Genomic DNA, 72,089 nt, shown 5'->3' with positions numbered 1-72,089 from the left:
ATCCAACCATCTATCTCTATCATCTACCATCAGATGAGCTCTGGAGTCAGAAATCTCTGTCTTGCCTCTGTGTCTCTTAGCTCCATGACCCTGGGCAAGTTATCTCAACTTCTCTGAGATCTTCTTTTCAGAGGTGTAACATGGGGATAATGACAGTACCCACCTACCACTCAGAGGAAGAGGATTAAGCAAGTGGAGTATGCAAAACGTGAGAAGGGTGAAAAGCACAGTAGCATATGTTAAGTGCTGTATAATTGGTGGCTATTATTATGCACAGACTTCCTCCTAAAGACTGACAGCTTTCTAACAGCTAATAGGAAGAACAGAAAACATAACATACAAAGAATAAAGGAACAGAAACACTTCAAATTTTGATGTGGAACAATACCTAAGGTTTAGCACAAAACTTCCAGCCACATTCAGGTTTCCACTTGAAGGCCAAAATGAAACGAAAGCCCTTTCCTTGTCTCAGCATCTATTTGCACTCTAAATTTTGAACATGGGCTATTCAAATGAAATTCTTCTTGTGGGGACTTCCCTGGTGGTGCAGTTGTTAAGAATCCGCCTGCCAACGCAGGGGACACGGGTTCGAGCCCTGGTCCAGGAAGATCCCACATGCCACGGAGCAACTAAGCCCATGTGCCACAACTACTGAGCCTGCGCTCTAGAGCCCACGAGACGCAACTACTGAGGCCGTATGCCACAACTATTGAAGCCGTGCACCTAGAGCCCATGCTCCGCAACAAGAGAAGCCCCCCGATTGCCACAACTGGAGAAAGCCCACGCGCAGCAACAAAGACCCAACGCAGCCAAAACTAAACAAATTTATATTAAAAAAGAAATTCTTCTTGTGTAATAGTCCTTTCTCCTTCCCCTTCCCATAGGTTGATGGAAGTCTGCAGACCTTTTAGCATCCTCATTAAACACACCCACTTTCCATTTTCCCTACAAGTCACGACCCTTTGCTTCTGTTGTTCTGCCATTCTAAGTGATTCTCCTCTGTAGCATACATAAATCATTTTAAACAGACATTCTGGAAACTATTTCTCCTGTTGTTAAAAGAACCCCTAAGGTGATCCATAAGTGTGTTTAGCTAGAGCCCACCCACATCCCCACCAAGCTAAATAAATGTCCCCATTACCATGGAAGGAAAGAAATAAACAGCAGAAAACTCAAGCTGGGAAAGAATTTAGAAAACATTCAACACAATCTTTCTTAAATATTGTACCTGAGGAACCTGGAGCCCAGAGAGATTGGCAGCACATGCTTCTAGTATGTTCCCCAAACACCCCCCCCATCCCACACCTGCACAGCAGCCCTTGCGATGTTGCGTTATGGTTGTTAGTGTGTCTGTCTTGTCTGCTACCCTCTGAGATCATCAAAACAGGGATCGAGTCTTATACATCCAAGTCCCCAGCACTGTAACTTGAGACATAGTAGGTGGTGAGTAAATGTCTAATAAATGAGTGAAATGCTCTTGGACTTGTCACAGTCCATCTTGGCCTGGCATCTGGCATTCGTGAAAGAGCAGAATGAGGTCTTTAGTGTCCATCTTCTGGGTTCCCAGGGCTTGTGTGTGTTCTCTGGTATGTATTTGCCCTTCCTGGGGCTGAATTTCTGTAAAATGCAGCTGAGTAGAGTGACTGGGGTTCCAGGCATAATGTGAAAAAAAAATTATCTGATGGGGATTCCAAAGTGTGATGAGAATTAGAAACCCTCAACCTACTGTGCCTTAGACTGGCCATTTTCACTACCAAGAGGAGAGATCCTGCCTGAGAATGAAGCCTAAAGAGAGGACATTGGAGTTAAGGGAAAGAGAGAAAGGCGTCTTTCTGATGACATCATCTGAGGACCTGCAGCCAACCATGCCTGAATGAAGTCGGTACATCTGCATTTGGCTCTTATGAGTCAACATACTGGCTTTTCATTGAAGCCAAGCTGAGTGAGGCTTCTGTCACTTGCCACCCAAAGAGCATTGGTTAATAAAATAAAGACCAAATAACTAGAGAACAATAAAAGTCAACCCATATACGGTGCTATACTGCATGGTACTGATCACAAAGGCAACAGAAGTCCAGAGGCGCAAGAGCTGGGGAGGAGTTAATGGACGTAATTGGAGTTGGACTAGGCCTGATCACTGTTGTAATAATAATGAAACATCAAGGACTGTGGCTGGTAACTTAGTCGTATGGTATGGTATTGTACAGAATGGTATGGTATAGAATCAGGGGATATTAGATAAGAAGGGAAGAAGTGTGGGCCAACTGAAGTGCTAGCCTTTATCCTTTTTGAAGGTTATGAAGAGGGCTGATGGAGGGGGTAGAAAATCAATGTGGTGCAAGATTGTTAGGTTTGGACGGTCATCCAAGTCTACCCTAGCATCTGGGCTGAACATACTCTATTCTCTAGAGCAGTGGTTCTCAACCTTGGTTGCACGTTAGAATCACTTGGAGAGCTTTAAAAAAATCCAGATACCATATATACAATAGAATATTATTCAGCTATAGAAAAGGAGGGAAGCCTGCCATCTGCAACAACATGGATGAAACTTGAGAGCATTATGCTAAGTAAAATAAGTCAGACAGAGAAAGACAAATACTGCATATCTCACTTATATGTGGAATCTGAAAAACTCAAACTCATAGAAACAGAGTAGAATGGTGGTTACGAGGGGCTGGGGTGTGGGGGAAATGGGGAGATGTCCGTCAAAGTGTACACATTTTCAACTGTAAGATGAGTAAGTTCTGGGGATCTAAAGTACAGCATAGTGACTAAAGTTAACAATACTGTATTGTGTACTTGAAATTTGCCAGGAGAGTAGATCTTAAAAATTTTTTAAATTATGAGGTGATGGATTTGTTAACTAACCTTAATGTGGTAATCACTTCACGATATATACTTAGAACAAATCATTACCTTGAACACCCTAAACTTATACGATGTCATTGTCAATTATATCTCAATAAACCTGGAAAAAATTCAGACACCCAGGCCACACCCTGACCAAGTTAACAGTATCACTGGAGGTGAGACCCAGGTATCAGTATTTTTTAAAACTCCCCAGGTGATTCCGCTGTGCAGCCAGGTTTGAGAACAAGTGCTCTGGGGCAATGCTTCTTCAACTTTAATGTGCATGTGAATCTTGTTTAGGTTTGGAGCGGGGTCCACAATTTAGGGCGTTAAGTGTAGTTTAGGGCAGTGGTGATGGTGGCGGGAAGGATGTTCCTTCCTACTCATCCAGCCAGACTTCCCAGAAATAATCTGTGGACAGCTAATGTGGTGAAAGGTGGATGGACTACATGATAATACCAGTTCTGATGCAGGATATAGGACGACCAACTATCCTTGTTTGCCTGCATCTCAGGGGTTTCCCAGGACCTGGAGCTTTCAGTGCTAAAATAGGAAAGTCTGGGTAAATCGGGATGGTTAGTCACACTACCCATCCCTGACCTTCTGGCCAGTGAAGTTCTGGCCACAGTCATGTAGCTTTTCCAACCAAATAGGCACCATTGGTAAAGTGGGGCAAACAGGACCAGAGGATGCTCTTGGGAAAGGAGAAGGGAATTGCTGGGCACATAATCCTCCTTGAGGCATCAATAGATACTGGGGCAAAGGAAGGAAAACGAGTGCTCTGGCTTTGCCTGGCTTACAGGCACCTAACCAGGAGTGGGGAGGCCTAAAGACAGAATAGTCTCTGCTTTAACACAGAGAAACTGGAAGCTTCTCGATAATGCAGGGAATTCAAACTAGAGTGTACAGGAGAATTACCCAGGGAGCCCATTCGAAATGCAAACTTGGCCCCTCCCCTAAGAAAGTTTAATTCAAAAGGTCAAAGGCCTTTTAACTGGTATCTCAGGTGATTCCAGGCTATACTCTGAGAAACACTGATCCAAAGGTCTTGCCTGCCGGTAGTTTGGTCTGTTAAAGAAAGCTTTCCTGACCAAGGGATGGACTGACCCAAAGAGACTCAGCAGAACTGGTAGGTGATGGGAAAGTTTCACAAAACAGCAGGGCCAGACGGTTTCAGGAGTGAATTCTAGCGAATCTCTAAGGAACAGAGAATTCTAATGTTTTTAGAGTTCCAGACCATAGACAAAGAAGGAAATACAATTCTATGAAGCCAAGATAACATCGAAATCAAACCTAGCAAAAATTACACACAAAAGAAAACTGCAGACCCTTCTCACTCATGAATATCAATATAAAAATCCAAAATAAAATATTGGCAAATAAAACCCAGCATCATATTAAAAGAATAAATTACTACCACCAAATGGGGTTTATACTAAGAATACAAGGGTGGTTCAGTGTGCAAGAATGTATTACTATGATACGAGATATTAATAGAGCCAAAGAAAAATTCGCATGCCTATTTTTGTAAATCATGCAACAGCATTCAATAAAATTCAACATCGACTCAATGTTTTTTTTTACGACCTAGATGTTATCTGATCTACCAAACCATAAACTTGGACATGCATTGCAGTTTTCAATTATAAAACAGAAGTGGAATATGTAAAACCAGGCTCTAATATGTCAGGAAAGCAAGAGAAAACTGTCCAAGCAGGTGGCTTGGACTCCCATGGTACCTTCTCTTACTGCTACTGTGCCTCTCATTCAGTTACACCTGTGGCCTCATGGCCTCCATCCCCGATGACCTGTTGGGTCCACTTCCCAAATGGATCTGCTGGCACCAGCCAGAAGTGGTTGACTGCTATACTACACCCCCATTCAGGAGTGGCCCTGAAAATGATGATGAAGGCAAATCCTCCCAGGAGGTAGAACGTTTGGTTGTTTATTTGTTGGGACCAAGACGGCCAGATGACTGGATCCACACTGGCTCGTGGGCAATGACAACTGGGTTATCCTATTAGTCAAGGACTAGGAAGGAACAAGATTGGAAAATTGGTGACAAGGCTGTCTTGAGGGCAGGTATGTGGATGGACCTCTGGGACTAAGCCCAAAATAGGAAAGTTACCATATCCACGTAAATGCCCACCAGACAGCATCTACTGCAGAGGAGGCTCTCAGTAATTAGATGGACTGGATGACCCATCCCTGGATGTCAGCCAGCCTCTTCCTCCAGCTACCCTGCTGCTTACTCAATGATCTTGTGAACTCAGCGTCATAGCATCCACAACACAGACAGCAGAGGCCAACTGTGAGTCTTTGATATAGCGCCATTCTCTGAGGGGTCCAGGCTTGTGGGAGCAGACATGAACGGGACGTGAAGTCCGGTGTCAGCCTGACCCAGCTGAGCCCAGCCTAAATCAGCTGAAGTACAACCCACCCACAGACCTGTGAGCAAGAAATAAAATGTTTGCTCTATTAAGCCACTGAGGTTATGGTGCTGTTTGTTATGCAGCAGAAACCTAATATACTCCTTTTATTAATTCTCATTGAATTACCCTAATTTGACTGTGCCATCTGTTTCCTTTTAGAACCCTGACTGAATCACTGCCTTTTTGCAGATGACTCAAAGCTGTACAGATCTCCAGTTCAGACCTCTCTTCTCGGTCCCAGACCGATATAGAGTCAGTGGTGTGCTCCATATCTCCTCTTAGTTATCAAAAAGGCACCTGAAACTCAGCACTCACTCCTCTATCACGAACCTGGTCCTCCATTTCACTCAGCAGCACCACCCATTGAAGAAACCTGGGTACTCTCCTGGACACCCACCTCCCTGTCACCGCTGTACTCAAACCATCACCAAGTCATATTAATTTAACCCCTTAAATATCTCTCAAATCTGTTTGCTTCTCTTTACCACAACCAGCAGCACTACCCTAGGCTAAACCACCAATATCTCTTATCTAAAATAACCTTCCGAATCTTGGCTATTAAGTGCCCATCAATAGATGAATGGATAAAGAAGATGTGATATATATCTCACGTGGAATATTACTCAGCCACAAAAAATGAATGAAATCTTGCCATTTGCAACAACATGGATGGACCTAGAGGGTATTAACGCTAAGTGAAATAAGTCAGACAGAGAAAGATAAATACTGTATGACTTCACCTATATGTGGAATCTAAAAAAATAATCAAATGAACAAACAAAACAAAACAGAAACAGAGCAATAGATAAAGAGAACAGGTGGTTGCCAGAGGGGAGGGCGGTGGGGGAAAGAGAGAAACAAGTGAGGGAGATTACGAGGTAAAAGCTTCCAGTTACAAAATAAATGAGTCTCAGGGATAAAATGTACAGTGTGGGGAATATAATCAATAATTATGTAATAGCTTTGTATGGTGACAGATGGTAACTAGACTTACTGTGGCAATGTTTTTGAAATGTATAGAAATATTGAATCATGATATTGTTCACCAGCAACTAACATAGTGTTGTAGGTCAATTATAGTTCAAACACAAACAAACTCAGAGAAAAAGAGATCAGAACTGTGGTTACCAGAGGTGGGGAATGGGGGGAGGGGAGATTAGATGAAGGCAGTCAAAAGGTAATAAACTTGCAGTTGTAAGTACGTACTAGGGATGTAATGTACAACATGATTAACATAATGAACACTGCTGTGTGTTATATATGAAAGTAGTTGAGAGGAAATACTAAGAGTTCTCATCACAAGGAAAACATATTTTTTTCCTTTCCATTTATTTTGTATCTGTATGAAATGACGGATGTTCACTAAACTTACTGCAGTAATCATTTCATGCCGCACTAAGTCAAATTATTATGCTGTACACCTTAAACGTATAGAGTGCTGTATGTCAATTATACGTCAATAAAACTGGGAGGGCAAAGGAGATATAGCATTATAAAGATGTTAATTCTCTCTAATGTAATATATTTATTTAATAGGATCTCAATAAAAATGTCATCTGAGTTTTCTTTTCATATAGAAGAATTGATTGTAAAGATCTAATAAAAATAAACAAGTAAAATAAAAAGAACCTCCCAATTAGCCCCTCTCTAGTTGGTTCTCCATACAGCAGTCAAAAAGTTCTTTTTGAAAATTCCATTTCAATCATGTCCCATGCCCCAGTTGAAGACCACAGATGGCTTCCCATTGCTTTTAGGATAAAGAGCAGAGTATTTGACTCCGCTCTCTGTATTTGCTATAAAAGACCACAAGGCCTCCTTTATTTGCTATGTGCCATTTTACCCCTTCTGTTCCTTTTCCCTGTGAAGCTCTTCCTCCCCTCTCTGTCTTATTAACAGCTACTCATGCTTCACACCTCAGCCCAAGCAGCACCTCTTCAAGGAAGCCCTCTCTGACTTCCCTAAGTCTGGCTCATAGCATGGCATATTTTACCTTTCTGTGATGGCTTAATTAATATTGATCGCCTCTCCCCCCTACCCCCGCCTGACCCACTATAACGTGATCTTCAGGAGGGCAGAGGCCACGTCTGATTTTAGTCATCACTGTATTCCCAGGACAGAGTCTGACCCACCCTAGGGACTTGGCACCCGTTTATTAAATATTAATTAAATAAACTACTTGATGAATCAGGTGTTGAGCTGAAACATCTCTATGGGTCACGTCAGCTCTAACCTCTGGGCTTCCTTCTCAGGTCCTGCCTGTAGGATAGAGGGGTGATGGGGAAAGCAGCCAACTAGGGTGAATTAGCTGTCTCCATGCAGTCAAAGTCATTGGTTAGAACGCGAAGAAGCCCTTTTCCTACTTCAAAGATCCTGCTGAGAACACCGTGGCGGGCACCAGCAAGGGACTGGCCAGACAGTTCTCAAGAAATGCTCGATACAGCAAGTGCCAGAAATCCTGGAACAGAGCCTTTTACCAGGAGGTTCCCTGCCTTGTTGAGTTGAGAGAGAGAGAGAGCGAGCGAGCGAGCGAGCTCTAAATGCCACTGATTAATCACCAAGGCTGATGCTCAGTCATTCCAGCACTCTGCTGCTGCTTATTCTTGTCAAGGCTTCACCCTCTTGCCCCTTCTAGAAAGATCTCAAGTAACTGCTGTCTCGAAACCTCCTCAGACGACTGGCTTGGCTGGTGCCCAAATACCTCTGGGCCCACACCGAGATGTCAGGGAAGGAGGGAGTGATAAGTAACTCTCCTAGCTCTCACACTGTATGATTCTGTTATTCTAAATTCTGAGGATTCCTTTTCCCTTTTAAAGAGTGAACTAGTGACACTCTGACAGCATGATTTGGACTCCCTCCAGGGGAAAGAGCCAGGGAACTCCATGTACATGAACCATCCTGCCACCCAGGGTGGAGGTGGTCCTTCAGTCCTCATCCCAGGGCAAGGACAAACTCTCTCTCAAGGTCAGATAATGCTCTGAATCCGTACTCACCAGGCAGCCACCATTTCCAACAAAGCTTCTCCTGAGGCCCGGGAAGGAGGGCTTGGATGAGGGGGTCTGCACAATTTGGCTCTTATAAAGGGGTGTTGCTCTGGTTGTGAATTAAAAATCCAACATCCTGTGTGGAAAGAAGGCAGGAAAGGGGAGTGAGTACATAGCTGGGTTCTGAGTTTGACTGGTAGGAAAGGTATGTCTATTCATAGGATGGAATACTATATAGCAATGTAAACGGATGACCCAGAGCCACACTATCAACATGGACTCATTTTTTAAAATAAATTTATTTATTTATTTATTTTTGGCTGCATTGGGTCTTCGTTGCTGCACGTGGGCTTTTCTCTAGTTGTGGAGAGCGGGGGCTACTCTTTGTTGTGGTACACGGGCTTCTCATTGTGGTGGCTTCTCTTGTTGTGGAACATGGGCTCTAGGCATGCGGGCTTCAGTAGTTGTGGCATGCGGGCTCAGTAGTTGTGGCGCAGGGGCTTAGTTGCTCCGCGGCCTGTGGGATCTTCCCAGACCAGGGCTCGAACCTGTGTGCCCTTCATTGGCAGGCAGATTCTTAACCACTGTGCCACAAGGGAAGCCCTGGACTCATTTTTAAAACATAATTTTGAAGGGAAAAAGCTAGTTGCAGAAGGATACATAGAGTGTGCTCCCATTTATAAAATGTTAACATGCAAAAATATATAAATTATTTAGTTTAAATATATATATCCCTAATGATTTATAATAGGATATAACATATAGGATTTATAGTATATATATATGTGATATATATGTAATAAAAGTACACATGGAAATGATAACTTTAAATTTGTGGTTGTCTTGGGGGTAGAGAGGCTGAGAGTGAGAAGGGGTACACAGAAGGCTCCAACCATATCTGAAATGTTTTATACCTTAAGCTGTGTGTTTGTTATATTGTTCTGTATACCTTTTGTACATCTGAAATATTCCATGATTTTTTTTTAACCTTAGTTGTGGTAAAATGCACAGGTATAAAATTTACTATCTTTTAAAAAAAATTTACATCTTAACCATTTTTAAGTGTGTAGTTCAACCAATCCCCCAAACTATTTTCATCTTGCAAAACTGAAACCCTATACCCATTAAATAACAACTCCCCAATCTCCCCTCCCCCAACCCATAGCAACCACCATTCCATTTTCTGTATCTAAGAATTTGGCTACTCTAGGTACCTAATACAATTGAAATTATACAGGATTTGTGTTTTTGTGACTGGCTTAAATTTTCATTTAGCATAATGTCCTCAAGGTTCATCCATGTTATAGTGTGTGTCAGATTCCCTTCCTTTTAAAACCTGAATAATATTCCATTGTATGGCTATATCACATTTTGTTTATCCATTCACTTATCAGTAGACACTTGGTTCCTATCTTTTGGCTATTGTGAGTAATGAGTGTACAAATGAACAAAATGAACATGTGTATACAGATATCTCCTTGAGACCCTGCTTTCGGTTATATACCCAGAAGTGGAATTGTTGGCCATGATGATTTTTTTTTTTTTTTTTCCGGTACGCGGGCCTCTCACTGTTGTGGCCTCTCCCGTTGTGGAGCACAGGCTCCGGACGCGCAGGCCCAGCGGCCATGGCTCACAGGCCCAGCTGCTCCGCGGCATGTGGGATCTTCCCGGACTGGGGCACGAACCCGTGTCCCCTGCATCAGCAGGCGGACTCTCAACCACTGCGCCACGAGGGAAGCCCCATGATGATTTTTTAAAAGCAGAAAGAAAGCTTAGGTTTCAGGGGGCTTGAGAATAAAGTTAAACCACTGACTTGTATATTGATTGGGACAATCCCTCAATTATGACCGGCCAAGTTACCAGTGTCCCATGAACAAAATCACTGCTGGGTCCAGGGACTTTCCTCTTGACTGCAGCTGAAGCTATAAATACTCTCACTTCTGCCACTGCATCACTGCTGGGCCCACCCCCGCTCCTTTCCCTTCTTCCTTCTGTCACTGCTGGGAAGCCCCTGCCTCTGCTTCTGGACATCATCCAACTCCTTTTCTTGTCCTGCGTGCTGCAATCCCCCAAGCTGTAGGAAGCCCCATTTCTGACTGCAGAGGGAGGAAAGAAGGCAGCTGCACTTCTGTTCTCCCAAGTTGGAAATTAGAGTGGATTTTCACAAGGAAATAACACTACCCAATAAATGGTTTCCTGATCATCATTAATACTAGAGTCCCACTTCGTTATAGGTGACGTGGGCTCCAGTGGTCTGCTTGGGAACCAAAGTCGTTCGTAATGTGCTGAGGACAATCTGTTCTGAATTCTAAGACAGATTTGCCAACAAACTTTTGGAACAACATCAATTTTTAAGTTGTCAGTTCCCTACAAAGCCCTAGGGGGCCAAGCTAAGTTTTCCTTTGCTAAAGGGAACGACTCCAAGGAACCGAGGTTGCTGATGGGTGAAGTAAGACAGGGGAACTTCAGGGGAACTCCAAAAGAATTTCCTTGGAAACAAAATGACATCATGGCTCACCTGCCCAGCTGCCTGAATTCTTCAGAGTATCCATGCTTCTACCAAAAAAAAAAAAAAAAAAGCCTTTTTCTCTCCACTGCCCCACATTTTAAACACGAATGGCACAATAACAAACTCCAGTGAGAAGATCTGATAATTCGCCGCACAATGTGATTTCTAATTGCTTGAATGATACCGCACAGTGGAATAATTTCTTACCCAGTAAAAATGATTTCTCTTTGCCTGAGTGATAATATCCTGTTGAAATATAATGCTGATCCAGACAGTGACTACATCATGTCTGGAGTCTTTTTTTCCCCCCAATATAACCTTTAAATGCTAAGCATTAGGAATGAGGCAGTAGCAAGTGATAAAACATGTTCCCAAATGAAGAGAATTCTTTGCGTCTGTGCTGGAATCTTCTAACTACCCAATGTCCTTGGATAAGATAATGAGTCAATAAATTTACAACGCACAGACAGTCTTTGCTCTGCTCCTTTGGAGAAGATCAGTTGTGTGACAAGAATGGAAATGGATTTTTCCATAAAGCTGGGATGCTATATAACATCTGTATTTGGACAGGCACACACACCATGCTGTTAATTTTAATGCCCCAATTTAATTTTTGTTCTGTGCATCGCCGGACTTATAAAAGTAGCTTTTTCTTTAAGAAGGTGAAATTGCAAGACATTTCTTATCCAGTGACGTATTGTACACATAGGTGTGTAGAGCTTCAGGAATACAGAAGAAAGAGAAGATGTGGTCCCTGTTCTCAAGGAGTTTAGATGACGGGCAGTTCTTAGTAGTTCAGAGTGGAAAGGAGCCACACATCAGAGAGACGAGAAAAGGGAGGCCCAGAGAGGGAAAATGGCCTTCCCATGGTTACAGAGTCATGGAATGGAATTGGTCAGATGAAAACCTGGTGTCCAGAACCAGAGCCCCGATTCTCCCTCTTCAGCACTAGCCCTTCACAACAGCCACGTGGAGAGAGGCCCAACACTGTGCTAGGTTCCAATGTTTCTGTAGGCTGACAGTGTTCCCCGGCACGTGCCTTTCTCCATGGGATTCATGGGAGATGCCTTTGCTGGGTCCCTCTGATTGCAGCTCTTCTGATGTGGACCATACACTGTTTCTCCAACTGCCGCTCCCTTTTTGGCCCTGGACTCTGGGATGGAGGTGAGGGGGGGGATGCTCTGTCTAGACTCTCAGTGTTGATGCCACTCTCTCTCCAAGAAGTCTTCTTGGGCAAGACATCAAACTGCTCCAGATTTGACAAATACCACCCCCCATGACCCTGAAACCCCACTCCTGGGCATATCTGCATGTCCATATCTGTTCATAATAGCCCCAAATTAGAAACGACTCAAATGCCTACTGACTGTAGAATGGATACATAAGTTGTGGAATATCTAAGCAATGGGATGCTTTACAGCAGTGAGAATAAACTATCTGCAACTACATACAACAGTATGATGACTCTCATAAATATAATGTTGAGCAAGTAAAGCCAGGCAGTAAAGGGTACATACTATATGATTCCATTTATATAAAGAACAGAAAGAGGCGAAACTAATCTATGCTCTTGGAGATCAGGAAAGTGGTTTTCCTTGGCGGGTAATGGTAGTGACTAAGATGGGGTACAAGGGTCCTCATGGGAGGCTGGTAATTTAATGTTCTGGTTTCATGGGGATGTTCAGTTTGTGAAAATTCATCAAGTTGTAAACCTATTTGTGCACATTTGAATATGGATCTTTTTTTAACATCTTTATTGGAGTATAATTGCTTTACAATGGTGTGTTAGTTTCTGCTTTATAACAAAGTGAATCAGTTATACATATACATATGTTCCCATATCTCTTCCCTCTTGCGTCTCCCTCCCTCCCACCCTCCCTATCCCACCCCTCTAGGTGGTCACAAACCACTGAGCTGATCTCCCTGTGCTATGCGGCTGCTTCCCACTAGCTATCTATTTTACGATTGGTAGTGTATATATGTCCATGCCACTCTCTCACTGTGTCACAGCTTACCCTTCCCCCTCCCCATGTCCTCTAGTCCATTCTCTAGTAGATCTGTGTCTTTATTCCCATCTTACTCCTAGGTTCTTCATGACCTTTCTTTTTTCTTTTTTCTTAGACTCCATATATATGCGTTAGCATACGGTGTTTGTTTTTCTCTTTCCAATTTACTTCACTCTGTATGACAGACTCTAGATTCATCCACCTCACTACAAATAACTCAATTTCGTTTCTTTTTATGGCTGAGTAACATTCCATTGTATATATGTGCCACATCTTCCTTATCCATTCATCTGTTGATGGACACTTAGGTTGCTTCCATGTCCTGGCTACTGTAAATAGAACTTCAATGAACATATTGGTACATGACTCTTTTTGAATTATGGTTTGCTCAGGGTATATGCCCAGTAGTGGGATTGCTGGGTCGTATGGTAGTTCTATTTGTAGTTTTTTAAGGAACCTCCATACTGTTCTCTACAGTGGCTGTACCAATTCACATTCCCACCAACAGTGCAAGAGGGTTCCCTTTTCTCCACACCCTCTCCAGCATTTATTGTTTCTAGCTTTTTTGATGATGGCCATTCTGACCGGTGTGAGATGATATCTCATTGTAGTTTTGATTTGCATTTCTCTAATGATTAATGATGTTGAGCATTCCTTCATGTGTTTGTTGGCAATCCGTATATCTTCTATGGAGAAATGTCTATTTAGGTCTTCCCATTTTTGGATTGGGTTGTTTTTTGTTATTGAGCTGCATGAGCTGCTTGTAAATTTTGGAGATTAATCCTTTGTCAGTTACTTCATTTGCAAATACTTTCTCCCATTCTGAGGGTTGTCTTTTGGTCTTGTTTATGGTTTCCTTTGCTGTGCAAAAGCTTTGAAGTTTCATTAGGTCCCATTTGTTTATTTTTGTTTTTATTTCCATTTCCCTAGGAGGTGGGTCAAAAAGGATCTTGCTGTGATTTATGTCACAGAGTGTTCTGCCTATGTTTTCCTCTAAGAGTTTGATAGTTTCTGGCCTTACATTTAGGTCTTTAATCCATTTTGAGCTTATTTTTGTGTATGGTGTTAGGGAGTGTTCTAATCTCATACTTTTACATGTACCTGTCCAGTTTTTCCAGCACCACTTACTGAAAAGGCTGTCTTTTCTCCATTGTATATTCTTGCCTCCTTTATGAAAGATAAGGTGACCATATGTGCATGGGTTTATCTCTGGGCTTTCTATCCTGTTCCATTGATCTATCTTTCTGTTTTTGTGCCAGTACCATACTGTCTTGATTACTGTAGCTTTGTAGTATAGTCTGAAGGCAGGGAGCCTGATTCCTCCAGCTCCATTTTTCATTCTCAAGATTGCTTTGGCTATTCGAGGTGTTTTGTGTTTCCACACAAATTGTGCAATGTTTTGTTCTAGTTCTGTGAAAAATGCCAGTGGTAGTTTGATAGGGATTGCATTGAATCTGTAGATTGCTTTGGGTAGTAGAGTCATTTTCACAATGTTGATCCTTCCAATCCAAGAACATGGTATATCTCTCCATCTATTTGTATCACCTTTAATTTCTTTCATCAGTGTCTTATAATTTTCTGCATACAGGTCTTTTGTCTCCTTAGGTAGGTTTATGCCAAGATATTTTATTCTTTTTGTTGCAGTGGTAAATGGGAGTGTTTTCTTGATTTCACTTTCATGTTTTTCATCACTAGTGTATAGGAATGCCAGAGATTTCTGTGCATTAATTTTGTATCCTGCAACGTTACCAAATTCATTGATTAGCTCTAGTAGTTTTCTGGTAGCATCTTTAGGATTCTCTATGTATAGTATCATGTCATCTGCAAACAGTGACAGCTTTCCTTCTTCTTTTCCAATTTGGATTCCTTTTATTTCCTTTTCTTCTCTGATTGCTGTGGCTAAGACTTCCAAAACTATGTTGACTAATTGTGGTGAGAGTGGGCAACCTTGTCTTGTTCCTGATCTTAGTGGAAATGCTTTCAGTTTTTCACCATTGAAGACGATGTTGGCTGTGGGTTTGTCATATATGGCCTTTATTAAGTTGAGGAAAGTTCCCTCTATGCCTACTTTCTGCAGGGTTTTTATCATAAATGGGTGTTGAATTTTGTCAAAAGCTTTCTCTGCATCTATTGAGATGATCATATGGATTTCCTCCTTCAATTTGTTAATATGGTGTATCACGTTGATTGATTTGCGTATACTGAAGAATACTTGCATTCCTGGTATATACCCCACTTGATCATGGTGTATGATCCTTTTAATGTGCTGTTGGATTCTGTTTGCTAGTATTTTGTTGAGGATTTTTGCATCTATGTTCATCAGTGATATTGGCCTGTAGTTTTCTTTCTTTGTGACATCTTTGTCTGGTTTTGGTATCAGGGTGATGGTGGCCTCGTAGAATGAGTTTGGGAATGTTCCTCCCTCTGCTATATTTTGGAAGAGTTTGAGAAGGATAGATGTTAGCTCTTCTCTAAATGTTTGATAGAATTCGCCTGTGAAGCCATCTGGTCCTGGGCTTCTGTTTGTTGGAAGATTTTAAATCACAGTTTCAATTTCAGTGCTTGTGATTGATCTGTTCATATTTTCTATTTCTTCCTGATTTAGTCTTGGCAGGTTGTGCATTTCTAAGAATTTGTCCATTTCTTCCAGGTTGTCCATTTTATTGGCATAGAGTTGCTTGTAGTAATCTCTCATGATCTTTTGCATTTCTGCAGTGTCAGTTGTTACTTTTCCTTTTTCATTTCTAATTCTATTGATTTGAGTCTTCTCCCTTTTTTTCTTGATGAGTCTGGCTAATGGTTTATCAGTTTTGTTTATCTTCTCAAAGAACAAGCTTTTAGTTTTATTGATCTTTGCTATCGTTTCCTTCATTTCTTTTTCATTTATTTCTGATCTGATCTTTATGATTTCTTTCCTTCTGCTAACTTTGGGGTTTTTTTGTTCTTCTTTCTCTAATGCTTTAGGTGCAAGGTTAGGTTGTTTATTTGAGATGTTTCCTGTTTATTAAGGTAGGATTGTATTGCTATAAACTTCCCTCTTAGAACTGCTTTTGCTGCAGCCCATAGGTTTTGGGTCATCGTGTCTCCATTGTCATTTGTTTCTAGGTATTTTTTGACTTCCTCTTTGATTTCTTCAGTGATCACTTTGTTATTAAGTAGTGTATTGTTTAGCCTCCATGTGTTTGTACTTTTTACAGATCTTTTCCTGTAATTCATATCTAGTCTCATAGCGTTGTGGTCGGAAAAGATACTTGATACGATTTCAATTTTCTTAAATGTACCAAGGCTTGATTTGTGACCCAAGATATGATCTATCCTGGAGGATGTTCCATGAGCACTTGAGAAAAATGTGTATTCTGTTGTTTTTGGATGAAATGTCCTATAAATATCAATTAAGTCCATCTTGTTTAATGTATCATTTAAAGCTTGTGTTTCCTTATTTATTTGAATATGGGTCTTATATTTCCAGAAAGGTTAAGGAAAGACGGCTCCAGCCTGATTCTTTATCCACCATAGCTCCCCTATGCGGGAGTGCTGGCTGAGTCCAGTACAGCCCGTCTCTCTCCCGGCCACAGGCTGTCTTTAACTCAGGCTTCAGTCCAACCACAGGGAACACACTGCAACCTCTTTAAGGGGTCCCCTTAATGCACCCCCTCATGAAGCCAGAAGTTAGAGGGCAGCTCTCCCCCTCCCCCATCCCCGGTGGTGGGGGGAGGGATACTCGTAGCATGGCAACAGTCTTCCCCAAAGAATCCTCTTCACAAACCCTCCTTCCCTCTCCCCTTTCTTGATGCCTTTATAATCAAAATTATTGAGGGCGTTTGAGATTCTTAAAGCATGCCTTTTGTAAAGTCTGCCTCTGTGTGCCTGTCCACACTCGTTTTGGATTACAATGTCTTCCATATTGGTGCAAAATAGCATCAGAAAGGTCCCATTTTAATATCTTGTTGTGTAGGTAAATAATAAATCCATCCACAGTAATGACTCACTGAATTCATATAGTGCTTGTTGTTTATAAAGATGATTCAGATCTCTTATCTTGGGAATTCCCTGGTGGTTCAGTGGTTAGGACTCAGCGTTCTCACTGCAGAGGGTCTGGTCTGAGAACTAAGATCCCACAAGCCACGTGGCCTGGCCAAAAAAAAAAAAAAAGGATCTACTACCTTGCTTAATTTTCACAGCAACACTATGAGGTAGATGTCTTCATTATCTTTCATGTTACAAGTGAGAGCATATATCCTTTTAAAGCCTTGTGCTGGGCATTTCACATGGCTCTTTTATTTGATTTTTGCAAGAACCATCAGAAGTAGATATTATCATCCAAGGTCCAGAGAGGCAAAATAACCTAATGTCAAATCAAGTAGTAGATTTGGTGAGGTGACTTGTCCTGCCTGAGGTCACACAGGTACTACATTAGGACACTGGGATCCCAGGCTAGGTATTCTGACTCCAGATTTGTTCTCTTTCCCCCCATCAAGGGAAGGCCAAGGAGGCAATGTACCAAAGCAGAGAGAGAAAAATCTGGGAAACGTCTACCCGCTGTTCTAGAACGTGAACTTTGGAAGGGACAGGTTTGGGTTTGAATGGCAAACCTACTACGCAATTTAAGTTAGGTTATTTCACCTCTCTGGACCTTGGATGATAGAATCTACTTCTGATGGTTCCTGTGCAAAATACCTAGCACAAGTCTGTTAAAGGGTATTGGTTTCCTTCTCCTTTTGAACAAAGTTCTCCAGTCTAAGGAAGAATACATGGGGAGGGATGATAAACATTAACAAAAGAGTGGGATTGCTGGATCATATGGTAGTTCTACCTTTTTAGTTTCTTGAGAAACCTCCATACTACTTTCCACAGTGGTGGCACAAATTTACATTCCCACCAACAGTGTACTAGGGTTCCCTTTTCTCTACATCCTCACCAACATTTGCTATTTGTGGTCTTTTTGATGATAGCCATTCTGACAGATGTGAGGTAATATCTCAATGTGGTTTTAATTTACCATATGATGATTTGCCTCTGATGATTAATGATGTTGAGCATCTTTCCATGTGCCTGTTGGTCATCTGTATATCTTCTTTTGAAAAATGTCTATTCAGGTTGCCCATTTTTTAATCAGGTTGCTCGATGTTTTGATGTTGAGTTGTATGAACTATTTATATATTTTGGATATTAACCCCTTATTGGTCATATCATTTGCAAATATTTTCTCCCATTCGATAGGTCATCTTTTTGTTTTGTCAGTGGTTTCCTTTGCTGTGCAAAAGTTTTTAAGTTTAATGAGGCCCCATTTGTTTATTTTTGGTTTTGTTTCCTTTGCCTTAGGAAACAAATCCAAAAAAATAAAAACGTTGCTGCTATTTATGTCAAAGAGTGTTCTGCCTATGTTTTCTTTATTTTTTAAAAAAATTTTATTTATCTATTTTTGGCTGTGTTGGATCTTCATTGCTGCGTGCGGGCTTTCTCTAGTTGCGACGAGCAGGGGCTACTGTTTGTTGCGGTGTGTGGGCTTCTCATTGTGGTGGCTTCTCTTGTTGAGGAGCACGGGCTCTAGGTGCACAGGCTTCAGTAGTTGTGGCATGCGGGCTTCAGTAGTTGTGGCTTGCGGGCTGTAGAGCGCAGGCTCAGTAGTTGTGGCGCATGGGCTTAGTTGCTCCGCGGTATATGGGATCTTCCCAGACCAGGGTTCGAACCCATGTCCCCTGCATTGGTAGGTGGATTCTTAATCACTGTGCCACCAGGGCAGCCCCTGCCTATGTTTTCTTATTCCACTCCTGAGCATATATCCAAAGAAAACAAAAACACTAATTTGAAAAGATACATGCACCCCAATGTTCATAGCAGTATTATTTGCAATTGCCAAGATACGGAAGCAACCTAAGTGTCCATCAACAGACGAATGGATAAAGAAGATGTAGTATATATATATACAATGGAATATTAGCCATAAAAAAGAATGAAATAATGCCATTTGCAGCAACATGAGAGATTATCATACTAAGCTAAGTAAGTCAGAAAGAGAAAGACAAATACTATATGATATATGTAGAATCTAAAAAATAAAACAAACAAGTGAATATAACAACAACAAAAAAAACTGACTCACAGATATAGAGAACAAACTAGTGGTTACGGGGGGGGGAGGGGGAGAGGGGCAAGACAGGGATAGGGCATTAGGAGGTACAAACTACTGTGTATAAAATAAACAAGCTATAAGGATATATTGTACAAGACAGGGAATATAGCCAATATCTTACAGTAACTATCAATGGAGTTTACTGTTTAAAACTTGTGAATTATTATGTTGTACACCTGAAATTTAACATAACACTGTAAATCAACTATAACTCAATTTTTTAAAAAAAGGGAAAAATAGAGGAAGGTTCTGCATAGCTGTTATGGATCATGGTGGTGCACTGGACAGAGTGAGACTATAACATGTGGTCCCTCATTAAGTCAGGGCAGAATTTATTCCTCCATAACACTGTTTAGTATTTGGAACAAACAATTTAACCCAAACTGCAAAACTAGGCTGCAGTCCAAGTTCTAGTACCCAGTAGCCAGGTGTTTGGAGTAAGGGAAGTAGGTAAATTGAAAGAACTTGAAACCACAGATAAGGCTTTTCATGTCAGAAGTTGATAATTATTCTATGACGGAATCAGGAAAACTAGCCAACAGATTCTCCCCACCTTCACCTCTTTTTAAGCCTTTCCAGCATTGTTTTGTATTTGCAGTAGTTCAGAATTACCAAATATAGCAGACACTGTTGGTTATCTACCCAAATCCATTTCTGCTTCTGGAATCACCTTCTATGGCCATGTACTCACGGAAAGTATTCCCCACCCATACCCACTCCCAGACAATTAGGGTGATTTCATTTCTTTTGTCTGTAGTGGGTTCAGGCATGGGTATATGATCCAAACTTGGCCAATGAAATCTGAGGGGAGGTCTGCTGGGGAGAATTCTGGGAAAGTTTTGCTCAGTCTTCGAAAGGAACACAAGATGGGAAATACCTCCCTTTTTTGCTACCCCACTCAAAGCTATTTTGTGAGGATGTGATGCCTGAAGCTGCTGCAGCCATCTTGTGATCATGAGACACAAATGTGAAGCTAAAACCCAACATAAAAAAGATAGGGAAACAGTAAGAAAAAAAAACTGAGTCCTTGATAATGTTCTACCACTGAATTAGACGACTCTGGAACCACCTGCCTCCAGACATATTATATGAGTTAATAAATGCCATCATTTTAAAGCCAATTTTAGCCAAGTGTTTTCTCCTTGCTACCAAAAGCATTCTAACCAAAAGAGCAAACAGTTTAGTACCATATTGTTCTTTACAATGTGATTAATACTCATTTATTAGATGATATAGCCAACAGATAGCAATCAGAGGAGAGAGAACACAGGGTCCTAGTGCAAGAAAAGACAAATGAGGTGCTAGAAATAAAGTGAATAGGTGACAAAAAAAGGGTGGAAACATAGAGGGAATTCTCTTCACCAGATTGGAGAAGGAGCTAAAAGAAAGCTATAAGGATGCTACAGCAAAGTTAGTCATGTGCAATACGTTTCCCTTCACATACCAAGTTGAATGTACATTCTATGCATTAGACTTTCTCCACAGCAGAAGTTATACTCTTTCAACGTGCAAAAGTCAAACTAGAAAAAAAAAAAAAACCTGAGCATTAAAGAACAATCAACAATGTTTCTTATATTTAGTATTACTGAAATTACCTGTTTGGTTCTCTTTTCCTTTTTTTTTTTTTTTTTCTCTTTAATGAACAAGATAGGTTGGGATGAATAGTTTTTAAAGAGGTTTAGATTTACTGGATGATCACTGTGACACACTGCTAGGGGCTCTGTAAATATTGTCTCTATTAATATAGACTATTTTAATCCTTATTAAAATAGTCTATTTTAATCCTTATGGCAACTGTAGCAGATACCATTAGTTGCCTAGGTAATATCCATTTTGCCCTTCTTCCTGTACCTCTCATGATGCTTGGGTGAGAAGGCAGCTCCCCTCCCTCCCCCTGGACAGGGGAGGGGATACTCATAGCATGGCAATAGCCCTCTCCAAAGAATTTCCTTCACAAATCCTCCTTCCTCATGAGGCTCTGGTTTTGTTCAGACAATGTGCCCAGGTAAAACATATCACTTTTCCAGACTTCTTTGTTCAGGGACGCCTGTGACTAGAGTCTTACACAATGAGAGGTAAGCAAGGCTGCTGCTTGGGCCATTCAGGGAAGCATTCTCTTAAAAAGTTTTTTCAAAGGAGCATCAAAATATGTATATAAAGTTTGTATTTGCCTCCTAGTAATGTCCATAGAGAGGGTATGCACTACATAGATTTGGGTTTATAAGAAAAAATTGGACTGTTTGGAACTCCATGACCCAATTTTCATGGGCATCTGCATAGGCAGACTTATATATGCAGATTTTGCAAGTGTTTTTAAATATGACAATAATTTAAAAATCTGACAATAAATAGGTCAGATCAAATTCTGGTGCAGTCACTATGGAGAACAGTATGGAGGTTCCTTAAAAAACTAAAAATAGAGTTGCCATATGATCCAGAAATCCCACTCCTGGTCATATATCTGGAGAAAACTCTAATTTGAAAATATACATGCACCCCAATGTTCATAGCAGCACTACTTACAATGGCCAAGACATGAAAGCAACCTAAGTGTCCATCAACAGATGACTGGATAAAGAAGATGTGGTACATATATACAATGGAATATTACTCAGCCATAAAGAAGAATGAACTAATGCCATTTGCAACAACATGGATGGACCGAGAGATGATCATAGTAAGTGAAGTAAGTCAGACAGGGAAAGACAAATATCATATGATATCACTTATATGTGGAATCTAAACAAATGATATAAATCAACTTATTTACAAAACAGAAACAGACTCACAGATATAGAAAACAAACTTATGGTTACCAGATGGAATAGAGGGGGATGGGGGAGATAAATTAGGAGTTTTGGATTAGCAGATACAAACTACTATATATATAAAATAGATAAACAAGGTCCTACTGTATAACATAGGGAACTATATTCAATATCTTATAATAAACTATAATGGAAAATAATATTAAAAAAATACATATGAATAACTGAATCACTTTGCTGTACACCACAAACTAACACAACATTGTAAATTAACTATACTTCAATTAAAAATAAATTAATTTTTTTTTAAAGAAAACAATTCTACCCACAGGCGACTTAATACTTGTCAAAACAGCGTCCTTGCCCTTCTGTATTTACAACACAGAGCCAAGACACAGGGCCAGGCATGGTTTGTGAGACAATTACACACATATTTCATTTTATAATGTGGACACTTTACAGTAAACAACCTGAGAGCAAGGACATTTTGGAAATAGTGCCAGGGGGCTGCTATGCCAGTTTAATCATCCACAAATGTAAACTTCTTTAATTAAGCACAGCATGGTTTCATCTTTTTCACATGCTTTTCCCCAGATGTCAGTTCTTACTTTTTATTTGATCATAAACCAATTTTAATCATAATTTAAACATACGAGGGCCTGGTTTCACTTTTTTTCAAAAAACATTATTTATTTTTTTCAAATTGAAATATAACTGACAAATAACGTTATAGTAGCTTCAGGTGTACAAGGAAAGCTTTTTAAAGGGAGGCCAACTCAGCTAGCTTTTCTCTTTGGCTTTTTGCCCTTTGTCCTTCACCATTCTTCCTAAAATATGGATGTGATCATCAGAGATGAAACAGCCATCTAAGAAGCAGGAAGACAAAAAGCCAAGCATGATCGCACCCAAAGCTAGGAGGAGCCTGGGTGCCCATGACACTATGGAGATATTGTACTAATCCTGGACTGCCTTCTCCTAAACTTCTTCATTATGGGAGAAAAAGATACTCCTCTTTGGTTGAACCTCTGCGGTCAAGTTTGTATTCTATGCAGCTGAATACATGGTAACTGACATAGTTTCATGTTGAAGTTAACCTTTTCAAAAATCATGAAATTTATCATGCATAGAACAATTGAAACGCATATATAGAATTTAGAAATAGAGTAAAAGAAATTTCCCCTTGTTTTCTCCTGGATCCTGCTCCACTCTCCTCCCCCAGAGGAGACAACCACCCAGACTTGTTGTGGAGGTATTTTTCCAAGGTCATTGTTATTCCTTTTAAAAAATTAGTCTCTTGTTCTATTTTCTTTTAAAGTAAATGAGTTCCCTCCCCCAAAGTCCATTATGACAATAATCAAGATTTTCTAAAAAGCAAAACTCTACAGGGACAGATTGGGAAAGGAAACAACAAAGTTTTAGAAGCAAGAAAGCAGATGGACAAGTAGTTACTGACCCAGCAGACCAGAAGAGGCTGACTCTTAAGTTTCTAAAGGAGATTAGGAAGACCAAGAAGCAACCTCATTTCTGCTGTGAAACTCCAGAACTATTTGGGATGTGGAGGCAACCCATACCTCTGAAAGTGGGTTGTAAGTGCGGCTAGAAAACAAGAGGTTTCGTTGAAAATGGCTGTTATCAGTCAGGAGACAGAAACCACACCAGTTATTTGAACAGAAGGAATTTAATACAAAGAATTGTTAACTAGGCATAAAGTTATTAACTAGGTAACTGAAAGGGTAAAAAGAGAACTCTAAGGTATCACGGAGGCAGTAACTATAGGAAGCAGCTACCACTCCCAGGGCTGGAGGCAAAAAAAGGAAAAAGGATGGTGTTATTAGAACCTAGAAGCTTGGAGGAAGGGCCCACGGGGTTGTGACCCAGACCCCTGGGAAGGTGTTGCTGCTCAGCTGGTGCTGGTGTCTCTGGTGTGGGGCCATGATGAAGCTGCTTCTGTGAGTGTTAGAAAAACTGCAAACCAACTTCCTATTGCTGGAGGAACTGCTGCTGAAGTGAAGAAGCATTGCTGGGTGCTGCTCACAGCAGTAGGAAGACAACCAGAAGTAGCTTGTTCCTTCTTTTTTTCCCCAGCCTTCTAGTTTCCCTCTGTTGTCCTCTATGGGAAGAGCCTAACAAGGAACAGCTGGCAAAATGACTGTGGTTTGCAGAGTCCCAACCCCAGCTGTTACAAAACTGAGTACAGAAGAGTTGGGCTTAGAGCTGGGAGACAGTAACATAATAACTGGCAGTGTTGGTATTAGAAGCAAGTTTATACCCAGATCTTCAAGCTCAGCAAAGGAACTGCAGCTCCTTCCACTCCAGCTGAATACTGAGGTATATTCTCTGGAGGGGAAAGGGTCTCTGGACTGGGGGACATTAAGCACTGTTGAGCGTGGTACCCTACATTGAAAACAGGAACTAAGCAAAAGCTTACTGAACATCAGGACCTCATCACTCTTCTCCCACATGACTTCCACTGAAAGTCAGATATATATTCTCCAGGCAGGAGATTGGAAGCTTCTTCTCTGAAAATCTGACAGCCCAAGACAAAAGACCTAACTATCCTGATATCTAGATTACAGTGAAATCTATAATCAACAACCCCAACCAAGTTCTCATCCAATCAGGTTTTTAGGTTATAATCTTAAATGTGAGAAGATAGCCTAGGACCGCCAGACATCTCATGAAACTCTAAGGTGCAAGACATTGAGAAAAAAGAATTTGGAGGAAACCGAGACTATGCTGAAAGGTATCATCTTTGATATCTATTATTTTCTGAAAATAAGAGAAGATAATGTGGCCAAATAAAAAGAAAACATTAAGAGAATAGAAAAGAAATTAAAAATTGGATAAGAGAAATGAAAAACTCAATAGGATTGGAAGCTAAAGTTGAGGAAATCTCCCAGAATGTGGAGCAAAACGACAGATGGAAAATAGGAGATAAAAGATTAAAAAAAATCTTTGAGTCAGTCAAGAAGTCCAACATATGAAAAATATGAGTTCCGGGGTGAGAACACATGGAAAATGGAAGAGTAGAAACCATCAAAGAAATAATTCAAAAAAACTTCTCTGACTTGAAGGATATGTTTCCAGGATGTGTGTGAGCTGAGGAAAAAACACCAACTATACCATGACACATAATAATGAAATTTCAGAACACAGGAGACAAAGAAAATGTTCTGAGCTGCAGGGGAAAAATTAGTCACACCAGGCTGGGGTCAACCTCAGTAAACTTGGTACTCTGGCAATAATTATATGCAACTATAATAAATAGCTATCATTTATTAATAATGATAAAGACCAAAGACTTTATATATGTCATCTCTTTTAATTTTATAACCATCCAACAAATGAGATAATCCTATCCCCATTTTAAAGATGAGGAAATTGGAATTCTAGGAGGTATCTGGCTTGAATAAGTTCCCACAGCTATTAAGAGTTAGTAACAATAGCTAACATATATTTAATGCTTACTATGTGCCAGACTCCATGCTGTAACAGACACTGTTGGTTGCCTAGCCAACAGCCATCCCCCCCCTCCCTTACCTGCTAACAGAATCCTTATTTTGTTCAGATATCTCTTCCTCAGGAAAAGGGACTTTACCTCCAGCAGGATTGTGTAAATCAATCAGAGTGATCCTATTCCCCTTTGTCAGTGATTGAATTAAAGGCAGGCTTTGACCCAGCTCTGGCCAAAGATGTGGGAAGGAAAGTCAGAGAGGAATTTCTGGGAAAGGTTTTCTCATTTTTAATAAAACACAAAAGAAAGAGATGACTCTCTTCTGCTGCTGAATATGGTATTCTCTGGAGGCAACATGTGGACCTATGGCAGCCATTTTATGACCATGAGGGGAGACAGGCTAGGAAAGCCTGCAAGCTCATGATGGAAGAGTATAAGGCTGGAAAGAACTTAACCAATCCTGAAACATTCCTACTTTTGGACTTCTTGTTATGTGAAATAATACATTTTCCTTATTAATTCAGGGAAAAAAATAGTTACATTGGATCATGTATCAGAATGAGTCTGAACTTCTCAACAGCAACATTTGGAACCTAGAAGACAATGGAAACTTCAAAATTCTAAGGAAAATTAATCTAACCTAGAATTCTATACCTGCAAAACAATCAATTAATGTGGGGATAAATTAAAGATATTTTCAGATACGCAAAGTCTCAAAAAATTTACTTCCCATGCACCCAATTCTCAGAAACTACTGGAACTGCTTCATCAAAACAAAGGAAGAGAAAGACACGGGGACCAGGAAACAGGGGATGTAACTCAAGAGAGAGGTGATGGGAGCTCCCAGGATGATAGTGAAAGGAAACACCAGGACAGCGGCTAAGCCCCAGGAGTAGAGGACGATCAATATAGATTAGAGTGAGTCAAATATCTCCAGGAAAGAGTTCTTCAAGAAGATGAAACTGATGGAATACTTGATGAATTTGAACATATTGAAAGGAGATATAGATAATAAAGGAAGACTGGGGGGATGAATTCATCATAAGTATGTAGGGAACAACACAGGTGAGAAAACCAGACAACTATTAATTCCAGGAGGAAGAAAATGTTGAGCAAGCAAGGACAAGTAATCATGGGGTACTACATAGCTTAGCCATGAATTACATTTACATATTATAATAATGTAAAGAATGAATATGGGTTCAGCCAAATCATGATACATCTATACTGGGAGGCTTGAAGAATGGAAAGTGTAGCTGGATGTGGTAAACAAGGAGGGCTGAGTTCGTGAAAGAGCAAAAATCTTTATTTTTCAAATGGAAACATCAATAGATAATGCTTACACTGTACAAAGCAAGAGTCATCAACATAAGCATGTTATTTAGGGATATGAAGGGAAATACCAAAAGAAACAGTTATGAGAGAAGCAAATGGTTGCCTTTGGGGAGTGAAAAATGGAGGTGATGGGGAGCAGAGGACTGTTCTTTTTTCATCATTAGCCTTGTAGGACTGATTTACTGTTTAGGAGTTTGAATAACTTTAGTAAAAGTAAAGATTAGATTTAAAACATAAGAAACCCCCTCCCAATTTTTTTTTTTAAGAAAAGAAGCCAAGGGGCTTCCCTGGTGGTGCAGTGGTTAAGAATCCGCCTGCCAATTCAGGGGACACGGGTTCAAGCCCAGGTCCAGGAAGATCCCACATGCCGCAGAGCAACTAAGCCCGTGTGCCACAACTACTGAGCCTGCACTCTAGAGCCCTCTTGCCACAACTACTGAGCCCACGTGCCACAACTACTGAAGCCCACGTGCCTAGAGCCCGTGCTGCACAACAAGAGAAGCCACCGCAATGAGAAGCCCACGCACTGCAACGAAGAGTAGCCCCCGCTTGAGGCAACTAAAGAAAGCCCGCGTGCAGCAACGAAAACCTAATGCAGTCAAAAATAAAGAAATAAATAAATTAAAAAAGAAAAAAAGAAGCCAATTATTAACTCCAAGGCAAATAAGAGTTATTTAAGAAAGGAAAGAACACAAAATGTGCTCAGCTGTGAATACTAATGACATAATGTGCCAACTATATTCTCTTCGCCTTCCAGATCCACCTACCCTTCTCCACCTGCTCTGTGCCCAGGAGACGGACCTCTGTGGAGTCCACCAACAGGCTCCCGTGCCCTCTGGCTTCCAGGAAGGTTTTGCCCCTGGAGAGCCCCAGCAAGACAGCAGAGGGAGGGAGGAGGACGGGTTGGGGGTATGTCATTCCTGGCTGTCTTCCTAACGTGGCCATCTCAGGCTGGCTGCATGCTTTCACAATGGCTACAGCTGCGATCAGGCAGCTCTGTCTATTTAGCCCTTGGTCCCCAGGTTCTTTGGGGCCTAGGAGTGATCATGGGACACCCCCCCCCCCAGTTTTACCAGCCCTGTGCCTAGTTGTTTCCCTATACCATGCCCACACTTTTACAAATGGTCCCTTATTAAAGGGAAAAGAGGGGAGGAGGGATAAATTAGGAGTTTGAGATTAACGTATACACACTACTACATACAAAATAATCAACAAGGACCTACTGTATAGCACAGGGAACTATATTCAATATTTTGTAATAACCTATAAGGGAAAAGAATCTGAAAAAGAATATACATAAGGGTTGGCCAAAAAGTTCGTCCGGGTTATGGAAAATCTGAACAAACTTTTTGGCCAGCCCCCTATATATCTGAATCACTTTGCTGTACACCTGGAACTAACACAACATTGTAAATCAACTATACTTCAATTAAAAAAATAATAAGTGCCTAACAAAAGTAAATAATTAAGAAAAAAATTTTAAATCGTCCTTTATTAAACTCTTTTCAAATGACCCAATTTGAGTTTGCCATCTGTTTCTTGCTAGGAGCCTAATACATACAACCATGATAATATAAACAATGAATACTGACTTAATAAAAAAAACTCATGATATTTTAGGAGGTAAGGAGGGGAAATACATGCATATTTGAAGAAGGTGCGTGGAAGGGAGCTAAATCCTCATTTCCCGCAAGAAGAAAATGGATTATATCCAAAAGCAAAAAAAAATAAAGAAACAGGAGTGTATTCATACTATTTAGAAATATGGAAGTCAATCTCGGAAGAAATCGCAAAAACAGAGTTGAGGAAATTAAGATCTTTCTGATTTCTTATTTGAATACCTGAGGAATAGCTTTCAAAATTGTGTTTTTTGGACTGTGGTTTGAGAACCCATTGGCAGGATTTGAAATCGATTTAGTATCAATTTTATTAATTAGAAGAGAGTAGAAATTATCAGGATTTTTCACAAGTGGTGAGAGTAGATATGGATTTGTTAAGCTGTTCAGTTTTATATTTCTGTGTGTGTGTGTGTGTGTGATGTAAAATGTATTTGAGCTGGGCTCAGAAAAGCTTGAAAGTCACTATTCTAAAAAGATTGGTGGCTGAAGACAGGGCAGAGAAGTAAATAACCTAACCAAATAGGGTTAAAGGGCTATATTATTCTCTGTGGACGCAGTTACATTTTGAATGGCTGTCAGGAGTAATATTCACTGCACTTGTGGGAGGCCCTGCCAGGTGAATAGTTTCACATGCAGCTCTTATTTTATTTACCCTGTGCGTTCTAATGTTCTTGGCTCAACAGCTAATAAAGAAATAAATTCAGAGCCTCTCTGTTGGAACGATATATTGCTTTACCGTGGAAGCCACCACCTACAAAGAAATATAATTGTTCAGGATGGGGCTGGGGGAACACCACAATAACGTATCAAGCAAGAATAAAAATCACATCCATTACAGTAGGAAATGGGGTGGAAATCCAGACCTATTTGCAATTAACTGATGCTTAAACTACCAGCCCGGTGATTCAAGGCTTAAGCTAACAGAATTCCCAGAGTGGACTACAAAAACAAAAACACCATCTCAGAGGAATAAACATTTAACTCTCCTTTTGTTAGAGAGGTGGAAAATGAGGTCCAGACTGGTGAAATAAATTGAAAAAGTGTACTGTTTTCAATCTAGGAAAGAAGTGGGTTGAGATTAAATCTTCATGAAGGTACCATATTTATCATATTTAGTTGAAACTCTATATAATTATGGCATTCCAACTATATTTATTCTATAATTTGTGTATTTATATGAATATATACATTTAGAGGAAAATGAAGAACTAAACCACAGTTTTTCCACCAACTTGTGTAAAGCGAATAACAAGTGGCACTAAAAACCCAATAATTCCTATGCACCAGAATGTCCATATGTTTGAGTTCTTCAGAGTTCTAAACACAAATGACAAGTGCAAAATTTTTAATCATGAGAATAAACCCTGACAAATGCTTTCAAGTCTATTTTTTACTGTAACAACTAGTTGTGAATGGCTCATCAATTAAAAGTTGGCCCTTACAGAACAGCTTTTTAATCCAATGGTATATTCAGGTCTGTGTGACAGTGTGAGGGTAAAAGGGAGTCTGAGGGGTTGTCCCCAGAGCCCTGGTCTCAGGAAAACATCACCCCTCCACCTGAGAATATAGAAGCAGCAGGAAGATTGTGCTCACCAAAGCCATCAGTTCCTCTTTCCTCAGAGCGTGATAATGAACTGAAAAGGATGAAATGAAGGCTGCTTCCCCACTCCTCATGCCCTTACGTCCAGCAGCATGTACTGCATGATTCCTGTGTATTCACCTCTGAGCCAGGTGCCAGAAAGAGCCCAAAGAAGGAGATGGTGGTCTGCTCTCAAGGAGTTTTCAGTCTTGCTGGGTCCTCATGAGACAACCTGAGCATGATATCAGATGGCATCTGATAAAGAGCTAAGTGGTATGGACTGAGAAGTAAGTTCAGCTAAAGAGATCTGTGTCGCTGGTGCCATTCTATGGCTTGTTTGGAGAAGTCCTGCCCACTGTGAGTGGGCTGTTGAATAGAGCAAGGCTCTCTCATTTTCTACATGATGAGACCAGGCCATCAAGTGAAGACTTGATGACCAGGCCATCAAGTGAACCTAAGGGCCAACATGCACTTTTGAGCCCAGTGCTAAAACCCACCAACCTTACAACTGATCTGCTCAGGATCTCAACATCCCAGATGCCTGTCTGCTTTAAGCTCTCATTTACCTCCTGCTAAGCTCTAGAAAGCTGGATTACAAGAAGTGGGGATCAGGAAAACCAAGTCCCACAGATAGCCCACAGGGCCCATCTTCTGCTGAAGCAACCAGGCAGCAAGATGGCAACACAGAACCACACAGCAGGCGTATCAGGCAGGTCCTTAGTTGCAAAAACATCCATTCTGATTGGTTAAACAAAAAGGAATGTATTGAAGGATATTCGGGGAGCTCACAGGATCTCTAGGGCAGTGAGAGAATCAGGCTTGTAAGCAGGAAGTATGCCATCAGACTGCTCCCGCTGCTGGACCTGAGCACCACTGCTCACGTGGCCAGTGCTGGGCATGGGACTCTCCCACTAGGACCTCTGTCATTGCTGCCCTGAAGGCCGGAACTTCTCCTTCAGGTTCTGCCATCCTCAATAGAATGGATTCCGTGCCGTGCCTCTGCCTTCACCCTTTTCCAAATCACGGGCTCTCATGGGAGCACCGTTGTATACCCACACCCTGGCTGCAAGTCAGTCTGAGAAAGCAAGTTTCTGCCTTGGGAGGCAAAATATACAAAGTCCTCCTAACATAGGGAGGGTGTGAAGAGGTGCCAGGCTGCCAAAAGGCATGGAAAAAAATGTTCATTTGTTAAGTGAGCCTAAGGCAGAATGTACAGAGTTCTAGTCCCACGTTGTTGACCTCTCTACACACTGCCTCGGTGACATTTGAAATCTGGCATTTCCCATCCATTAGAAGAGCACAGTAACACTCTTCTTGATCTTCCAAGGTCATGGGATGCTTGTGCTGGTGGGGTAACCCAAGACAGCAGCAACAGCAGCGAGCAAGAGCTAAAGAGAGACACATGGCTTAGGAAGGGCCTCCTGACACACACATACCACCAGTGATGTTCTGTGTGTGTCACGGAGGGAAATTCTGGATTGAAGTTCAGTTGTTCATTTGCCTGATAAACCACACACTAAAACAGGACTTGGGTTTCCTCTTCAAAGCTGGAACATAATGTCTCAGCAAGGATTAGCAGCTGTATTAGTTTCCTGTGGCTGCTGTAACAAACGACCGCATACTTGATGCCTTAAAACAACACACATTTATTCTCCTATAGTTCTGGAAGCCAGAAGTCTGAAATCACTATCACTGGGCCAAAATCAAGACGTAGGCAGGCCCACTCTCCCTCCAGAGCCTCTAGAGGAGAGCCCATTCCTTGTCTCTTCCAGCTTCTGTGGCTGCCAGTGTTCCTTGGCTTGCGGCCACATCACTACAATTTCTGCCTCCATCTTCACATCAGCGTGTGTGTGTGTGTGTGTGTGTGTGTGTGTGTGTGTGTGTGTGTGTAATCGCCCTTTGCCCCACCCCCTTATAAGGATAAATACGATTGCATTTAGGTCCCACCTGGATAATCTAGGACAATCTCTTCATCTCAAGATCCTTAATTTAGCTTATGCACAGCAAAGGAAACCATTAACAAAATGAAAAGACAACCTACTGAATGGGAGAAAATATTTGCAAATGATATGACCAATAAGGAGTTAATATCCAAAATATATAAACAGCTCATATAACTAAACATCAAAAAAAAAATCCCAGTTAAAAAATGGACAGAAGACCTGAAAAGACATTTTTGCAAAGAAGGCATACAGATGGCCAACAGGCACATAAAACGATGCTCAACATCGTTAATCATCAGAGAAACGCAAATTAAAACCACAATGAGATATCACTCACACCTGTCAGAATGGCTATCATCACAAAGGCCGCAAATAACAAATGTTGGTAAGGATGTGGAGAAAAGGGAACCCTCATACACAGTTAGTAGGAATGTAAATTGGTGCAGCCACTGTGGAAAATAGTATGGAGGTTTCTCAAAAAACTGAAACTAGAACTACCATATGATCCAGCAATTCCATTCCTGGGTATATATCCAAAACAACAAAAACACTAATTTGAAAATATACATGCACCCCCATGTTCATAGCAGCATTATGTACAATTGCCAAGATATGGAAGCAACTTAAGTGCCCATAAACAGATGAATGGGTAAAGAAGATGTGGTATATACACACACACACACGCACACATATATATATAATGGAATACTACTCAGCCATGAAAAAGAACAAAGTTTTGCCATTTGCAGCAACATGGATGGACTTGAAGAGCATTATTCTTAGTGAAATAAGTCAGACGGAAAAGACAAATACTCTATGATATCACTTATATGTGGAATCTAAAAAACACAACAAACTAGTGACTATAACAAAAAAGAAGCAGGCTCACAGATATAGAGAACAAACTACTAGTTACCAGTGGGGAGAGGGGAGGGGGGGAGCAATATAGGGGTAGGGGATTAAGAGGTACAAACTATTAGGTGTAAAATAAGCTACAAGGATATATTGTACAACACGGAGAATATAGCCAATATTTTATAATAATATAAACGGAGTATAACCTTTAAAATTGTGACTCACTATGCGTACACCTGAAACTTGTATAATATTGTACATCAACTATACCTCAATTTAAAACTTAATTAATTTTTTTAAAAAGATCCTTAACTTAATCACATCTGCAAAGACCCTTTTTCAAAATTAGGTAACATTCACAGTTCTAGGGCTTAGGACCTGATATCTTTGGGGGACATTATTCAGCCTACAATGGTGGTAGATGAAGGCTGTAGAAGATAGGACTGGAAGAACCAGCCAAGACTGGAGCCAATAAATTATGCAGTCGGGTCCTCTCCTAAATCACCTCAACCAACCTCAGGCATCCTCAGAATCTGGCAAAGCTAATCTGTCCCCAGACTTAGTTCTTAGAGTGATGAAGTAATCCCTTTGACATGATGCTGGCTTCAAAGCCGACACAAGTAAAACCATTTGGAAAGTAAAACAAAGGTTGTTAGTTAAGAACATCTCTTGACAACTACAGACTGAAGTTTGGTGTTCCGTATTTGTTCAGTAGTTAGTTACTTCAGAAAACTGATTTTTGCCAGCTCAGCTATGGCTAACAACAAGCTAGCACCAAGGGCTTATCTAGGATGCTGGGTTTGGGTCTTGCTCTGCCATCCCTAGTGGTGTGACCTTGGGCAAGTTCTTTGCTTTCTGTACCTAGTTTCTCATCTCTAAAATAGGGATGATAATGAGACTTATCTCATGGAGTTGTTATAAGGCTAAAATGAGACAGTGTGTATAAAGGATACTCAGCACACAGTAAGCACTGAATAAACATTAGCCCTTGTTGTTGCTTTCATAATTGTTGTTATTACAGTTCCCATGCCATTCTAGCTCATTCTTCTTAGGCAAATACAGTGTATATGAGCCAAACTATATTAAAGGGGCCTTTAAAAAGAGATGAAGTGAGTTTACCAGTGACTATCTACAAAAGTTGAATGTAGACACTTAAGTTTGTTGAGTTGAATGAAAGATAAAAGCCCAAAGTCATAGTGTCAAATAGACCTCAAGTAAATTAAGTGACTTTGTTGTTGTTTGTATGTCATAACAATGATTCAAACACAATGGAATAATTTTTCTCCATGTAAAAGGCTTTTACAGACCTCAAGATGTAGCGTCTATCTTCCAGGCTTAAGATAGCTTCTTTCGGCTTCCGGGAAGATGGCGGAAGAGTAAGACGTGGAGATCACCTTCCTCCCGACAGATACACCAGAAATACATCTACACGTGGAACAACTCCTACAGAACACCCACTGAACGCTGGCAGAGACCTCAGACCTCCCAAAAGGCAAGAAACCTCCCATGTACCTGGGTAGGGCAAAAGAAAAAAGAATAAACAGAGACAAAAGGATAGGGACGGGACCTGCACCAGTGGGAGAGAGCTGTGAAGAAGGAAAGGTTTCCACACACTAGGAAGCCCCTTCATGGGCGGAGACCAGAGGTGGGCGGGGGGGAAAGCTTCAGAGCTATGGAATAGAGCGCAGCAACAGGGGTGCGGAGGGCAAAGCGAAGAGATTCCTGCACAGAGGATGGGTGCTGACCAGCACTCAGCAGCCCGAGAGGCTTGTCTGCTCACCTGCTGTGGCGGGCGGGGGCTGGGAGCTGAGGCTCGGGCTTCCGATGGAGTGCAGGGAGAGGACTGGGGTTGGTGGTGTGAACACAGCCTGCAGGGAGTTAGTGCGCCACGGCTAGCCGGGAGGGAGTCCGGGGAAAAGTCTGGACCTGCCGAAGAGGCAAGAGACTTTTTCTTCCCTCTTTGTTTCCTGGTGCGCGAGGAGAGGGGATTAAGAGCGCTGCTTAAAGGAGCTCCAGAGACGGGCACGACCCCAGAGACGTGCATGAGACGTAAGGCTGCCACTGCCGCCACCAAGAAGCCTGTGTGCGAGCACAGGTCACTATCCACACCCCCCTTCCGGGGAGCCTGTGCAGCCCGCCACTGCCAGGGTCCCGGGATCCAGGAACAACTACCCCGGGAGAACGCACGGCACGCCTCAGGCTGGTGCAACGTCACGCTAGCCTCTGCCGCCGCAGGCTCGCCCTGCACTGCGTGCCCCTCCCCCCCCCCGGCCTGAGTGAGCCAGAGCCCCCGAATCAGCGGCTCCTTTAACCCCGTCCTGTCTGAGCGAAGAACAGACGCCCTCCGGCGACCTACACGCAGAGGCGGGGCCAAATCCAAAGCTGAGCCCCTATGAGCTGTGAGAACAAAGAAGAGAAAGGGAAATCTCTCCCAGCAGCCTCAGAAGCAGCGGATTAAAGCTCCACAATCAACTTGATATACCCTGCATCTGTGGAATATGTGAATAGACAACCAATCATCCCAAATTGAGGAGGTGGACTTTGAGAGCAAGATTTATGATTTTTTCCCCCTTTCCTCTTTTTGTGAGTGCGTATGTGTATGCTTCTGTGTGAGATTTTGTCTGTATAGCTTTGCTTCCACCATTTGTCCTAGGGTTCTATCTGTCTGGTTTTCTTTTTAATTTTTTTCTTTTTTTGTCTTAATAATTATTTTTTTATTTTAATAACTTTATTATATTTTATCTTACTTTATTTTACTTTACTTTATCTTCTTTCTTTTTTTCTTCCCTCCCTCCTACCTTCCTGCCTCCCTCCCTCCCTCCCTCCTTCCTTCCTTCCTTTCTATCTTTCTTTCTTTCTTTCTACTTCTACTAATTCTTTCTTTCTACTTATTCTCCCTTTTATTCTGAGCCATGTGGATGAAGGGCTCTTGGTGCTGCAGCCAGTAGTCAGTGCTGTGCCTCTGAGGTGGGAGAGCCAACTTCAGGACACTGGTCCACAAGAGACCTCCCAGCTTCACATAATATCAAATGGCGAAAATCTCCCAAAGATCTCCATCTCAAGGCCAGCTTCACTCAACGACCAGCAAGCTACACTGCTGGACATCCTATGCCAAACAACTAGCAAGACAGGAACACAACCCCACCCATTAGCAGAGAGGCTGCCTAAAATCATAAGTCCACAGACACCCCAAAACACAGCACCAGAGGTGGACCTGCCCACCAGAAACACAAGATCCAGCCTCATCCACCAGAAAACAGGCACTAGTCCCCTCCACCAGGAAGCCTACACAACCCACTGAACCAACCTTAGCCACTGGGGACAGACACCAAAAACAATGGGAACTACGAACCTGCAGCCTGCAAAAAGGAGACCTCAAACACAGTAAGATAAGCAAAATGAGAATACAGAAAAACACACAGCAGATGAAGAAGCAAGATAAAAACCCACCAGACATAACAGATGAAGAGGAAATAGGCAGTCTACCTGAAAAAGAATTCAGAATAATGATAGTAAAGATGATCCAAAATCTTGGAAACAGAACAGACAAAATGCAAGAAACATTTAACAAGGACCTAGAAGAACTAAAGATGAAACAAACTGTGATGAACAACACAATAAATGAAATGAAAAATACTCTAGATGGGATCAATAGCAGAATACCTGAGGCAAAAAAACGGATAAGTGACCTGGAAGATAAAATAGTGGAAATAACTACTGCAGAGCAGAATAAAGAAAAAAGAATGAAAAGAACTGAGGACAGTCTCAGAGACCTCTGGGACAACATTAAACACACCAACATTCGAATTATACGGGTTCCAGAAGAAGAAGAGAAAAAGAAAGGGACTGAGAAAATATTTGAAGAGATTGTACTTGAAAACTTCCCTAATATGTGAAAGGAAATAGTCAATCAAATCCAGGAAGTGCCAAGAGTCCCATACAGGATAAATGTAAGGAGAAACACGCCAAGACACATATTAATCAAACTGTCAAAAATTAAATACAAAGAAAACATATTAAAAGCAGCAAGGGAAAAACAACAAATAACACACAAGGGATCCCCATAAGGTTAACAGCTGATCTTTCAGCAGAAATTCTGCAAGCCAGAAGGGACTGGCAGGACATATTTAAAGTGATGAAGGAGAAAAACCTGCAACCAAGATTACTCTACCCAGCAAGGATCTCATTCAGATTTGATGGAGAAATTAAAACCTTTACAGACAAGCAAAAGCTGAGAGAGTTCAGCACCACCAAACCAGCTCTACAACAACTGCTAAAGGAGCTTCTCTAGGCAAGAAACACAAGAGAAGGAAAAGACCTACAATAACAAACACAAAACAATTAAGAAAATGGGAATAGGAACATACATATCGATAATTACCTTAAATGTAAATGGACTAAATGCTCCCACCAAAAGACACAGATTGGCTGAATGGATACAAAAACAAGACCCATATATTTGCTGTCTACAAGAGACCCACTTCAGACCTAGAGACACATACAGACTGAAAGTAAGGGGATGGAAAAAGATATTTCATGCAAATGGAAACCAAAAGAAAGCTGGAGTAGCAATTCTCATATCAGACAAAATAGACTTTAAAATAAAGACTATTAGAACAGACAAAGAAGGACACTGCATAATGATCAAGGGATCGATCCAAGAAGATATAACAATTGTAAATATTTATGCACCCAACATAGGAGCACCTCAATACATAAGGGAACTACTAACAGCCAAAAAAGGGGAAATCGACAGTAACATAGTCATAGTAGAGGACTTTAACACCCCACTTTCACCAATGGACAGATCATCCAAAATGAAAATATATAAGGAACCACAAGCTTTAAATGATACATTAAACAAGATGGACTTAATTGATATTTATAGGACATTCCATCCAAAAACAACAGAATACACATTTTTCTCAAGTGCTCATGGAACATTCTCCAGGATAGATCATATCTTGGGTCACAAATCAAGCCTTGGTACATTTAAGAAAATTGAAATCGTATCAAGTATCTTTTCCGACCACAACGCTATGAGACTAGATATCAATTACAGGAAAAGATCTGTAAAAAATACAAACACATGGAGGCTAAACAATACACTACTTAGTAACGCAGTGATCACTGAAGAAATCAAAGAGGAAATAAAAAAATACCTAGAAACAAATGACAATGGAGACACGATGACCCAAAAACTATGGGATGCAGCAAAAGCAGTTCTAAGAGGGAAGTTTATAGCAATACAATCCTACCTTAAGAAACAGGAAACATCGTGAATAAACAACCTAACCTTGCACCTAAAGCAATTAGAGAAAGAAGAACAGAAAAATCCCAAAGTTAGCAGAAGGAAAGAAATCATAAAGATCAGATCAGAAATAAATGAAAAAGAAATGAAAGAAACGATAGCAAAGATCAATAAAACTAAAAGCTGGTTCTTTGAGAAGATAAACAAAACTGATAAGCCATTAGCCAAACTCATGAAGAAAAAAAGGGAGAAGACTCAAATCAATAGAATTAGAAATGAAAAAGGAGAAGTAACAACTGACACTGCAGAAATGCAAAATATCATGAGAGGTTACTAGAAGCAACTCTATGCCAATAAAATGGACAACCTGGAAGAAATGGACAAATTCTTAGAAATACACAACCTGCCAAGACTGAATCAGGAAGAAATAGAAAATATGAACAGACCAATCACAAGCACTGAAATTGAAACTGTGATTAAAAATCTTCCAACAAACAAAAGCCCAGGAACAGATGGCCTCACAGGCGAATTCTATCAAACATTTAGAGAAGAGCTAACACCTATCCTTCTCAAACTCTTGCAAAATATAGCAGAGGGAGGAACACTCCCAAACTCATTCTACGAGGCCACCATCACCCTGTTACCAAAACCAGACAAAGATGTCACAAAGAAAGAAAACTACAGGCCAATATCACTGATGAACATAGATGCAAAAATCCTCAACAAAATACTAGCAAACAGAATCCAACAGCACATTAAACGGATCATACATCATGATCAAGTGGGGTTTATTCCAGGAATGCAAGGATTCTTCAATATACGCAAATCAATCAACGTGATACACCATATTAACAAATTGAAGGAGAAAATCCATATGATCATCTCAATAGATGCAGAGAAAGCTTTCGAGAATATTCAACACCCATTTATGATAAAAAACCCTGCAGAAAGTAGGCATAGAGGGAACTTTCCTCAACATAATAAAGGCCATATATGAAAAAGCCACAGCCAACATGGTCCTCAATGGTGAAAAACTGAAAGCATTTCCACTAAGATCAGGAACAAGACAAGGTTGCCCACTCTCACCACTCTTATTCGACATAGTTTTGGAAGCTTTAGCCACAGCAATCAGAGAAGAAAGGAAATGAAAGGAATCCAAATTGGAAAAGAAGTAAAGCTGTCACTGTTTGCAGATGACATGATACTATACATAGAGAATCCTAAAGATGCTACCAGAAAACTACTAGAGCTAATCAATGAATTTGGTAAAGTAGCAGGATACAAAATTAATGCACAGAAATCTCTGGCATTCCTGTACACTAATGATGAAAAATCTGAAAGTGAAATCAAGAAAACACTCCCATTTACCATTGCACAAAAAGAATAAAATATCTTGGCATAAACCTACCTAAGGAGACAAAAGACCTGTATGCAGAAAATTATAAGACACTGATGAAAGAAATTAAAGATGATACAAATAGAGGGAGAGATATACCATGTTCTTGGATTGGAAGAATCAACATTGTGAAAATGACTCTACTACCCAAAGCAATCTACAGATTCAATGCAATCCCTATCAAACTACCACTGGCATTTTTCACAGAACTAGAACAAAAAATTTCACAATTTGCATGGAAACACAAAAGACCCCGAGTAGCCAAAGCAATCTTTAGAACGAAAAACGGAGCTGGGGAATCAGGCTCCCTGACTTCAGACTATACTACAAAGCCACAGTAATCAAGACAGTACGGTACTGGCACAAAAACAGAAAGATAGATCAATGGAACAGGATAGAAAGCCCAGAGATAAACCCCCGCACATATGGTCACCTTATCTTTGATAAAGGAGGCAAGAATGTACAGGGGAGAAAGGACAGCCTCTTCAATAAGTGGTGCTGAGAAAACTGGACAGGTACATGTAAAAGTATGAGATTAGATCACTCCCTAACACCATACACAAAAATAAGCTCAAAATGGATTAAAGACCTAAATGTAAAGCCAGAAACTATCAAACTCTTAGAGGAAAACATAGGCAGAACACTCTATGACATAAATCAGAGCAAGATCCTTTTTGACCCACCTCCTAGAGAAATGGAGATAAAAACAAAAATAAACAAATGGGACCTAATGAAACTTCAAAGCTTTTGCACAGCAAAGGAAACCATAAACAAGACGAAAAGACAACCCTCAGAATGGGAGAAAATATTTGCCAATGAAGCAAGTGACAAAGGATTAATCTCCAAAATTTATAAGCAGCTCAATAACAGAAAAACAAAGAACCCAATCCCAAAATGGGCAGAAGACCTAAACAGACATTTCTCCAAAGAAGATATACAGACTGCCAACAAACACATAAAAGAATGCTCAACTTCATTAATCATTAGAGAAATGCAAATCAAAACTACAATGAGATATCATCTCACACCTGTCAGAATGGCCATCAAAAAATCTAGAAACAATAAATGCTGGAGAAGGTGTGGATAAAAGGGAACACTCTTGCACTGCTGGTGGGAATGTGAATTGGTACAGCCACTATGGAGAACAGTATGGAGGTTCCTTAAAAAACTACAAATAGAACTACCATATGACCCAGCAATCCCACTACTGGTCATATACCCTGAGAAAACCATAATTCCAAAAGAGTCATGTACCAAAATGTTCATTGCAGCTCTATTTACAATAGCCCGGAGATGGAAACAACCTAAGTGTGCATCATCGGATGAATGGATAAAGAAGATGTGGCACATGTATACAATGGAATATTACTCAGCCATAAAAAGAAACGAAATTGAGCTACTTGTAATGAGGTGGATAGACCTAGAGTCTGTCATACAGAGTGAAGTAAGTCAGAAAGAGTGAGAGAAATACCGTATGCTAACACATATATATGGAATTTAAGAAGAAAAAAAAATGTCATGAAGAACCTAGGGGTAAGACAGGAATAAAGACACAGACCTACTGGAGAACGGACTTGAGGATATGGGGAGGGGGAAGGGTGATCTGTGACAGGGCGAGAGAGAGTCATGGACACATACACACTACCAAACGTAAGGTAGATTGCTAGTGGGAAGCAGCCGCATGGCACAGGGAGATCAGCTCAGTGCTTTGTGACCGCCTGGAGGGGTGGGATAGGGAGGGTGGGAGAGAGGGAGACGCAAGAGGGAAGAGATATGGGAACATATGTATATGTATAACTGATTCACTTTGTTATAAAGCAGAAAGTGACACACCATTGTAAAGCAATTATACTCCAATAAAGATGTTAAAATAATAAAAAAATAAAAAAAATTACAAACAGAACTACCATACCACCCAGCAATCCCACTACTGGGCATATACCGTGAGAAAACCATAATTCAAAAAGAGTTGTGTACCAAAATGTTCATTGCAGCTCTATTTACAATAGCCCGGAGATGGAAACAACCTCAGTGTCCATCATCGGATGAATGGATAAAGAAGACGTGGCACATATATTCAATGGAATATTACTCAGCCATAAAAAGAAATGAAATTGAGCTATTTGTAATGAGGTGGATAGACCTAGACTCTGTCATACAGAGTGAAGTAAGTCAGAAAGAGAAAGACAAATACCGTACGCTAACACATATATATGGAATTTAAGGGAAAAAAATGTCACGAAGAAGCTAGGGTTAAGACAGGAATAAAGACACAGACCTACTAGAGAATGGACTTGAGGATATGGGGAGGGGGAAGGGTGAGCTGTGACAAAGCGAGAGAGAGGCATGGACATATATACACTACCAAACGTGAAATAGATAGCTAGTGGGAAGCAGCCGCATGGCACAGGGAGATCGGCTCGGTGCTTTGTGACCGCCTGGAGGGGTGGGATAGGGAGGGTGGGAGGGAGGGAGACGCAGGAGGGAAGAGATATGGGAACATATGTATATGTGTAACTGATTCACTTTGTTATGAAGCAGAAACTAACATACGATTGTAAAGCAATTATACTCCAATAAAGATGTTAAAATAATTAAAAATTTTTTAAAGATAGCTTGTTTCATAATTTTGTAAACATACACATCTTCATGCAGGACAGCAGGGGCAGCTTTATTAGCAACATTTATCAGTTAAGAATCTTGGGCCGCACATTTTACCCTAACGGGGTGGAATCAACAAGCAAATATGTAACTTATGTTTCTGTTTATTTATTCTCAAGAGTATTTATTTGTTTAGTAAAGCCTACAATGTAGTTGGTAATTGGAAATGTTGATTCAACCAGGTTCCCTTGTATGAAATGCAAGACTTATGAAATTTTAACGTATGTGTGAGTCACAAAAGCCCTTTTAAGCAAATTAATGGCCATTGATGGAAACAATGAGGAAGTACCAACAAAATTTCAATTAGTCATCTCATTAATTTCCCCCCTATTTATCCTGCCATATTGTCATAGTTTCAAAAATTCAATACACTGTCTTTTACTTGACATGATTTTTGCTGACTGGTGGTATATTCTGATACATTTTTAAAATGACAACATAGCCAAAGTTTTATTAAAGTTTCATTAGCATAATTAACACAAAACCTAAAACATATTAGTAGGATCTCTACTCTCCAGTGCTTATAAAAGCAGCTTATTGAGAGAGTGTATGTGGAGAGATCATTTTAATACATTTTTGTCTGTATTATTGTCCCGTAACATATGATTTATAAAATATTTTCTAGTGAGCTCAGATTTGCAAATGGAAAGAGAGGATTTCTCCAAAATCAGATAACAGATGTGTCTGAGTTTTAGCGTAGAGGATTTAGAAAAGCAAAGTTGGGCTCTTTTTGTTTTCTGTTTTGCTTTTGTTTTTGTAAATTTATTTATCTATTTTTGGCTGCATTGGGTCTTCGTTGCTGTGCATGGGCTTTCCCTAGTTGCAGCAAGTGGGGCTACTCTTGTTGCGGTGTGCGGGCTTCTCATTGCGGTGGCTTCTCTTGCTGTGGAGCACAGGTTCTAGGCACACAGGCTTCAGTAGTTGCGGCATGTGGGCTCAGTAGTTGTGGCATGAGGGCTCAGTAGTTGTGGCTCATGGGCTCTAGAGCGCAGGCTCAGTAGTTGTGGTGCATGGGCTTAGTTGCTCTACAGCATGTGGCATCTTCCCGGACCAGGGCTTGAACCCATGTCCCCTGCACTGGCAGGCAGATTCTTAACCATTGTGCCACCAGGGAAGTCCAGGCTCTTTTTAAGCTAGTATTTTTCAGGTAGACATTTGGAGGGGGTTTTCCCGTCTAGAATAAAAGGGGGGAGCTTTGATGCTTGGCAAAGGTGAGAAATCCCTGAGTGGTGTTTATGATCCTGGAAGAGCTTTGCCTCTTAAAAGATTCAATGTAAGTATAGATATACATTCTTTACCATATGATCCAGCAATCTCACTCCTGGGCATATATCCAGACAAAACTGCAATTCAAAAAGATACACGCACCCCTATGTTCATAGCAGCACTATTCACAATAGCCAAGACATGGAAACAACCATCAACAGATGAATGGATAAAGAAGATGTGGTACATATATACAATGGAATATTACTCAGCCTTAAAAAAGAAGGAAATAATGCCATTTGCAGCAACATGGATGCAACTATACATTATCATACTAAGTGAAGTAAGTCAGAAAGAGAAAGACAAATACCATATGCTATCACTTATATGTGGAATCTAAAATAGGACACAAATGAACCTCTCTATGAAACAGAAACAGAATCACGGATGTAGAAGACAGACTGGTGGTTGCCAAGGGGGAGGGGGTTGGGGGAGGGATGGAGTGGGAGGTTGGGGTTAGCAGATGTAAGTTTATATATATAGGATGGATACACAACAAGGTCCTACTGTATAGCACAGGGAACTATATTCAATATCCTATGATAAACCATAGTGGAAAAATTAAAAAAAGGATGTATATATGTGTATGACTGAACCACTTTGCTGTAGAGCAGTAATTAACACAACATTGTAAATCAACTATACTTCAATTAAATAAATAACTAAATAAATAAACATTCTTGTCAAGCTTGGGGAGTTGGTAATTAACAACCATTATATCCTAGGGATTGTTTTTCATTTACATTTAGATGTTTACAGTCTTCTAATCTTTCACTCTCAGATTATTCAATGGTCTTCCTTTAGTTTAGATTCCTCCAGAAGCTAACTGTGAGAAAAGCATTCAAGAGCAAGTACAGTAGTTTACTGGGGAGGTGAAGGAAAACATGCATAGGGGTGCAGGGAAGTGAGGCCACGGAGGGAAGGCATTAAAGGGTGGATTATCCAGCGAGATAACTGCAGACGACTGGGGCCTAATCCCACTGGGGAACTCTGGGAAATGGTGTAGAACATGAACCTCAGAGTCATCCCACATTGTAAGTGAGGGAGCTGGGGTATTTATACACTAACAAGCCATAGTCTTTTTTTTTTTTTTTTGCGGTACGCGGGCCTCTCACTGTTGCGGCTTCTCCCGTTGCGGAGCACAGGCTCCGGACGCGCAGGCCCAGCGGCCATGGCTCACGGGCCCAGCCGCTCCGCGGCATGTGGGATCCTCCCGGACCGGGGCACGAACCCGTGTCCCCAGCATCTGCAGGCGGACGCTCAACCACTGCGCCACCAGGGAAGGCCCCAGCCATAGTCTTTTGTTGAGGGCTGCTCACAGGGTTGTCAGAACCCCCGGCACTTCCAGCCTGCCATTCTCTGGGCCGAAGCCCTGAGGCAGATACAGGCAGTTGGAGTACACTGAGGTGGAGGGGCACCAAGAGCACCGGCGACAGGTTACCACTGAGGATTTCTCTGGAAAATGAATCCTTATATATAAAGAATTTAGCATCATGCTTGGCACAGAGTACAGAGTCAATGTTAGTTCAGTTATTTTTGATACCATTCACTTCTTCTTTAAAAAAAAATATGATAAATCATTCTTTCTTGTTGTCCAGGGACTTTTCTTTCTCTGCCTGCACCTTAAATGCTGGTTTTCCCCTCTCTTCTTACACTACACCCTCTTCCTGGGCCATCTCTTACTGTGTCATCCAGTGGTCACTTTTCTCCGTAATGCACATATCAAGACCAGGCTGCTCCTCTGTGTCCCAGACTCCCCCTCTCCCTCGCACAACTGCCAACCTGGGAGCTCTTCTGCGATCTCACAGCTCCTCAGCTCCCCGTGCCCCGTCTGAATCCCCATCTAAATCCTCTGCGCTCAAACTTCGACACATCTGTTACCTGATTTTGGAGGGATCCTAACTCTTTCCATTTGCAAATCTGAGCTCACTTATGATTTTATAAATCTTATTTTAAGAGACCGTCATAAAGACAAATATATATGAAAATGGTCTCTCCACATACACTCTCTCAACTTTATAAGCTGCTTTTCTAAGTGCTGGAGAGGAGAAATCCTACCAACGTGTTTCATGTTTTGTGTTGGTTATGCAGCTACCCTCCACTTCTGATGGTGGCCCCACCCGCAGAGACTACTCTTTCTTCATCTTAGGCCAGGGCCCTTGGGCCTCAACTCTTTCCTGGCCCTCATCTAGCCAAGCCCATCAAGTGCTTGCCCCACTCCCACCCCCAGTGGAGTGGGATGGGACTCATTCTAGGGTCAGGCCTCACAAGGTCAGGATGGCAGAGATCTGGATTCTGGAGTGAGGAGGGTCAGGAAGCCCAGGCACATTGGAGGGAAGCTCGTTCCTTGAAATTTCTGGATGTCAGGTAGGGAAGCAGGAAGGACTGCAATCTCTAATTCTCCTGCCACTCTGGAGGCTCAAATGAGCCGACTGCTGTAGTCCTTTGAGAAGAAGATGGCCCCAAGTATCCCCACTCCGTTAGAGGGACAGTGGAGCTCCCACAGCTCAACTGTTGCGGGAAAAACCATGAACAGGGCCCTTCTTTTTTGCCTGGCCTAAAACAAAACAAAAACCTCTTTAACCATCAAAAAACAAAACAAAACAAACAACAACCCAGAAAACCTTTTCCCAGAGCGATGGGGCCTCGTAGCACTATACTACACAGTGAAGGGAGACAAGTCAAGTAACTCTTCAAAAAAAAAAAAAATCTCCTTTAGCGGATTTTCTAGCCCTCTCTAGTGCCCGAAAGGACAAATTCTGATGCAAAAGGAAAGTGGAAAAAGTAGATATTTAATCCCCTGTAGCTGGGCGCTCTATCCGGGTGGTATTTTTATCAGGTGCCAGGTGATTCTCATGTAGCCTGGCCCAGACCAACACTCAGGAGACACTGGCCCCAGAATAAGGGTCAAGCCGTCAGGTAGCATTCAAAGCCCTCCAACATCCAGCTCCTGTTCACCTCTTCGGCCTCCTCTCCTTACTGGGCAACACTGCCTTCTCTGGAAACTGGAGGATAAACAGAGAGGAAACTCAAGAGCCCCAGGCAGAAGGGGATCATTTCAGCTGTCTCACCTCCTGCTAGAACTACTCAGGGAGGGGGACCTCCCCAAGCCCCCTCACCTCCACCCCAAGCCTCGGGAGCGCTGGTAGAAACCACCCTGGGCAGAACCACAGCAGAGTATTTCCAAACTCAGAGGGTGTGTCAGATGGCTTCCTGTTCCCCTCCTGATCCGCTCCATCCTTCTCCATCCACCCTGGACCCTACAACAGACCTCAATGGACTCCAGCAATGGGCTCCTATGCCCTCTGCCTTCCAGTTGCCTTTGGCCACCACTAGGAGACAGGAGGCTGGGAGGAGAGAGATCAGGGTATCTATTTCCCTTAAATGCGTCCTTGCTGGGTCTCTGAGGGCTGGCTGGTTACATCTCTGAACCACAAGTCATTGCACCTGTCAAGATGCCTTCTTTACAGAATTCTCTCGCGAGGTTCCAATAACTACTCCCTCCTTCTGTTCCTTCTGGCCTGTGGTTTCCCTACACCCTAATAGGCCTTTGTAAATCATCTATTAAACTCGCCTCAATTTACCCAATCTGAGGGTGCTATCTGTTTCCTGCCAGGATCTGGAATGATACAGATGGCTTGTCTGACAGGGCCTACTGATGGAGAGTCCAAGGACCCCTTACTGTTTTAGGCAGAGGCGGGGCAGCCTGCAGATAGCTGGAGGTTACTACAGGCACCTGGAATGAAGCTGGGAATTTGAACTCTTTGGAGGCAGAGACTGTGCCTTATCGTCTTTGCAGCCCCAGCACTACGACAGGGCCAATTTTCTTGTAGGGGGCCCTCTAAAAACAGGTTTCCTCTCTTTTTTCAGTTTAGGAACACTGCTCTGTCTTAGAAGGATCCCTTTCTCAAAGAATGATGTCCCTGAGAGGTTGTACTTTGAATGAGTTTCTGCCAAGATCAAAACAGTGAGTCCTTGAGTAGGAATTAGATGTCAACACTCTGAGAGCTAGAAAAGGCCCCAGGAAGAGGAAGGGACTGAGGAGGTGAGGATCTGGAACAGCACTGGAGGAAGAATATACCCTCACAGGGAGAAATGGAGAGCTCCAGAGACCTCCACCTATCCCACAGCTTTGCTCAAGGCCAAAGTTCTGGGTCAGGAGGAGGTGCTAATCCAGCTTGAGAGAATCAAGAGAAAAACAAGAGCTCCCACCACCGTGCAGGAGGGTTTTCACCTCTCACCAAATGACAGATATAAGCCAGTTACCTGCAAATTTTGCAGTATAGAAATACGCTGTTATTAGAAAAACATGTATATGTGGCCTTTCATTTTTTTGAAAGCCAATGTATACCATGATTACAACTATGTCTAAATATATACATATCTTGATAATGTCTGGAATACACATGAAAGTATTTATTGTATTGAGTGCTGATGTTGTGGAATTTTCCTTTTTTAAGCTTTACTGAGGTATAATTGATATACAAAAATTGCATATGTTTAACGTATACATCTTGATGGGTTTTAACATATGCATACAACTGTGATAGTATCACCACAAAGTACTAAACATATCCATCACCTTAAAAAACTTCCTTGTGTTCTTTTGTGGTGTTTTTTGTTTTGGGGGTTTTTTTTGGAAAGAACATTTAATATGAGGTCTATCCTTAACATATTTAACTGTAAGTATATGTTTGACAGCAGATCTCTCGAATTTCTTCATTTTGCATATTTCTTCATTAAAAATGGTTAATCTCGCAACTTCCCTGGCGGTGCAGTGGTTAAGAATCCGCCTGCCAATTCAGGGGACACAGGTTCGAGCCCTGGTCCGGGAAGATCCCACATGCTGTGGAACAACTAAGCCCGTGTGCCACAACTACTGAGCCTGAGCTCTAGAGCCCGTGAGCCACAACTACTGAGCTCACATGCTGCATCTACTGAAGCCTGTGCACCTAGAGCCCGTGCTCTGCAACAAGCGAAGCCACAGCAATAAGAAGCCCACGGCACCACAACGAAGAGTAGCCCCCACTCGCCACAACTAGAGAAAGCCTGTGCACAGCAACGAAGACCCAACACAGCCATAAATAAATAAATAAAATTATTTTTAAAAAATTGTTTATCTCATTAAATTATTCTTATAATAAATAAAAATGGAGAAAAAACACAAAGCAAGTATTTATACGAAATTGGACAAGGTATTTTCTTTTCAGCCTCCTCTTCCTCATCTATGTAATGAGATAAATGGTCTCTACAGTCCATTCCAGATTTTATGAAATGTAATTCTAAACTGTTAAAATGAGTCATAAAAATGTGGATACAGAAAGAGAGAGAGATTTTGATTATTTTCACATTTCTATAAAAATAGAGAAATAGGTAGAACTGGTTGTGTCCCACTGTGGACTGTGGTAACTGAAGTTCTGTCTGTCCAGCATGGTTTTTCATTTCTTTGTATGGGTCACTTTAAGATCCCTTCCTCTATTTCACATGACCCTGGTGGGCCAGTCAATCATAGTGCCCTGCCCCTCTTTGAGAGGCATTTTGTAGTCACGTGACCAAAGCAGAGCCAATCAGAACCTTTTCTAAAATTGATATACGGACAAGGGGACAATGAAGGTCTTTCTCCTGGAGCTACTAAATCTTTCTGCCTATTACCTGGGTGACCTTAGACAAATCATTTAACTTCTCTGGAGCCTCAATTTTCTCACTTTAAATGAAGCTAATAATATAATCCACCTCATAATTATATCAATATTATATTATATATCATAAAAATATGTGAGGATCAAATGATATAAATCATGAGAAAGGCTATTATAAACTTTAAAGTATTTTATAATATTACTATTAATAAATTTATTCTTATTGAACATAAATACAATTATAGGATAAACTAATCCATTATAAGGTGTTGGTCAATGACATCTTAAGGCATTAAATCTCCCAGGGATATTTCCAGTTTTTAAAGGGACCCATTATATAAAGTATAAAAACAGGCTGCAGTAATCTATATTGTCAGAAGTTAGATAGTGGTTAACATTGCAAGTGAGGCTAGTGATGAGAGGGGGCATGAGGGGGCTTCTAAGGGGCGTTGTTCTGTTTCTTGACCCGAGTTCTGTTTACATAGGTGTATTGTTAGTGAACATTCATCGGCCTGTATGCTTAAGATATGTGCCCTTTTCTGTATGTATGTCATGTTTTAATAAAAAGTTTTTAAAACTTGAGGACATCTGTTTCCAAGAAGATGGAACAGACATACTTTTCCTTACTCCTCCCACTAAGTTCAACTAAAAACTCCAGACACTATATATGAAACGAACATAAGAAAACTCTGAAAGTGGAGAAGGAAGGAAGACCTGCTAAGGACCTCAGCATCCAAGGAACAACATGGTACTGAGTGGTCTGGATTTTCTTTTTGACTCATACATCCCAGATTTGTACCCGAGGAAGCTGGCACCCATAAATGCAAACAAGTGTGGATAAAAAAAGCCCAAAAAGCCTGTTCTTTAGAGCCAAAGGACCATGAAAGAAACCATATAGGAAGAGAAAATTTTTAGACAGTAACTGCTCTACTCGAGCTAAACACCACAGAAAAAAACTGTGGCCCCACCTCCACTCATGCCAGCAAGGCCGAATGAGGAGCCTAGAATTTCACCCTTGCCAGGCTGAAACTAGGTACCTCAACCCACCTGCCAGGATGGCATCAGAGAAGGCCAAGTTTGGAGCCAGCTCTTTCATCCCTGCTGGGTGGTAATGAGGAAACCACATGGGGAATCTGTTCTTCCACCCTGTGTCCCTTCTGCTGAGGTGGTATCAGAAGAAACCTAGCAGAGAGTCAGGACTTTCACCATTGCTCAGCAATATTGAGGCCACCCTCTCTCTACCTGGTGTGTCAGTGGAGACCTAGTGGGGAGCCTGAACTCCCATCCCACCCAGCAGTAATAAGGGGATCCCCTCCAAAAGATGTCAACAGAAGCTGAGTAGACTTCTATGCTGACCTGGTAGTAATGGGAGGGACACCACCCCTCTCTTGCTGGAGCTGTGTCAAAAAAAAAAAAAAAAAAAAACAGCTAAAACAAAAGATTTAAATAAGATACAGAGTCATAACATAACACTCCAAATGTCTAGGTTTCAATCAAAAATCACTTGTGATACTAGGAATGAGTAACATCTCAAAGTAAATGAAAACAGGTGCAAACACTGAGATAAAACACATGTTAAAATTATATGACAAAGATTTTAAAGCAGGCTTTATGAAACTAATTCATGAGCAATTACAAACACACTTGACACAAATTAAAATATTGAAAGTCTCGATAAAGAAATAGAAGACATAAAGAACCAAATGGAAATTTTAGACTAAAAAATACAGTAACCAAAATTTTAAAACTCAACAGATGAGCTCAACAGAAGAATAGAAGAGACAGAGGAAAGAATCAGTGAACTGAAAGGTAGGACAATAGAAATTACCCAATCTGAGAAAGTAGACTATACATACATACATACATACATAAATGAATAAATAAATAAACAAATAAATAACAGAGCCTCGGGGACACGTAGGACTTCAACAAAAGATTTAGTATTGGTATTACTGTAGTCTCAAAAGGAGAGGAGAAAGAGGGTAGGGCTAAAAAAAGTATTCAAAGAAATAATGGTTGAAAATATCCCATATTTGGCAAAAGACATAAACCTAAGACTCAAGAAGCTCAGTGAACCTCAAACAGGATAAACCAAAAGAAACCCAAACGAAGACATACGATGAAATTTTTGAAAACCAAAGACAAAGAAAAATCTTGAAAGCAATAAAAGAAATGAGGCACAGCATCAGGAGGCTCCTGGGCAGTCACAGGGTAGGCAGTCTTACCTACCCTTTGCCTCATAATTCGTGTCTGAATGCCACTTCCTTGATACCAAGCCAGGCTCAGCCACTGAGGGAGAGTGGACCTAACCAGCCTGACCTAACTCTGGACCCCAAATGGCCTCCTGGTGCCTCAAAAAAGGTCAAACGCACTGAACTCATCTTTTAAACTGGTATGCAGAGATTGGTTCAAGATGGCGGAGTGGAAGGACGTGAGCTCACCTCTTCTTGTGAGAGCACTGAAATCACAACTAATTGCTGAAAACCCATTGACAGGAAGACACTGCAACCTATCAAAAAAGATACCCCACATCCAAAGACAAAGGAAAAGCCACAATGAGATGGTAGGAGGGGCACAATCATGATAAAATCAAATCCCATAACCGCCGGGTAGGCAACCCACAAACTGGAGAACAATTATACCACAGAAGTTCTCCCACTGGAGTGAAGGTCTGAGCCCCACATCAGGCTCCCCAGCCTGGGGGTCCAGCAATGGGAACAGGAATCCCCAGAGAATCTGACTTTGAAGGCCAGAGGGATTTGATTGCAGGACTTCCACAGGACTGGGGGAAACAGAGACTCCACTCTTGGAGGGCACGCACAAAGTCTAGTGCGTGCCAGGACCCAGGGGAAAGGAGCACTGACCCCATAGGAGACTGAACCAGACGTACCTGCTAGTGTTGGAGGGTCTCCTGCAGAAGTGGGGAGTGGCTGTGGCTCACTGTGGGGCAAGGGCACCGACAGCAGTAGTTCTTTAACACCATACACAAAAATAAGCTCAAAATGGATTAAAGACCTAAATGTGAGACTGGACACTATAAAACTCCTAGAGGAAAACATAGGCAGAACACTTTCTGACATAAATTGCAGCAATATTTCTTTTGATCCATCTCCCAAAATAATGGAAATAAAAACAAAAATAAACAAATGGGACCTAATTAAACTCAAAAGCTTTTGAACCGCAAAGGAAACCATAAACAAAATGAAAAGACAACCCACAGACTGGGAGAAAATATTTGCAAATGATGTGACTGACAAGGGATTAGCCTCCAAAATTTACAAACAGCTCAGGAGGCTTAATATCATCCAAAAAAACAAAAACCAAACCCAATCAAAAAATGGGCAGAAGACCTAAGTAGACATTTCTCCAAAGAAGACATACAGATGGCCAAGAGGCACATGAAAAGATGTTCAACACCTCTAATTATTTGAGAAATGTAAATCAAAACTACAAATGAGATATCACCTCACACCAGTCAAAATGGCTATCATCAAAAAATCCACAAACAATAAATGCTGGAGAGGGTGTGGAGAGAAGGGAACCCTCCTACACTGTTGGTGGGAATGTAAATTGGTACTGCCACTATAGAGAACAGTATGGAGGTTCCTTAAAAAACTAAAAATAGGGCTTCCCTGGTGGCGCAGTGGTTGGGAGTCCACCTGCCGATGCCGGGGACGCGGGTTCGTGCCCTGGTCCGGGAGGATCCCACGTGCCGTGGAGTGGCTGGGCCCATGGGCCATGGCCACTGGGCCTGTGCGTCTGGAGCCTGTGCTCTGTGACAAGAGAAGCCACCACAACGAGAAGCCCGCACACTGCAACAAAGAGTAGCCCCCACTCACCGCAACTAGAGAAAGCCCACATGTAGCAATGAAGACCCGATGCAGCCCAAAATAAATAAATAAATAAAAATAAAAAGAATGAAAAAATGCCATTTGCAGCAACATGGATGGACCTAGAGATTGTCATACTGAGTGAAGTAAATCAGACAGAGAAAGAGAAATATGGTGTGATATCCCTTACATGCAGAATGTAAAAAGAAATGATACAAATGAACTCATTTACAAAACAGAAACAGACTCATAGACTTAGAGAATGAACTTATGGTTACCAGGGGGGAAGGGATAGTTAGGGAGTTTGGGATTGACATGTACACACTACTATATTTAAGATGGATAACCAACAAGGACCTACTGTAGAGCACAGGGAACTCTGTCCAATGTTATGTGGCAACCTGGATAGGAGGGAGTTTGGGGGAGAATGGATACATGTATATGTATGGCTGAGTTGCTTTGCTGTGAAACTATCACAACATTGATAATTGGCTATACACCAATATAAAATAAAAAGTTTTAAAAAATAAGAGAAATGACACCATATGACAGGAGAAAAACAATTTGAGTTAACAGAGGATTTCTCATCAGGAAACAAAGCTAAAAGGAAGTGGCACAGTATCTTTCAAGTACTAAAAGAAAATAACTCTCAATCCAGACTCTTACATCCAGTGAAAATATTCTTCAGGAATGAAGAGGAAATAAGACATTCCCAGATATAGGGAAACTAAGAATTTGTTTCTGGCAGATCTACCCTAAAGAATGACTAAAGGAAGTTCACTAAACAGAAAGGAAATGATAAGAGAAGGCACCTTGGAACATGAGGAAGGAAAAGAGAATATGGTAAGCAAAAATAGGTAAATACAATAGACTTTCCTTCTCCTCTTGGGTTTTATAAATTATGTTTGATAGTTGAAGCAAAAATTATAACAGTGTCTGATGTGGTTTAAAATGCTTGTAGAGGAAATATTCAAGACAATTATATTATAAATGGGGGAGGGTAAATAGATACAAAAAGAGGAGAGGTATCTATATTTCACTCAAACTGGTAAAGTGATGACACAAGTAGAGTGTCATAGGTTATGTGTATATAATGTAATTTTTAGAGAAACCAATAAGAAAACAACACAAAGAGATACACTCAAAAACACTTCAGATAAATAAATGGATTTTTAAAAAATGTTCAAGGAACTCCCAGGAGGGCAGAAAAAATAAAATAGAAAATGAAAAAGAGAGCGAACAAACAAGAAATTAAATGGCAGATTTAATTATACTAAATGTAAATAGTCTAAATATACCAATCAAAAGACAGAGATTGGCAGGGTGGATGAAAAACCAGGACTCAACTACATGCTGTCTACAAGAAGTTCATTTCAAATATAATGATAAAGGCAGACTGAAAGTAAAAGGATGGAAAAAGATATATAATGCAAACTTTAATCAAAATAAAGTAGGAATCATTATATTAATATCAGATAAAGTAGACTGCAGAGAAAAGAAAATTACCAGAGACAGAGAAGAACATTATATAATGATTTAAAAGGTCAATACACCAAAGAGGACATAGCACTCCTAAATGTATATGCACCAAGCAACAGAGCCACAAAATATGTGAATTAAAACCTACTAGAGCTAAAAGGAGAAGTAGACAAATTCAAAATTGTAGTTGGAAATTTTAACACCCCTCTCTCAACAATTGATAGAACAACTAGATGAAAAATCAGCAAGGATATAGAAAAACTGAACAATACCTTCATCCAACAGAATCTAGCCAATATTTATAGAACACTCTACCCAACAGCAGCAGAATATACCTCAAGAATCTAGAAAAAGAAGGGAAAAATAAACCTAAAACAAGCAAGAGGAAGGCAATAATAACGATAAGAGTGGAAATCAATGAAATTGAAAACAGTAAAACAGTAGCAAAAACCAATGAAACACAGAGCCTTTTCTTTGAAATCATCAATAAAATTGAAAAACCTCTAGTATGGTTGACAAAGAAAGAGAAAAGATACCAATTACCAATGAAGCAGAAGATGTCACTACAGACCCTGCAGACATAAAAAGGATAATAAAGGAATACTAGGAACAACTCTATACACATAAATTTGACAAGCTAGAAGAAACAGTTCAATTACACAAAAAACACAAGCTACAACAACTCACTCAATATGAAATATAACTACTAAGGATATTGAATTTGTATTTTAAAAACTCCCCCAAAAGAAATATTTGAAGTCAGATGGTTCCACTGGAGAATTCTATCAAATATTTAAAGAAGAATTAATACCAATTCTACACAATCTCTTCTAGAAAATAGTAGAGAAGGAAACTGTTCCCAATTTACTTTATGAACATATTATTACCTTGATAAGAAAACTAGACAAAGACAGTACAAAAAGAGACTACATACTAATATGCCTCATGAATATACATGCAAAAATTCGTAACAAAACATTAGCAAATAAAATTCAAAAATATATAAAAATAATTGTACACCATGACAAAATAGGATTTATTCTAGGGATGTAAAACTGGTTCAGTTCTCTAAAATCATTCAATGCAATCCATCATATTAACAGGCTAAAGAAGAAAAATCATATGATCATATCAATTGATGAAGAAAAGGCATTTGACAAAATTCAATATCCATTTATGACAATGAGAAAACTCTCAGCAAACTAGGAATAAAGGGGAACTTCTTCAACTTGATAAAGAGCAACTATAAAAACTTTATGACAAACATAATACTTAATGGTAAAAGACTGAATACTTTCCCCTTAAGATCAGGAACAAGCTAAGGATACCTGCTCCCACTACTTTTATTTGATATAGGACTGGAAGTCTTAGCCAGCACAATAGGGCAAGAAAAAGAAATAAAAGGCATACAAACAAATTGGAAAGGAAGAAATAAAATTGTGCCTATTTGCTAATGACATGATTACCTATGTAATCATGTAAGAAAATCCTAAAAAATCTCTCCTAGAATTAATAAGTGAGTTCATTAAAATTGTAGTATTCAAGAACAACATATAAAAGTCAATCACAGGCTTCCCTGGTGGCGCAGTGGTTGAGAGTCCACCTGCCGATGCAGGGGACACGGGTTCGTGCCCCGGTCCAGGAAGATCCCACATGCTGCAGAGCGGCTGGGCCCGTGAGCCATGGCCACTGAGCCTGTGTGTCTGGAGCCTGTGCTCCACAACAGGAGAGGCTACAATAGTGAGAGGCCCACGTACCACACACACACACACACCAAAAAAACAATCATATTTCTATATACTAGCAATGAACATGTAGATATCAAAATTAAAAAACTATTATAATTGTTCAAAACAAAAGATATATAGGACTTGTATGGTGAAAACTACAACACGTTGATGAAAAAAACAGTCTTTTTAAATAAATGGGGAAACATACCATGTTCATGGATTGGAAGATTAAACATAGTAAGTATGACCAATTCTCCAGAAATTGATACACATGTTTAACATAATTACTATCAAAATGACAACAGAGTTTTTGTAGATATAGGTAAGATTATTGTAAATTTTATACGGAAAGGCAAAGGAACTAGAATACCTAAAACAAAATTTGAAGAATAAAATGGGAGGAATCACTCTACCCAATTTCAAGACTTATCATATAGGTACAGTAATCAGGACTGTGCAGTATTGGTGGAGGGACAGACACACAGATCAATGGAATAGAATACAGAAACCAGAAATAGACCCACACAAGTATGGTGAAATTATTTTTGACAAGGTGCAAAAGCAATTAAATGAAGGAAATACAGCCTTTTCAATAAATGGTGCTGGAGCAGTTGGGCATCCACAGGTAAAAGATGAAACTTGACCTAAGTCTCACTCCTTACACAAAATTAACTCAAGTGCATCACCAACTTAAATGTAACATATAAATCTATAAAACCTTTAGAAAAAAGCACAGAAAATTTTCAGGACCTAGGGCTGACACCCAAATTTTCAGGACCTAGACTTGACACCCAAAGCACAAGCAATAAAGGGAAAATTGATCAATTAGACCTCAACAAAATAAAAAACGTTTGCTCTGGGAAAGATCCTGCTAAGAGAATGAACAAAACAAGCTACAAACTGGGAGAAAATATTTGTAAACCACATATCTGGCAAAGGACTTCTATCTAGAATATACAAAGAACTCTCAAAGCTCAATAGTTAAAAAACAAAACAAAACAAATAATCCACTTAGAATATGGATTAAAACAATGAAGAGACATTTCACTGAAGAGGATATACAGATGGCAAATAAATACACACACAAAAATGTAAAGCATCCTTAGCCTATAGGGAAATGCAGGCCCATCAGATGGCTAAAATAAAAACCAGTGACAACATCAAATGCTGGCAAGGATACAGAGAAACTAGATCGCTCATAACTTGCTCGGGGTGGGGGAGCATGTAAAATAATAAACCAGCCTGGAAAATAGTTTGGCAGCTTCCTAAAAAACTAAATTTAGCCTTTAGGGAAATGCAAACCCATCAGAACAGCTAAAATAAAAAATAGTGACAACATCAAATGCTGGTGAAGATACATAGAAACTAGATCGCTTATCCTTCCAGGGTGATGGTGGGGGGGAGGTGCAAAATGATACAGCCACCCTGGAAAATAGTTTGACAGTTTCCTAAAAAACTAAATATACACTTACCATATGACCCAGCACTGGTACTCCTATGAGAGAAATGAAAACTTACGTTCACACAAAAAAACTGTGCATAAATGTTTATAGCAGCTTTATTCATAATAGCCCCAAACTGGAAACAACCCAGATGTCCTTCAACAGGTGGCTGGTTAAACAAACTGTGGTACCTCCATACCATGAAATACCACTCAGAAATAAAAAGGAATAAGCTGTCGATACACATGACAACCTGCATGGATCTCCAGAAAATTATGTTGAGTGGATAAAGCTAATCTCAGAAGGCTACATAATGTATGATTGCATTTATGTAACTTTCTTGACAAAATCATAAAAATGGAGAACAGATTAGTGGCTGCCAGGGGCCAAGGAGGGGTGGCATGGGAAGGAAGTGGGTGTGGCCATAAAAGGGCAATATGAGGGATCCTTGTGATGCTGGAACTGTTGTGTACCTTGACTGTATCAGTGTCAATATCCTAGTTGTGGTATTATTGTGCTATAGTTTTGCATTGTGATATTGTGCTATATTACACTGTGATATTGTGCTACAGTTTTCCCTTTGGGGGGAAATGGATAAAAGACACATAGAGGGCTTCCCTGGTGGCGCAGTGGTTGAGAGTCCGCCTGCCGATGCAGGGGACACGGGTTCGTGCCCCGGTCCGGGAAGATCCCACATGCCACGGAGCGGCTGGGCCCGTGAGCCATGGCCGCTGAGCCTGCGCATCCGGAGCCTGTGCTCCGCAACCAGAGAGGCCACAACAGTGAGAGGCCCGTGTACCACAAAAAACAAACAAACAAAAACCCAAAAACAAACAAACAAAAGATACATAGAATCTCTATTATTTCTTACAACTGCGTTTATAATTATTTCAAAATAAAATATTTAGTTAAAAAAGAAATGAGATAGAGAGTCTCCTGAAGAACAGAAAGCCTTTAAGACTAAGAGGAAAAGCATCTAATGGTATGACTTCAGGCATGCTGGCAAATCAGTAGAAGAGGGAGATAGATGCACCCTTTGCCATTTTCATTAAAGTCAACCCTGGCACCTAATATAGAGAGATACTAATATTTACATATGGATAATGTAAGGATGATTCTTCATACATTACCCTTTATAAAATTTGGAGTCATCAATAAAGGCAAGACAAGATTTTGTGTTTCATGTCTATCTGGTATTCTTAGCCCTAGACATAAAAGACTTAAAAATCTTACTTGGTGCTCTGTGTGTTTATGTAATTTAACTATAGTGATTTACATAAAAAAGATGAACACATTTGTAATCTTCACCAAAGAGGAATTTGCAGCTGAAAACATCTCAGTCCTATCTAGGTAAATTTTCAAAATATCTCAATTTTCCTACAGAGAAAACAGTCCTGGTCTCAGATGTGGTTACAGGCATATGGTCTCCTGATGACTCATAAAATATTTCTTTGGGAGGAAAAATACTTCTAGCATTACCAATAGGGTTGCAAAAACTAGAGGCAAATTTGTCAAGTCCAGAGGTTTTTCCAGGGCTGTGTAACTCCTGCTGTGGTGCCCTGGTAGGTAGGTTGGTAGAAAAGTGGGAGCCAGAGGGGTGGAGATGGATAGGAGAGATTCTTAAAGAGAGACTCTTGGAACTAATACCTCTTTTGGGTAAGCCTAAGAAGTTCAGGAAATATGTCTTAAGATAAGAAGGAATTGTACTAATAATTGAATCATTCCGATTCTAAAGAGGACTCTGTGAGAACCAAAGGATACAGGAGAAATTCATCTTAAAGACATGACCATGGGGACTTCCCTGGTGGTCCAGTGGTGAAAAATCCACCTTCCAACGCAGGGGACGCGGGTTCAATCCCTGGTCGGGGAACTAGGATCCCACATATGCCACGGGGCAGCTGGCCGACACTCCACAACTACTGAGCTCGCACACCTCAACTAGAGAGCTCCCATGCCACAAACTACAGAGCCCACGTGCTCTGGAACCTGCGCGCCACAACTAGAGAGAAGCCCGCGCGCCGCAAAAAAGAACCCACGTGCACCAATGAGCGCTGCAAGGAAAGATTCCACATGCCACAACGAAGACCCAACACAGCCAAATAAATAAATATTAAAAAAATAAAAGACATGACCATGAAGATAGTGGCATTAATGTATCAGTGTGGACCATCTTCAAGATCGAGCATTCAGAGGAAGAAGAGAGGAGTGGCGAGGAGGTGACTGGCGTGGTTTTTGGCCATGGGCTTAGCATTTGGCCCATGTTATCTGCAGGTTCCAAATCCTATCCTAGAAGGGCTGCCCAACCTTCATGGGTTGGCTGAGGCAGGGACTGGAGGTAGGCAGCTGAGAGCCACCTGGTAAAATGATTTGGTCTTTAAAAGAGTATGGATATGCAGCCAGCAACCAGGAGACTGAGGCATGGTCCAAGCAAGGATCAAACAGCAAGGGCTCTGGTGCACACAAGGTTGAAGAGGGGGTGATGTGGAGCCCTGAATCAGGGACAGCAGCCAGATCAGCAGGAACCAAAATTCAGGCTGAATCTAACGGCTGAGCAAAGCTGGGATGAAGAACAAATGAAGGTGTGGCCATTCTAAGATGGCCCCCAAGAGTCCCGCCCCCCAGTGTACATGCTCTGTATCATCCCCTTCCCTTGAGTGTGGGCAGGATTTGTGAATATGGTAGGATAATCATTCTGTGGATTAGGTTATATCATACAAGATTCTGCCATAGCAGACTAGAAGGAGATTCTCCTGCTGCCTTTGCAGATGTAGCTGCCATGGTATGAGAGGGCCACATGGCGAGGACCCAGGGGCAGTCTGTAGATGCTGAGAGAGATCTCCTGCCAACAGCCGGCAAGAAGGTGGAAATCTCAATCCTACAACTTTAAGAGAATGAATTCTGCCAACAATTTAAATGAATTTTGAAGAGGACCCTGAGCCTCAGATGAGATCACACCCCCATCTGGCTGACGCCTTGATTTCAGCCTGGTGAGACCCTGAGCAGAGGACCCAGCTAACCTGTGCCAGGATTCCTGACCCATGAAACTGTGAGTAATAAATTCATGTTGCTTTAAGTCACTGAGTGTGTGGGAATTTGTTACACAGCCATAGAGAACTAATCTAGAAGGTCTGGCTTACATTCAGCAATGTTGTGATCGAAGAGAGCTGGTGACAGTGCCCAGCTGGGTAGATGGATCCCACAGGGCACTAGCTTCAAACGAGGCAACCATAGAGGACACTCCAGCCCTTCCACAGCTGTCTTTAAGGGGCCTTGGCCACTCTCAGACATTGCTGGGCAGGAGTGTAAATTGGCCCAACATCCATGAAAGTCAATTTAGCAATACGTGTCAAAATTACAAGAGCATATGATTTTTGACCCAGGAATTTACCCCACAGACATATTAGCAGACATGGGAAATAATCCATGTACAAAGTTATCCATTTGACAAGCCCACTCCTGGGCATATATCCAGAGAAAACCATAATGTGAAATGATACATGCACCCCAATGTTCACTGCAGCACTATTTATAGTAGCTAAGACATGGAAGCAACCTAAATGTCCATTGACCAAGGAACAGATAAAGAAGATGTGGTACGTATATACAATGGAATACTACTCAGCCATAAAAAAGAATGAAATAATGCCATTCACAGCAACATGGATGGTCCTAGAGATTATCATACTAAGTGAAGTATGTCAGACAGATAAAGACAAATATCATATGATATCACTCATATGTGGAATCTAATTTTTTTTTTTTTTTTTTTTTTTTTTTTTGCGGTACGCAGGCCTCTCACTGCTGTGGCCTCGCCCGTTGCGGAGCACAGCCTCCGGACGTGCAGGCTCAGCGGCCATGGCTCACGGGCCCAGCCGCTCCACGGCATGTGGGATCCTCCCGGACCGGGGCACGAACCCGCGTCCCCTGCATCGGCAGGCGGACTCTCAACCACTGCGCCACCAGGGAAGCCCTGGAATCTAATTTTTAAAAAATGATGTAAATGAACTTATTTACAGAAACAGACTTACAGATATTGAAAACAAACTTATGGTTACCAAAGGAGAAACATGGGAGAAGAAATAAATCAGGAGCTTGGATTTAACATGCACACACTACAACATGTAAGATAGATAACCGACAAGGACCTATTGTATAGCACTGGGAACTCTACTCAATATTCTGTGATAACATATATGAGAACTGAATCACTTTGCTGTACACCTGAAATTAACACAACATTGTAAATCAACTCCACTCCAATAAAATTTTTAAAAATTTAAATTTAAATTTAAAAAAATGTTATCCGGGGACTTTCCTGGTGGTCCAGTGGTTAAGACTCCACGCTTCCAATGCAGGGGGCCTGGGTTCGATCCCTGGTCAGGGACCTAGATCCTGCATGCTGCAACTAAAAGATTTCACATGCCACAACTAAGACCCAGAGCAGCCAAATAAATAAATATTTTTTAAAAAGTTATCCATTTGAACATTCACCTGCTCACTCATTCATTCATTCGACACATGTACATTGTTAGCAACAGCAAGAGATTGGAAACAAACTAAATTTTTATCAATAGGGATCATTACTGTACAATGGAATACCCCCGAGCTGGAAGAAAGGAGCCAGGAAGGTTTGTATGTACCAATACAGATCTCCAATACGTTTTTAAGGGAAAAAGCAGAACAGAGCATACATCATGTTAAAAGGAGGAGAGTGAGGATGTATATTCACATTTGCTCGTACCTGCATTTTTAAAAATCTCTGGAAGGTTACAGTAGCTGCCTAGTTCGGGAGGATGGAGACTAGGCAGATGGGGGCAGGCATTAGAGGGAGACCTTTCGCTGTGCGTCTGGTTATACTTTTTAATTTCTGAACCATTTTGAACTATCAGCTACATAAAATGTTAAATGCATGTATTTTAAAACTAAAACATTTTAAAAGAGGCTTAGGTTCCATAGAGTTAGAGAGACACATGAACTGTATAGCATTATCCCCAGCAACACACACACACACACACACACACACACACACAGAGTTTCCTTGGTCGTGTGGGACCAGGATGTCAGCATAGGAAGGAGACTCTTCCCCTGGCCCCAGGTTTGGATTTTGCAGCCTGAACACTGTCCTTTAACAGAAGCACCACTTACCTTTCCAACTTCAGCTCCCTGGGGAGAATTTAAGGGCTTTTTTCCCAGAGGCCACCAAGGCTTTGCAGCTTCATCAGGGCCCCTGGTGGCAGCTGAGATTCCCCTGGGACGTGAGAACCTGAGAGTCCCGCTAACCACCAAACCCCAACCATCTGGGAAAACTTGAGTTCAAATAATCCAACCAGTCCTGTCCTGCAGATCTGAATTCAACACAAGCAGCGCTGAGATTCAGCTGGGATGGATCAGTGCTAGTAGCAGTAGTAGTTGTTTAGACCTGGAATCCATTCTGATTGTGCAGTGCTTGTGGTCTACCAGTTGTTAAATATTTTGGCTATCACCTCTGCCCTCAGCTGCTTCTCATCTCACTTCAATCCCCCCTACTGCCACCTCCCCACTACCCCGGGCTTCTTCCCCTGATTCTGCCTTTGCAGCAAGGAACAGATGGCACACTCAAATGGGGTAATTTGAGAAGAGTTTAATAACGGGTTATTTATGAAAGTGTGGGCAGGGTATAAGGAAATCACTACAGATAGGGCGGTACCCTGGGGCAAGAGGAGGGGCCAGCAGGGATGGATGGAGACGGCCCTGGCAGGAGCTGAGGCTTGTGGTTGATTAGAGAAAGCAGCCAGCTCACTAAGACGCATCAGGGAGAGAGCGTGGGAAATTAAAAACCCAACCTCACTGTCCTTCCTTCCTTTCATCCTCTACAGGTATCCCATTTTCCAAACCCAACAGAGGGCACAGGAGCCTACCGCTTCTATCCATAGAGGTCAGCTTCCCAGCACAGAGCATGGTGGGGAAGAGTGGAGAGTGGATCTGGAGGGACATATATCTAGGACCCCTCCCATAACATTTTCGAAAAGCTTTATCGTGGAAAATTTTCAAACATTAAAAAAACGTAGAGAGAACAGCATAATGCACCCAACGTACCCATCATCCCGCTTCAACAATTATCAACTTAGAGCCAATCTTACTTTCTCTATATCCCCGCTCATTCTGTCCCCTTATTGTTTTACAGCAAATGCCAGACATCATATCATTTCATTTGTCAATAATTCATATGCATCTGTAACAGATAAGGGTTCTTTTTAAACCACAAAACCATTAGCAAAAATAAATAAATAAAATAATTAATACCACTGAATATCCACTCAGTGTCAAATTTCCAACTGTCCAATAAATACTGAACATGGCTTTTGAAAAAACAATTCGTTTGCTTAAATCAAGATCCAGATGAGGGCTAATGCTTGCAATCGGTTGGTATGTCCTTTGAGTCTCTTTTAAATCTATAGCTTCCCCCTCCATCACTTTTCTTTTTCTTGCAATTTATTTGTTGAAGAAAATAAGACATTTCTCCTGCAGCATTTCCCACAGTCTAGATTTTGGTGATTATATTCCCATGGTCGAGTTTAAGATGCTCTTTCCTCTGGGCTTCTTGTAAGTTTATAGTTGGCTCTAGAGGCTTAATCAGATGCAGCTCCGATTTTTATTACTACTTCATAGATGGTGATGTATTCTTCCTTCAGGAAGCACAAAAAGTCTGGTTGGGAATTTTTGTGATGTTAGTAGCTATGGTGATTATACCTAGATCCATGAATTCATTGGAGATTATAAAATGATGATATTCAAATATATTCCCTTTCTTATGTTAGCAATTTTTCATCTTGGTTTGGGTTTTTTTTCAGTTCATAATACCTCACGGAACTCCCCCATGCCACCTGCTATAGCCCTAATGCGTCCTTTGCAATGGCTGCATCATTTTTGTGGTCTGAAGGTACTATCGTTTATTCAACCATTATCCTATTGACAGGCTTTTTCTTGGCGTCCAGTGTTTTTGCAACTATGAGCAATGCTGCAATAAAACATCCTTTTACATATGTCCTTACTTACTAGTACTTTCATTCCTATGGAGTAGATTCCCAGGAGTGGGGATGCTGGGGAAATTAATTCTTTTAATATTAACAGATGTTACCAGATTACTTTCTAAATTGGCTGTAATACTTCAACGTCCACCAGCAATGTGCAACAGTACTCTTTTCATCCATATCCCCACAAGCTAGAGATGTTATAGCTTTTATAATTTTTTTTTTGCCAGATTATGACTATAAAATAATGTCTCATTGCTTCTGTCTCTGAAGCCAGACTGCTGGGTTTAAATTCTGACTCTTAAATTCTGACTAGATGTGTACCTTGGTCAAATTAACCTCTCAGGATCTCAGTCTCCTTATCTGTAGAATGAGGATGATTTAACATGTTGTAAAGATTGAGTTAACAGATGTAAAGTACTTCGGACAGTGTCTGGCTCATTGCAAGTGCTTATCATTATTTTTCTGTCTAGTTGAACTTCCTCTCTCTTCCAGCCTAGAGCTTCATGGTATATCACATCTATTCCTCTATTGCCAGCACCCCAGCATCCTGAGTCACCAGCTCTTTTACACTCCCACCTGTACAAAGTCAACTCTCCTCATCTCTTACCTGGGCTCCAGATGCAATGGTGCAAATAATGCCATTAGGAATCTAGGCCCTCTTTTCTCAGATGGGTTCTGACCACTAATTAGAAACTGATGTGTCTTTGAGTCCATTTCCCCTCACCTCCCCAAAGCAGGGATTCTAAGTTGTCACCACATTTTCTGATCCTCTACCCAACTAACTTTTTTTTTTTTTTTTTTTTTTCGGTACGCGGGCCTCTCACTGCTGTGGCCTCTCCCGTTGCGGAGCACAGGCTCCGGACGCGCAGGCTCAGCGGCCATGGCTCACGGGCCCAGCCGCTCCGCGGCATGTGGGATCTTCCCGGACCGAGGCACGAACCTGTGTCCCCTGCATCGGCAGGCAGACTCTCAACCACTGTGCCACCAGGGAAGCCCCCCAACTAACTTTTTAGCAGATGACCTTGAATCCCTTACCTATAACCTTGTAGAGGTACATTCAGCAGACTGACTTGTTCAAGACACATTTTAGTGTGTAGAGTCTGGAAAGATAAAAGGCTCCTTTGCAGCCGGGGTTTTGGATTATGGTTTGGGTTTGGGTTATGCCAGTTAGAGGCACTCATGCATCAGATGGTGGCATGCTCTCACACTGAAAAATAATTTTTTCAAATTGCTTTAAAATACAGTGTTTTGACTACACAAACCTAGTGGAATATACCCCAAGGACAAAGCACTCTAAAAACATCTTAAACTGCTTTCAGCAATCTTAGCTAGTAACATTAGTATTGCTATTTCCACACACACACACACACACACACACACACACACACACACCATAAGCCTAATTAATAATTATGTTAATGTTGCTAGGAACCAAGATTTTCCACAAAAGATAAAAGAGAAATGCTAGTATAAAATCAAATAAATTAAGTATAAGCCCTTTAATCACAAATACACTGAGTAGAAATATAAAATAGTGTAGCCACTGTGGGCAGAAATATAAAACAGTCTGCAATTGCTCAAAAGGTTAAACATGGAGTTACCACATGGACCAGCAATTCTACTCCTAGGTATATATCCCCCCCAAAATGAAAACTTATGTCCACACAAGAACTTGTACACAAATGTTTATAGCAGCATTATTCATAATAGCCTCAAAGTGGAAAAACCCAAGTGTCCACCAATAGATGAAACAATAATGAAATACAGTATATTTTATTTGGTCGTAAAAAGAAATGAAGTACTGATACATGCTACAACGTGAATGAAACTTAAAAACTTAATGCTAAGTGACAGAAGCCAGTTACAAAGGACTGCATATTGTATGACTCCATTTATATAAAATGTCCAGAATAGGCAAAGCCATAGATGCAAAAAGTAGATTAGTTGTTGCCAGGAGCTGGAGGGAGGGGAATTGGGGAGAAATGGAGAATGACCATAATGAGTATAGGGTTTTTTGGGGGGCGGTGAAAACGTTCTAAAATTGATTGCGGTGATTCTGTGAATGTAATAAATACCACTGAATTGTAAAAAAATTCAAATTGGAAGTATCACTAAAAACTCGTGATTTTTTTTTCCAAAAAAATTGCATCTCTTATCTTTGTACACTGAAAAGGTTTAGATACAACAGCGACTAAATAGTGGTGAGCACACGTACCAAAATGGTGGCCTCTGAATACCATTTTCACCTAAAGGAAACAGGGATCCTTAGTGAAATGGCTGATTCCACTCAAAGGTAGGAAGTGTATAAAATAAGCAAAGAAGCTATCAATGACTACTGGGGTTGTGTCAAAAGGACACAACTTAAAGGTGCATCCACTTGTTTAAGATGGGATCATTTGAGCATCAAAATGAATAAGTATTGCAATTGATAAACATCAATTATTTTAATTTATGAGATCACAATGATACTTTAAGAATGAAACAAAACCCCAGAAAGCTCATTTGTCATCACTGGAGGTTGCTAGAGCGCCAATTCATTGTTCTGAAAATTGTTTTTTTTAAAAAAGAGGAAAAAAATCAATCATTTATCCTTCCTTTCCTGTATATGAACTGAATTTTTTTTTTTTTTCTTTTTTTGTGCCACATGGCATGCGGGATCCTAGTTCCCCCACCAGGGATGGAACCTGCACCCCCTGCCATGGAAGCATGGAGTCCCAACCACTGGACTGCCAGGAAAGTCCCTAAACTGAACTTCTAGGTAGCCAAATCGTTGACAAAGAATGTTCTTTTTAGAAGGATTTTAGCTAGTATGCAGAATAATGATAAAATAAGAGTATTATAATTTTTCAGGTCATAATAAAATAATGGATGTTAGTGATGATCATCAAAGGCTGCTAAAACCATTAGGAAAAAGATTGGTAGGAAACTTTACAATGGATGAGTCAGGCTGACGCCACCCAATCCCACTCACCAATTTTACCGTCACTATAAGAGAGACAACACACATTATCTGCCTCTTGATGGATGTGATATGATGGAAAGTACACAGCATCACCTATTAAATATTTTTGCCTATAAAAAAATCCCTTCATCTAATCAATCCTCTATGTCTAACTACCAATTATCAGGAAACACAGGGCACAGAGAATGAGATGCATGACACACCACAGAAGCAATCAACCAAATCCAGAATATAATACATCCTATAGAATAAAGGATCCCAGTTTTTCCAATAGATCAATGGTATGGAGGAAAAGGAGGTGGGGGCTGTTACAGAATAAAAGAAATTTAAGAGCTATGATAACCAAATACAATATATGAAACTTGCTTGAATCCTGATGTGAACAAACTGAAAATCATCTGTGAGAACTGGGGGACTTTGACTATAACCTGGGATGATATGATACTAAGGAATTACTGTTCATTTTCTAAGGTGTAATAGTGGCATGGTACTTATATTTTCAATGTCCTTATTAGGTAGAGGTGTTTACTGAAATGTATGGATGAAATTACATATATATTATAATAGTATACAACACATAATATTATATATGTTATATATATATAACTTTAAAGTTTTCCATAATAAAAAGTTTTTTAAAATAAATGTTCCTTAAAGACCAAGAAAGACTAAGAAATTGTCACAGATTGTAGGAGACTAAAGCAACATAAAAGACTAAATGCAATGTGGTGTCCTGGATCAGATCTTGAAAGAGAAAGGGGGAAATCCAAATAATGTCTGTAGTCTAATTAAAAGTATTGTACCAATATTAATTTCTTAGTTTTGATAAATGTACCAACTAAGGTTGCCTTAGTCCATTCAGGCTGCTATAACAAAATACCACAGACTGGCTAGTTTATAAAGAACAGATATTTATTTCTCGCAGTTCTGGAGGCTGGAAATCTAAGATCAAGGTGCCATAATTGTCAGGTGAGGGCCCTCTTCCAGGTTTATACTACGTGTCTTCTCATTATGTCCTCACATGGTGGAAGGAGGTAGGGACCTCTCTAGAGCCTCTTTTATATGGCACTAATCCCATTCATGAGAGTTCCACAGTCATGCCTTAAGCACCTCCTAAAGTCCCCACCTCCAAATACCATCCCCTTTGGGGATTAGGATTTCAGTGTATGAATTCTGAGGGGACACAGACATTCATACCAGAGCAATGGTTATGTAAGATGCTAACATTAGAGAAAACTCGGTGAAGACTATACAGGAATACTCTGTACTATCTTTGTAACTCTTCTGTAAATCTAAAATTATTTATAAATGAAATGTTAAAAATAAATAAATGTTCTTTAATCTCTACAGATAACAACTTTCTTAAAGTGAACTTATACCTTCAGAGAAAAATACTTATGTCTCTATTATTGAACTTAAATAATTCTCAAAAGATAAAGAAACTGGCATACTTACACTACCTCCATATGTTCCCCCTCCAGGATCTCCAGAAGTTGGTTGGCTATATTATGATTTCTATCTATAGCACTACAGTATACATAACATTCATATGATATTCTTTTTCTATAGTTGCTTTAGCCTTTAATAGACTCACTGATCACTACCAGTCATTTTGACTATTATATCTGTTGGTAGAAAGTTATCAGGCAGTTGTGCCTTCAAGAAAGGCTCTTGGGAACTATAAAGGCATCTGTTTGTGCCATTATACTTGGATGGCATCTGACTTGGCACATATTCTCTTTCCCTGAGGACTTGGTAGACATTACTCCTCCGTCTTCTAATGTTGGATGCTATTATAGAAAGGCTGGAAGCTAGACAATTTTTTTCCCATTCACAAGTGATTTGGTTTTATTTGCAAGGATTCTCATAGGATTGTTTCTTTATATCTCAAGTCTATTAACTTCATCAGGATATGTGTTGAAGTTAGTTATGCTATATCCATTTTACCTGGGACAGTTTTGTTCTTTCAAGCTAAAATTCAAGTCTTATTTCTGGAAGCACTCTTGAATTATGTTTGAACATTTTTGTTGATGTTGCTGTTCCATTTAATCCATTCTCTTATTGAGAAACACCAATCATACATGTGGTAGATCTTCTTTGTTCTCTATATATGTCATTTTCTCTTTAATCCTTTTATACTTTAAAAAACTATTTGTGGGCTTCCCTGGTGGCACAGTGGTTGAGAGTCCACCTGCCAATGCAGGGGACACGGGTTCGTGCCACAGTCCGAGAAGATCCCACATGCCACGGAGCAGCTGGGCCCGTGAGCCATGGCCGCTGAGCCTGTGCGTCCGGAGCCTGTGCTCCACAACAGGAGAGGCCACAACAGTGAGAGGCCCACGTACCGCAAAAAAAAAAAAAAAAAAGAGAGAAGACACAAATTACCAATATCAAGAATGAAAGAGAGTATCACTATAGACATTGTAGACATTAAAAGAATAATAAGGGAATATTATGAATTGTTCTACATACAAAAATTTGGCAAATTAAATGGACCAATTCCCCAAAAAGCAAAATCTACCAAAAATCACTCAAGGTGAAATGGATAACCTGAATAGTCCAATAACTATTAAAGAAATTGAATTCATGCTTAAATACCTTTCAAAAAGGAAAGCTCTAGGTCCAGATAGTTTTACTGGCAAATTCTACCAAACATTTAAAGAATAAATAACACCACTTGCAAACAATCTCTTTCAGAAAATAGAAAAGAACACATCCCAATTCATTTTATGAGGGCAGCATTACTGTGATACCAACACCAGATAAAGACATTACAAGGAAAGAAAACAACATATTAATATCCCTTATGAACATAGACAAAGACACCATGAAAAACATTAGTAAATCAAATCTAGGAATACATAAAAAGAATAATACCCTGTAACCAAGTGGAGTTTATACCAGGAATGCAAGGCTCATTTAATGTGCAAAAATCAATGTAATCCTTCATATCAACAGGCTATTCAAGAAAAACTACATGATCATATCAAATAATGCAGAAAAGGTATTTGACAAGAGTCAACATCCATTCATGAAAAAAACAAAAAGTCTCAGCAAACTAAGAATAGAAAGAAACTTTCTCAGCCTGTTGAAAGGCATTTTCCAAAAAACCTATAGCAAACAACATGGTTAATGATGAAAGGTTGAACACTTTCCTTCTAAGACTGCAAACAAGGCAAGGAAATACACTCTCACCACTCCTATTCAGTTTCATAGTAGAAGTCCTAGCCAGTACAATAAGGTAAGAAATAGAAATTAAAGGTATACATATTGAAAAGGAAGAAATAAAACTGGCCTTCTTTACAAGCAACATGATTGTGTATGGAGAAAATCCCAAGAAGTCTGCAAACATTTTTTCTAGAACTAATAAGGGAGTTAACCAAGGTCACAGGATACAAGGTCAACACACAATATTTTGGTATATTAACAATTTGGCAATCATGTTCCTATATACTAGTAATTTGGAAACCAAAATATTTTTAAATACCATTTAAATATTTTAAATACCATTTAAAATATTTTAAATAAATTTGGAAACCAAAATATTTTTAAATACCATTTTTAAATACCATTTTTAAATACCATAGCTCCACAAAATGAAATATCAAGGTATAAATGTAACAAATCATGTACAGGATCTGTATACTAAAACTATTATAAGCTGATGGAAGAAATCAAAGACGTAAATAAATGGAGTGACATACTGTCTTCATGAATTGGAAGACTGAACACAGAAAAGATGTCAATTCCCCCCAATTGATCTGTAAATGTAACACAATTTCAATCAAATTCTCAGCATAATCTTTTTAGATATAAACAAGATGATTCTAAAATTTATACAGAAAAGTAAAGGACCTAGAAGAGCTAAAACAATTTTGAGAAAGAAGAATTAAGTTGGAGGAAACACACTACCTGATTTTAAGACTTACTGTAGAACTACAGTAATCAAAACGATGTGGTATTTTGCAGGAGGATAGACACATAGATTAATAGACACATAGATCAATAGAAAAGAAGAGAGAAATGAGAAAAAGACCTACAGAAAGGTGTACAACTGATTCTCAATAAAGGTGCAAAAGCAATCCAACAGAGGAAAAATTGCCTTTTCAACATGGTGCTGGAACAACTGTACATCCTTAGGGGGAAAAAATCTCAACCTAAACCTCACATCTTGTACAAAAATTAACTAAAAATGGAACATGAACTTAAATGCGAAACATAAAACTATAAAACATTTAGGAAAAAGTAGAAGAAAATCTTTAGGACGTAGGGCTAGGCAAAGAATTCTTAAACTTGACACCAAAAGCACGATCCCTAAAAGGCAAAACTGGTCAACTGGATGTCATCAAAATGAAAACTTTGTCTCTGTAAGAGACCCTGTTAAGAGGGTGGAAAGTCAAGCTATAGCCTGGGAGAAAGAATTTGCAAACCACAAATCTGACCAAGGATTTGTATCCAGAATATATAAAGAATTCTTGAAATTCAACAGTAACAAAACAATCAGAAAATGGGCAAAAGATATACATAGGCTTTCACCAAAGAAGATATACAGATGGCAAATAAGCACATGAAAAGATGCTCATCATCATTAGCTGTTAGGGAAATGCAAAATAAAATCCCAGTGAGAGACTACCACACACCTGTTAGACTAGCTATACAAAACAAAACAAATACTGACAATAGCAGATGCTGCCAAGGATGTAGAGCAACTGGAACTATCATACACTGCTGGCTGGAAGGCAAAATGGTACAGCCACTCTGGAAAACAGTGTAGCAGTTTCTTACAAAGTTAAACATATCTTTACCAGATGTTCCAACAATCCCACTTCTAGGTATTTGTCCTAGAACAGAGGTCACCAAACTAAGGCAAGCAGTTCACATCAAGCCAAGGATCTGCTTTTGCAAGGCCTATAGGCTAAGAGTGCTTTTTACAACTTTAAAGAGTTGGGTTTTCTT

This window comes from Pseudorca crassidens, chromosome X, assembly GCF_039906515.1.
Source record: "Pseudorca crassidens isolate mPseCra1 chromosome X, mPseCra1.hap1, whole genome shotgun sequence".
NCBI lineage: Eukaryota > Metazoa > Chordata > Mammalia > Artiodactyla > Delphinidae > Pseudorca > Pseudorca crassidens.
This window is presented reverse-complemented; position numbering follows the sequence as displayed.